The 72,089-nt window shown below is 35.2% G+C and overlaps 1 pseudogene; it reads left to right on the top strand.

The window, feature by feature from the left end:
* Window positions 1-46,249: 46,249 nt before the first annotated feature.
* LOC141579487 (60 kDa heat shock protein, mitochondrial-like) lies at window positions 46,250-47,939 on the top strand (annotated as a pseudogene).
* Window positions 47,940-72,089: the final 24,150 nt, after the last annotated feature.

Below are 72,089 nucleotides of genomic sequence, written 5' to 3'. Positions count from 1 at the left end.
CTGAGCCGCGGGTATCCGGCCCCAAGCCTCACGTTGACGAGCCCCAAGTCCATTTTTGCCTCTGGCCGTCGGCACCTCTGCCGGTCCCGGGTCAGCCGGCAGGAAGAGGCTGCTACACCGTGAACGAGAAGGACATCCTTCCGATCCTCAGGCTTGCCGTCCCCTACCTTGGCCCTGGCTCCCTTGGCCCTGGCTCCCTTGGCCCTGGTTCCCTCCCTGACTCTCAGCCCCAACCTTCTCCACGAAGAGAAAGAAGGGTACCAACAGTCCAGCCTGCCCTACAGCCAGCCAGCCAGACGGGAGGCCGAGAGCAGAAACGGCGACCTGGACCCAAAGGCCGTCCCGTCCCTAACACAGACTGCAAACATCCCAGGCCACCAGCCCAGGCCAGGCTCCATATACCGCTGCTGCGGCCGGAGCAGTCGCGTCAGTGGTGCTCCAAGGAGGCGACAGCGGGCTTTGGCAAGGGCAGGCACTCCAACGTCACCATTTCGGTGCCCGGGACCCTTAAGAGCGTGGTCCTCCTCCTTACGGGTCACTGGGCCAAGGTGCTGGCGGGCCCCTGGCCTGGGACCACATTCCACCGAACGTCCTGGTTCTACAACACCTGCGGGGTCATCTTCTTGTTCAGATTAATCTTGGGGAGGAGAAAGGTGCCAGGAGAACAGGAGCCCCGGGTCGCAGCAGGGAGGCAGGGGCATGGGCACGTCCCAGGGGAGCCCCCGGCCCTGAGCATAGAGGAGTCCTTGGCTGAGCTCCAGAGGCTGCCGGGGAGATATTACGACTTTGTGGGGGAAGTGGAGGCCTTGCAACAGCAGGAGGAGTGGTGCAGGCAGGAGGCTGAGATCCTCACAATCAAAAGGGCCTTGGAGGATCTCCTCAGGGAGGTCTCTTGACTGTTTATTGGCAGCAGGGGGTGCACTCGGGTGGGGGGGGTGAGTTGGGGGGAAAGGGGGTGGGGGGGCATGGGAGGAGAGCTTCCCATGCATGTGAGTTGTCAATAAACAACGTGTTGGGATGCAAAACGTGTCCACGAGTGATGGTGGCCCCGGGGACCGCATCGCACGGAGTCCTCACACCCTTCAGAGGGCTGGTGTCCACTAGGCAGGTGCCTCCGTGGTTGTGAACTACAGAGCCAGCACCATGACACCCTGCCCGACCTCCTGGTGCCAGCGCCGAGCGGGGTGCCTTCGGATGGAAAGAAACCAGGTGGGGGGGTCTGCTCCCGGTGTTTCTCCAAAGATTGCTTCCGGCCTGAGCCAGCCAGTTGGTTGCAAAACTTAGGTTTCCACCTGACGTTCTTTCTGGCTCTGACCTCCAGCCACGGCGGCAGTGCCCCTCCACCCCAGGGTCCTGCATGGGGCAGGCCTCGGATGATCGATCACGGGGGAGGGACCAGAGGCAGGAGCTCTACTCTCTGCTGCTGGGTGGGAGCACGGGGAGAGGGGGCGCAGACAGCTGGCCGTGCGCTCAGAGCCACAGAAGCCCTACAGGACTGGGGGCGGACTTGCTCCGGCTGCTCTAGGTTGGAGGAGCGGGGCTGGCTGGACAGAGCAAGGCAGAGCAGCTTTCAGGTGGGAACTGGGAGACCGGAGGGTGCTGGCGGACGTGGAGGGAAGTGGCCGCTTCCAAGAGGCAGAGCTGAGAATCGGTGATCAGTAGGGCACTGAGGGACCGAGGGGCGGCAGCTCAGGTGGGGTCGGATCCATCTCCCAGGAGCCACCCCAGCAGAGTCCCCTCTCACGTCCTCGACCAGCTGCGAGACCAGAGAGTGACCGAGTCAGTGTCCTCTGATCCAGAGGGGGCAACACGGCCCACCTGGCCGGGCGCTCCTCGCAGCAGGGTCTGACATAAACCTGAGGTTGGTCACAATGTGACGAAACAGCACTGAGTTTCACAGAGTTGACAAAACGTCTTACTCACGCAATTGAGTCTAACTAGTCACCAAAAAATATCACTGTCCCTTCTGCGTTCATCAGAACACATTTTCAGTGAAGCCAGCCACAAAAAGAAAGAAAAATACCATATATCACTCATATGTGGAAACTTAAAAAAAGAAAGGACACTATGAACTCACCTACAAAACAGAAAGAGATTCGCAGACACAGTGAACAATCTTATGGTTACCAGGGAAAGCGGGTGGGAAAAGAGAAATTTGGTCGTTTGAGCTTTACAAATGTAAGTCACTGTATATAAAGATAGATTTTTTAAATTTCCTCTGTATAACACAGAGACCTCTGCTCAATATCTCATAATAACCTATAATGGAAAAGCCACCACAGCCACCACCTGAAGAAGCAAGAGAAAAAAGAGGAGAGTCAGTTATCCCGGGCTGGAGCCCAGTCCTTCACAAGACCTTGCCCCGCCCCACCACCGCCACTGCCCCCTGAGCTCACTGCGCCCTCCTCCCAGCACCAGGCTGACATGAATACATGCACCCAGTGAACCTGGGGCGACAGAGACCGCCCCCAGGACAGGCCACACGGGAGGTGGGAGCAAGTCCACCTGCTCCCCCGGAGCAGCCCCCGTCCCCTGGCCACCACTGCCCCCTGACAGCACTGCGCCTGCCTCCCGGGAGCCACCTCACCTGGAAACAAGTGACCTGGGAATCTGGGGCAGCGGCAGGAAGACGGGTGCTGCCCTTCATGAACTGGTATATTTGCCCCCATCTCCCCTGCGACATGGCCTGGGGGCAGCCTCTGCTGCCCCAGCTTTGCTGGAGGCACCTGCTCATGTCAGCCTGCTCCTGGGAGGCGGGTGGGGTGTGGTCAGTGGGCGGTGGTAGCTGGTAGGGGGGGGCTTGTCCTGTACCAACCTGTGGATCTGCTTCAATCTTCCCTGTGTCCTGTCCAGAGGCGGCCTCTGCCGGCCCACTTTCCCGGGACTCACGTTACAAGTCAGTCTACTCCTGGGAGGCTGGGGCCCTGAGGTCAGGGGGCGGCAGTGGTGGTAGAGGCGGCTGGGACGCAGGTCACCCCGTGTGAGCCCGGGGATTTGCTCCCACTTCCCGCTGTCACTGCTGCCACCCCCAACACTGACTGCACCGCGCCTGCCTCCTAGCAGCAGGCTGATCTGTACCCGGCATCCCGTGAACCTGGGGCAGCAGAGGCCACCACGACGCAAGGCCACAGGGGAGACGGGAGCAGGATGACCAGAGCAGAGCATCCAGGGCAGGCCCCCAATACCCGCCCCCGTCACTGGCCCCCAAAACCCCTGACCACACTGTGCAATCCTTCTGGGAGCAAGCTAACCAGGAGACATGAGTCCCACGAACCTGGGGCATTAGAGGCCGCCCCCAGGCCAGGCCGCGGGGAAGGTGGGAACAAATCCCCCAGCTCTCACAAGGCAGCCCCCCCTTTATTCCACCTCCACAGCTGCCACACCTGCCATCATCCCCGCTGCTCCCTGACTGGACCACACAGGCCTCTAGGGCGCAGTCTGACCTAAAGACGAACCTTGGGCAGCAGAGACCGCACCCTGCCAGGCCGCGGAGGAGATGGGGGCAAATGACTGCCTCCCACTCGGCAGCCCCCCTCCCCACGCCGCCAGGACTATGGCCTCTGCCATCTTCCCAGCCCCCTGGCCGCACTGTGCCCATGGTCTTACTAAAGTGGGTATAGAAGGGACATGTCTCAACATTATGAAAGCTATTATGACAAACCTACAGTCACCATAGTACCCTACCAAGAGAGCGGAAACCCTTTCCGCTAAAATCTGGAACAAAAGAAGGATGCTCACTCTCACCACTTCCATCCAATATCGTTTTAGAGTTCCTAGCCATAGCAATTAAACGAGAAAAAGAAATAAAAGGGATCCAAGCTGGAAAAGTAAAGGTCAAAGTGTCATTATATGTGGGCGACATGATGCTATATATATAGAAAACCCTGAAGGCTCCACACAGAAACTACTAGAGCTACTACCCGGCAAGGCAGCAGCACACGACATCCACACACAGACGTCAGGGGCCAGGCTTCACACGAAAGTAATAAACACTTTTAAAATTGCATCCAAAAAATAAAATATTTAGGAATAAATCTGACGAAGAACGTGAAAGACTTACATGCGGAGAACTACAAAACACTGACTACGGAAATTAAAGAGGACTTAAAGGACGGAAAGATATCCCAGGTTCTTGCACTGGAAGAATTAATATTCTTAAAATGGTCGTCCTGCCCAGAGCAGTCTGCAGATTTAATGCGAACCCTATCTGTTAGAAATCTGTTGGGAACAACAGAAGCTGCCCTTAAACATTTTCATAGTTGTGGGTTTTTTTTTTTTTTTTTGCAGCAGAGGGATAGACAAAATTAACTCAAGACATTTTGGGATGAGTTCTGAGTGCCCTGAGATATCTCATGTTCTAAGTAGGTAATGGCTGGCTTTACCCACTGAAGTCTATTTTGGGAAGATCTGTGGCTTTGTTTAGCTAGTGCCTTTAGGAGAATGTGGATACCTGTAAGAACACCTTGCTTTGGTTACAAAGTAAAAGACCATCAACATCCTGACTAAGAGTGGAGCCTTGGGTAAAGCCTACGGAGTCTAAGCTGGCTTTAAGGACCTGGAAGAATACTGAGGAAGACTCACAATGTCTCTGAGGTACGCAAGTCCATGTTAGTTGTCTTCCTCTAAGCATAAACACAAAGGGAAACTGTAAGTCAGGGGCAATGGGATTAGAAAGCTGTGCAGGAGTCAGTTACTAACACTCTAGCTACGTCAGCAGGACCTGAATTAAGAATAGTAGTTGGATTAGGGACTCCAGTAAGACGAGGAATTACAAAAGCACTGATGGCTCCTGCAACTTGTACAAAGCAATAACTTGATTTTCATCTGAATCAAGTCTCCCTTCTTTCATTACTGACAAGACTGAGGTACTGCAGGGTGAGAAAGTAAAGAACTTGGCTCTACTGTAGATTCAATTCCTTTTTTGCTTCTTGAGAGAGAGGATATTGGGCTCTCTCAAGAGGATGTTGTTGCCACAGCTGCCACCCTAATTAAAACTGCTGGGACAGGTTTATTCCTTTTCCAGACAATGTGCATGGGCTCTACACTGAGTAGCAATCCAACCTCAATTGCATGTGAGGATCAGAGACTAATTAGGACATCTTTTAAGGCTGCATTCTCTTCAGAGGATTTTAAATAGAGATAGGTCTCTACTAGGGAAAGTAGGAAGTTTGAGATTTGGCCTGAGCGCAGGGGGGAAAAAAACACCTTTCTCATTACATAGTTTGGTAGCATTAAATTTACATAAGTCTCTACCTAAAATGCTTGCTGATGAGGAATGAGAAACTAGAAAGGTCTGATGGGTGGTTAGAGGGCCTAAAGATTTGGGGGGGTAACCTGAGATTTGACAGTAAAATAGGTTGCCCAGAGACTCTGACAGCTTGAACAGAATCAGAGGTGACAGAGATAATCCTCTAAGCCACTGGTAGAGAAAGCTGAATGAGTATCAACTAAGAGAACAGTTTCTGATACTGCATTTTAAGTTTAATGGTAGGTTCTGGGGTGCAACTGAGAATTGACTGAACAAGGGGAGAAGTATGTCACAAAAGCCAAGGGAAGGATCAAAAGACTAGGAATAGACTTACCATATGACCCAGGAATCCCACTCCTGGGCATATATCCAGAAGGAGCCCTACTTCAGAATGACACCTTCACCCCACTGGTCATAGCAGCACATTTACAATAGCCAAGACATGGAAACAGCCTAAATGTCCATCAACGGATGACTGGATAAAGAAGAGGTGGTATATTTATACAATGGAATACTATTCACCCATAAAAGCTGAGAACATAACACCATTTGCAGCAACATGGATGCCCCTGGAGAATGTCATCCTAAGTGAAGTAAGGCAGAAAGAGAAAGAAAAATACCACATGAGATCGCTCATATGTGGAAACTAAAAACACACACACACACACACACACACACAAAACAAAGCATAAATACAAAAGAGAAACAGACTCATAGACATAGAATACAAACTTGTGGTTGCCAAGGGGGCAGAGGGTGGGAAGGGATAGACGGGATTTCAAAATTGTATAGATAAACAAAGATTATACTGTATAGCACAGGGAAATATACACAAGATCTTATGGTAGCTCACAGAGAAAAAAACGTGACAATGAATATATATATGTACACGTATAACTGAAAAATTGTGCTCTACACTGGAATTTTGACACAACATTGTAAAATAATTATAAACCAATAAAAAATGTTAAAAAAATTACAGACAGAAATTATACAGCTCCTCTTTGTTTTGGCTGTCACATTTGGAAATGCCATTTCAATACCTTGACCTTGCCTGCTCCATAGATCTTGCCCTCTATTCTGCTTCAACCATTTACTAGATGACTACAGTAGAGATGTCTATACCCATAATTACATCTTCACTGCAAGCATCCCACTCTTCAACCGGCACTACTTAACTTCACCGCTTACTCCTGCTAGTATCGTGTCTCCAAAATCATTTGACCCTCTGGGACTAAGAGTACATTTACTGTATCAACCTTTCAATATTGCTTAACTGATCCATATCCTCAATTCCCTCCCATCCAAGTGAAAATCCCACAGTCCATTGTTACATTATTCCCCTCACTGTATCCTCACCTCCTATGTCACTGTCTGCTTCCATCACAACTACCTGGCAAAACCTCAAAACCACTTAATCTCCACCCTCTTCCTATTCTTCACCTGTATGTTTATTGCTTTGGATAAGTACCTGAACTGAGGTAATAAAACCAAAACCCTACACTAAACAAAAATGTATGCCACAACATGCCAACTACCCTCACTGAAAACTGATAAACACTTCAACTTGTTCTAAGTGCTGCCCAGTCACCATTCTATATTTTCCCAGCCTACAGATTCACAGGAATGTTTCATACCTTCTTATCTGTGTTCGAATTACACACATTTTTCCACTTTCAGCTGTGAACCTTGCAACTCCATGTTCACAGTACCGCCCTTGTTCTCCATTGCAACTTCGACAATATTTTCTCCCTTCTCTCCTGTTACTGCTCCACAGAGTATGTTCACTTTTGCAATAAACACTAGCTTTTTCCATTTACTGATGAATCTCTCCAGCTCCTCTAAGTATGCGTAATTTTTTTCACCTCAATTCTTTTCTCTGGATCCAATATTCATTTAGCTACTACATCATTTTTTCTGCTCCCCTTCCAACTCCTCTCTTCCCACTCCTGCATCAGCCATTTGAAGCAGACTCTTAATTCACAACTTCACCTTAACCATTCTTGTCTAAGTTACCAACGGTCTCAACATTGTAAAATATAGTTGTCTATTCTCAGTCTTCATCTTACCTGGTCAGCAGCAATTAACACAATTGACTACCTGATTTTTTAAAAATTTATCTAGGGGAGATTCTATTCTGATTTTATTTGTATTTGATTAATCATGCCCCTCAGTGCATTTTGCTAGTTCCTTCATATCTCTTGATCTTCAAATGCCGGAATTCCCTGGGGTTTTAAGTTTTAGACCTCTTGTCTCCTTGACTTCACCCAATTCACTCTTCAGTAATGATATATAGTCTTAATGGCTTTAAAAATAATTTACACATAGACAACTTCCCCAAAGAAGGTCTCCAGCTGTAACTCTTCACTTTGTTTTATATAAATATATCTATGCTTTCAGTTCTCCACTTGTATATTTAATTGGCCTCTTCTACCTAACATACAAAAATCTAAATTCTCACTCTTTTTATCCAAACTTACTCTTCCAGTCTCTTCCTCTGCAGTTTAAGTTCTTTGCTGTGGGGCAAACAAACAATGTGGAAGTCTCTTGACTCTTCCTATTTCTCACATTCTACAGCCAACCTTTCAAAATAAATCTGCTTTTGAAATAAATCTGTAACATAACATCATGCTACTTCCATTGCTTCCATCCATGTGTTCAAGCTACCATCATATCCCCACTACCTATTCTCAATACTACCGTCACATTGATATTTATTTCAATTGAAATATAGTTGATTTACAACATGTGTCAGTTGCAGGCACACGGCATAGTTATTCAATATGTTTATAAATTATATTTCCTTTAAAGTTATTACAAAATGGCTATATTACCCTGTGCTGTCTGATATATACTTGTTGCTTCACAGTCACATTGATATTTTTAAAATATATCTATCAAACTGCCCAATATCCTCTAAGGAGTTTTCGTGTAATGGTAAAATAAAGATAAATACAGTGAGATATAATGCCCTACATAAGCAGGACACTATCTGTCATAGATTAATTACTACCATTCTCTTCCTGGCATACTCTTCCCTATCCAAACTTCTTTACAATATCAATATAATAAGGATGCTCTTACCACAGGGTCTTTGCATTTGCTGTCCTCTCATCCTTGAATGCTCTTTCTTCTTATATCCATGACTCATTCATTGCCTCATCTTTTGTACTTTTCTGATTAAATATCAGCATATTAGCAAAGCCTTTAAAACTGGCTCCACTCTTCATTGTTTATTTTTTTTTCTTCACAGGACTCTTAACCAGCTAACGTACTGTATATTTTACTTTTTGTTAGTTTACTGTCTATCTCCTTCATAAAGATGTGTACTGTGATGGCAGGAAATTTTGAAAGTTTTTTATTGTTATATTCTGTCACTAGAAAAATGCTGCTAAAATAGAAAGGCACTACACATTGTTGAATTAATTAAGAACAAAATAGATAGTTGCCTTGTTACATATCCAGATTAATACAGTATGGTAATTCCAGAGAATCATCAATAAATACAACAAAAACAAACAAACAAGAAATGAGTACTGGGGAAACCTGCACAGATAAAATGGAATAAAGAGCAAAAAAAGATGGCTTAGCTTGCAGATACCCGCTGTGTTCCCCATGTCCAAAGCCCAACACACACAACCTTGGGAGTTACTTAAGAGAAAGAAGAGAACAACAACAAAAAAACCAACCAACCAACCAACCAACCAACCAACCAACCAACCACCAACAACAAAAAAAGGAGGCATGTGTTGGAAGGTATAGTAGGCTATATTCCTTAAAGATCAATTACTCAACTCTGGTATGAAATACCACCAGAAATTCTGTGAAAAATATTTCAACTCAATGTGCCATGCATAGCTTTTCAATTAATTTCAATGAATTTCTGTAATACTCCAAGATAGGCCTAGAAGATTTCTTCTGATATATCTTTAAAATCAATCAATCAATCAATCTTACAGTGGGAGAGTATCAAGCTTTTGACAATGTAGAAGCCAATTATGCTGGTGCTAAGTACTTCCAGTTGTAATCCATCCCTGGTGTATGGTAAGATTATAAATCCTGTCTTCTTTCTGGCTGAGTACAGTTACCAGTGCTACTTCTGATCAGTGAGTTGTTATCAGATACATGCCACTTCTGGGCCACAATATTTAATTCCTAGTAGAAGACTCTCCAGAATGGTATTTTCTTTCTGGCATGCTGATCAGCAACGTTTGAGACTGATGGGTGCTTCATTAATAATCTGGGTTTCTTCCTATGATGAACATGTGTCCAATACCCACTCTGCACTAACCTGCAGTGCGAGTGGCATAATTGAGTGAAAAAATACACATCTATACCTGTACCTCTACAATTCTGTTCTGAATGATACAAAGAGGAAGCCAAGGAAACAACCATGTCTCTTAATACAGATATAGCTACCCTTTTTAAAAAACTAGTGCAGGTGATATCATTCTTTAATTATACTTATTTTTAGACAATCATTCAAAATATACTTTGAAATCAACTGGGCTTTTCCCTATTTAACAGTTGTATATTGCTGTATAAACAAAATGTAGCAACTTAAAGCAGCAAAATATCTTAACGTGTCTGTGGGTTGGAAATTCAGGAGTAGCTGAACTGAGTCCTCTGTCTCTGGGCTGCAGTTAAGGGCTGTGGTCATGTCAAGATTTGACTTGGGGGAAGATCCACTTCTAAGAGTATTTTTGAAGGCCTCAGGTTCTTGCTGACTCTTGGCAAGAGTCATCTGTTCCTTGCCTCATGGGCCTCCCAGGAGAGCAGCCCATAGCACGGCTTCCCTTCAAAGCAAGAAAGATCATGAGAGAGGGTAAGAAAAAAGACACAGATTATATTACCCAGTCTCTAATGTGACATATTTTTGTTGTGCTGTATTTGTTGTATCAATAATCAGGTCTAGTCCACAGTCCAGAAGAGGAGATAGACACAAAGCGGTAAATATCAGGAAGTGGAAATCATCAGGGGCCATTTCAGAGGCTGCCTACCACATCATTACAAGATCCTTTCCTGCCTCTGACCCACTCCTTCGGTCAATCAGCACTTAATCGATTTTAAGAAGATAACTGGAAGCATATCATATATTATCTGTGTTTTTAAACCCACTGGTTTTAAAAAGTTAAACCCAATATTCAAAACTTAAAAGAAAATGTACTCTCTTGACCTTAAGAAATGTAAAGTAATAAATATAAACTATCTACAGCTTGAACATTCTATAAGAATATTCCTATACCTATATCTTAAATATGATCTATAAGAATTTGCATGGTAGATGGTATTCTTTAGAGACTAATACCTGCCAATCAACCTGCAATTGCTTATTTCTTCCCCTCAAATCAAGTTATCTAATTTCCCAATGTTGAAACACTTGTTATAGACCCACTGTTATAAGTTCTATGACATCTGAGTCAATATACCTTCTGTTTTACAAGCTCTGTTTTTCTATCCTAATTTTAGTATAAAGTCCCTCAGTTGTAAATTTCTACTATTTGGGGGAAAATGAGGAAATTATATAAACTAAAAATAGACAAAGGGAAGAGTGCAAAGAGACCGCTTCGTAGCAATTAGAACTCTGAGACATAGAGTAATTACTTTAAAACTGAAATGACTGACATATAGATATCTCTAACAATTCTACTGATGAGTTAAAAATAAAAACCTGTGCCTAATTCAGTTGTGGAGTACCATTACTTCTTATACCACTCCTTGGGCATCAGTAATTACTCCTAGGACCCCAGATAATATTCTCTGAGTCATCCCTTCTGAGCACTGTGGCCTCATGCCCAGTTTCCTATCGAAGTATCAATACATAGAAAATTCACAACTCCTTCAAAGTCCAAGCATTAGAAATTTCAAAAATCTTTTAGTAGGTTTTTCAGTTATATTCAGAAAACAAAAAATCCCTAACCTTTAGACAACCTGGAAAGTTCTGACAATCTCCCCAGTCACTTTTTGTATCACTGCTCTCCCTATTCCTATGATAGAGACACACTAACCTTTGTTTCTCTTCCCCATGGTCACTTATGTACCCTCACAATTTTAATTACCTTGAGAAAAGAGTGAGCAAATAATTTACATTTTACATATCTACAAGACAGATACCACAGAGACTGCATCATGGTAATGAACCTCTTAGCCACAGAGCATATGTTTCTAAACTAAAAGGGGTTTATAAACACATACACAAGAATGCACACACAGAGAGGATACAAGGAAGCTTCTTTCCCAGACTAAGCTTGAGTTTTTAATACAGACACGTGTATATACATACATGATGGGCATTAAAAAATTCAAGCATAATCAGAGAAAGAAGTTTCCTTGTATCCTAAAAATATCAACTTGCAGTTGAAGTGAACAGAAAAGTTCCTCACTTTTTCCTTTTGAAAATTATAAGATTTATTACAATTTTTCTCTTATGAAAGTTTTTCTGCTAATTGGCATTGGATACTTCACAAGCCATCTGTCACCTAATTTACAGAACCTGAAAATATTTTAGGATGTTTTACTCTGAAATGAACACTCCACACAAAAATAAATGAAACTGCTGTTATTTTTAAAATCCAAAAGCCTGCAGTTTCATTTCTTATTTGGTTCCATTTTTTCAAAGAGGGGGGGTCTAAAATAAGAAGAAAATAGAGTGTAAATGACAGATGAGAATGAAAAAATTCAGTTTTGGGGGGGGAGAAAAATGACCTTGAAGTTTTGAGTGAATAAATAATGTTCTTAATGTTAATTTCCCACATGGTGCTCACTGGTTTCATTTAACCATGTATAAGTCTTGAATCTGGCATGTGAAGCAAAACACTAGTTTGCTTGAAAACAAACCACCTATATTTATCTTCAAGTCAGTTAACTCTGGAATAACAAGAATATTTCATTACATTCTCAGAGTTTTGCACTTGTCATTTAATAAAAGTAGATTAAGATTTTCCTCCAAAATTAAAAAACAGAAATATTGTTAGTATGGTGGACTAGAATAACTTGCACATTGTATCAAAGCTTAGCTGTGTGTAGCTTTTACAAATGTAAGTCACCATATGTAAGAAAAAAGCTATTACTTACAAAACATTAAACTTACAATACTGAAAACTTTGTCATAACAGATATTTCAATATCCATAAAGCAATCACAGAGCAAAACAGATTCTCTTCAGTGTTGGTGTCTTAAATGGATTAGCACTGATTTGTTATAACAGAATAAAATAAACTACAGACTAATAAAGATAAATAATTTCTGGTATAGCTCGGGTGTTGGCTGTATTTTTGTTTTTGGATTTGGCTGAAAAATTGAGGGAATGGAATACGTTTCCTTACAGCATCAGGTAGCAAATAACTTAACCATCTCTGCTTTTATGATTCTTTTATCTACTGGGACATTGGAAGCCTCTCGCCCCAATCCTTCCCCACAGGCCCTCTTCGTCCTCAACTGTCATTTTAGAGATTCACTTGTGTGTTTATCTCTCAAAATCACCCATTTTATTTTGTTATATTCCAAATTCTGTTCTTTTCGTACACAGAACATTTTAGCCATCTCTTTGTTATACTGCTCCCTTGAAAGCTGTGCCCTACAAGCCTTATATTTTATAGTCAAAAACAATTATCAAAGTATTTTCAAAAGCAAATGTCATGAATTCTCAAGGTAAATCACAACTCTCTCTGAAGACAGAAGTGGTTTCATTCAAATAAATTATTTAGTAAATCCTCTTGTATTTCTATATTTTATAATTAATAAATTTTATATTTTAGTACATTTTTAGACTTATATAATTGACCAGATGGAATACAAAATTCCACATATCCAACTCCCACATCCAGTTTCCCCTATTATTAACATCTTGCATTAGTGTTATATAGTTGTTAGAAATAAAGAATCAATATTGATACATTATTATTAAGTATAATCCATAATTTACATTTAATTACATTAAAATACATTATTAAATATTATACATAATTTACATTAAAGTTTCACTCTTTGTGTTTATAGTTCTATGAGTTTTGGCAAACTGCCATGTATCTACAGTTACAGTTCCACACAGAATAGTTTCACATCTTAAAAATTCCCCGTGCTTCACCTGCTCATCCTTTCCAAAGGGGAGCAAAATATACCACTCCAAAAAACAGCACTTTTGGCATACTGAATATTTTGAACTGGTTATTTTTAAGAAACAGCAGACATAGGAGCTCTGAAAACTGAGCAGAATTTCCCTTTTGTAAGAGATATTTACATTGTAAGGGAAATCTCCATTTATAAGACTTTCTCATTTTCTGTACCAGGAAGAGAAGGGTGACTATAAATCTCTAGAAACTCTTATCAATAGAGAAGCCAACAACTTAAATTTGCATAATACCCTTACCTTTGTTTATTGTGATTTTCCTAGTAACCTCTTATAACTGGCTTCCCCTCACCCCTAACATCTTCGTTTGTCTTTCACTTGAGATGGTATTCAATGTGGTGACTTGGGACATTTGGGAGAGTTCTTGTTTTCGTGGGTAAATCCCACGTATGCAGGAGGTATACATGTTACTGAATTTCTGTTTGTTTTCACCTATTACTCTTTTACTACAGAGAGTGTCTCAGCCAAGAACCTAGAAGGATAGAGGGAAAAGTATTTTTCCTCTCATACAATTCCCTCCTTCTAGAAAACACCTGGCAACCACTCATCTTTTTACTGTTTCTATAGTTTTGCCTTTTCCATAATGTTATACAGTTAAACACATTCATTATTGTAGTCTTCTAAGACTGACTTCTTTCACTCCAGAGTATGCATTTAATGCTCTTCCAGGTCTTATCGTGACTTGATAGCTCATTCTTTTTTATTACTGAATAATATTCCACTATGGATGTACATAGTTTATCCTTTCACCTATTGAAAGACATCTTGGTTGTTTCCAGTTTTGAATAATCATGAATAAGACTGTGATAAATATTTATGTGCAGATGACTGTGTAAAAATACATTTTCTTCTCACTTGGTTAAGTACCTTAAGTGGCCTGTTAATGTGGTAGCAAAGTTTGTGGTGTATGGGAAGGGAGCACTGTCTATAATCCTATGATTAAATCTCAGTCTCGTAGCAGACCTGTGGTCCTGGATCATGACTTCACAAGAGCTTCGCAACAGTTTTGGTCCCTTAATTGAGAAAGAACACTAGAGGTGGCTGGAGTTGGTTAATTTTCTCTCCCCTGAGTTAGATAAGACTTTAATGAAGTCTTTAGGTGACAGGCATTTATTGTGGAGGTTTGGAGGCTTTTTCAAAACACATTGTCTCTAAATATACGTGAAAATGGTGACTTTTCCCTTCCCCCTGGCCAAGTACACAGTGGTTCTTCTCTGATCTTCACCATAAGAACCTGGTGGGGCTCCTAGAGGTAAAACCCACAAAACTGTGTATGAGGGGTGATGCTTAGACCGGGTCCCGAGGAGTTTTCAACCCTCAAGCTGATCCACACTCAGCTTGCAGGAGTTTACTGAAGTTATTCCATAAGTATTCCAGCCCCAGAGACTTCAGCTTCAGGTAAACTGATCTATAGTTTCTGTATTCACATGTCTTTCCAGTTTTCAGGGTGGTAGTTTATACTGTGACCTCAATTCTCTGAAGAATCTAAGAAATGTTTATTTTCAGTTTCTTTAGCTTTTTTTTCCTGTTGTGAGGGTGAAAGTGGTGGTTTACAAGCTCTTTGCATGTTGGAGTGGAAACTGGAAATGCTTCAAATGTGTTTTAATAAGTTTTTTTGTTTTGTTTTGTTTTGTTGTTTTTTGCCTCCCGCCCGCTCATTAAAAAATGTGGACATGGAAGAGATAGATCAATATTGTCTGCAAAATTCATGTTTGAAATATAGGTCTAGTATACAATTAGCAGTTTTTTTTTAAACTAGTGACTAATATGTACTTAAGGTTCCCCTCAGCTTGACTAAACTTTTGAAAAGCTTCTTTCTGACTCTAGACCCCTGACCTTTCATTTCCTACAGTACTTACTTTAGAAAACAAATCATTGCAAATCCTTCCGCTATCCCTTAGATATGTAAACCTTTTTATGAACAACAATCCAGGAATGTCTTTCTTAAGGACCTGAGAGTATCCATCCCTTTGAAATGTAATCTTCAAGGGAGAGAGGATTCCATCTACCAGTCTCTGTGTGAGGTGAGAAACCTAACTTCACTAGTGCTTTGCTCCAAGATGTAAAATTACTCCTTGTCACAAAAAGAAATTTGACTTTTCCTTTGGGTAAAGCAAATTAGCAAACACAAATGACATGTGTTGTTCTCCTTCTCACTCTATTGCTTAAAAATCTTCCTAACGTTTGTTTCAGCCAAGTCAAGGTCAGAGTTCTGATCTTTCCTACTGCAACCACATATTTACATGTGTGTGTATGTGTGTGTGTGTGTGTGTGTGTGTCTGTGTGCGTGAAAGAGAGAGAAAGTAATGACTGACTAGCAATATAATCTGAAAATGTAATACAATTTCCCATGATCCTCTGTCTATATAAAAGGGAGAAAGTAGGACTGAAAGTAGATAATACATTATTATAAAAGTACAGTGGAACTCTATATATCTTTACAAAATCAAGTTATCTGGGAGTTATTCAATATCTAAAAACTAAATGAATACTTAACTATCATGACTAGATTATGCAATAACCCCTACTTGTTTTATTGTCTAAAGTAAAAGGATTCTGTCATTTGCTAAATTTGAGACTGACTCAATTTCCTCATAATTAACAGATTAAACCATAAGAAATTGGTTTTTATGTAGGAAAAAATGGTTCAATGTTCAAAATTTCATTTGGATCAACCTAAATACAATGTAATTAAAATAATGGTCTCTTTTGAGTAATTTTGGCAACCTCTTCATGATAGAGCATTTTTGTAAAATGTAATAATAATTATCATATATAATAATTAATTATTATTAACTGGGCCCCAATTTAATTTGTGGTAAAACTCTGTAAAAGGAAATCATCTTAGAAACAATTACTACTTATGACCCATCAATTCCAATCCTGGGTATATATCCCACCCCCCAAAACATTAATTTGAAAAGATACATACAATCCAATGTCCGTAACAGTATTATTGACAACTGCTAAGATATGGAAGCAACATAAGCTTCCATCAACAGATGAATGGATAAAGAATATGTGATATGTGTGTGTGTGTGTGTATGATATATATATGTATACCACACATACGTATGCATGCACACACAATGGAATACTACTCAGCCTTAAGAAAGAATGCAATATGACTTGGAGGGTGTTATGCCAAATGAAATAAGTCAGACGGAGAGAGACAAATACTGTATAATTTATGTATGAAATCTAAAAAATAAAACAGACTAGTGAATAGGATAAAAAGGAAATAGATCCACAGATACAGAGAACTAGTGGTCACCAGTTAGAAGGGGTGGGGAGGAGCAAGGTAAGGGTAGAGGATTAAGAGGTACATACTATTATATATAAAATAAATAAGTTATAAGGATATATTGTACAACACAAGGAATGTAGCTAATATTTTATAATAACTATAAATGGAGTATAACCTTTAAAAATTATGTTGTATACTGGTAATTTATGTTGTACACCAACTATATCTTAATAAAAGCTTTAAACAGTACTAAAAGTAATAACTCCTACTTTCATCCCTCCCCAAATGTATCCTCCTATGTGAGGAGAGGAGCTTATCTCCCAATTAGCATCTAATATTACAGAGATAAACAGAACAGATGTATGTTCAGCTGAATATAGCACATAATATGCATTTTAATCATTTGTTTCTTACCTACTTTTGCAATTGTAAATTATGATCTTTTTAAATTAGAGTACACAACAGATGGTGAAGAGTTAGTTTAAAGTGATGTTTCCTTTAATATAAACTACTGTGACAAGTAATCTCACACTACAACAGTTTATTCGTTCACTACACCGATTATATACTGTATTCGAATCTGTCGGATTAAATGGGTATTTCAGCCACAGCCGCCATATCGTGAGTCTGGCTTTAAACACAGTATTACTGTAGTGCACTCACCCTATGTTAAGGAAAGAAGAAACTATGGATGCTGCAAGCCTAGTAAGAAATCACACTGTGAAATGACAAGATTCAGAAGAAATTGAATTTCTATTCCCACTTTCCTTTATGGGAAAAAGAATTCTTACATATCCGTGATTATAATAATAGTACAATTTTAACTAAAATGAGTTTCACAGATAGCAAACTAAATAGCCTGCTGAAGTACTTTAGCTTCTTCCTGTGCATGTCATTATGCTTGTAAATAAAAAGCCACACACATATACACACAGCAGGGGATGATTATTCAGTGGGATTTTGACAAATGGGTGCTAAGAGATTTAATACAGATCATTCAGTATTTATACATATGAGTACATTTAAAATTTAACTATATGCATGTGTATTATTTTGTTTGTGCAAGAGTGTTTGGACATTTTCTGCCAAATAGTCAGATTTTTAAATTGGAAGGATTTTATGACTTACTCAGTAAAATCTCCCCAACTTAAAAACGTTTTGAATCCATTAATTACGCATCCATATGAACGGCCCAGAATATACTGAATGGGTTGGTACTCTTTTTCATGATTATATGCATAATGAAGTCAATTTTACAGGAAATAAAATTAAAACATGTTACAAGAGCCAAAATAATTTGATTCTTTTACACTTTCACAGATCTAGATTTCTATTACATTAGTGTATAGAGGCGAAAAATGTATGATGTATGCAACTGGTGAGAGAATTTAATTTAAATTCAGTTATTTTCCTAGTATTATTCATTTAAGTATAACTACCCCAGATTATTTTCCAAACCATGAAAAATGTCCCAAGTCAATGGAGGTGTATGAGGAAGCACTGAGTGCATCTTACAAACTACTACTAGAGATACGTTTATTCCCACCTGAAAATCTCTCTCTGAGTGCTTTAGATCAAAGTCTGGTGTAATTTTTTTGAGTGGGCTGAATTCAGGGAAGATACACATTGTGTATATACGTATATGTATAACTATATGTATTGTGACTATTGGCTTTTTACTAAATGCTTTTTTTCTATTTTTCCATAGTCATATGCTGCCTGGCATCAGATGCCCTCCTCTTCGGTCACCTGTGGGGAGCTGATATGTGGGTCATTCACTGGCCACATAGGACCCTCTGAACTGTTCAGCTTTCAAATTCTGTGATGCACTTCCTGGTGAACCTCTCTGAACCTCCTCACTCTTGCCTGCCCCCACACAGTGACACACTGTAACCTCTTACTGCTGCAGTTACTCTGTCCCAACCAGGCCACCTTGGTTGGGTCCCTATCAAGATAGCGAACATCCAGCTCCTTTTCTAAATAAATACACATTTCCCACTGGAAATTCTGTATTTCCTGACATGAAAATTACATGTGGAACAGACTTCTCTAATGCTTTTCTTTCTTTATTCCAGCTATCTCAGGAAGTTCCAGCTGGCCACTCAAAATTCTCAAGTCTATTACTCTCAAAATTCTCCAGTTTATTTTCAGTTTGTTGTAATACATGACATCCTATTTCAGAAAACAGATGGTGACTTCTCCAAAAAAAAAAAAAAAAAAATCACTAGTTCTCTTTCTGGTACACATAAGTGGTTATATAATTTTCTATTGCTCACTCAGTAAATATATAACCAGGAGGAAAGACACTAGTTTTCTCTTTATGAAGGTACTTCCTTCTCCCAACCAACTTTGTTTAAAGTGGGGCAGAAAGATCTCTGGAGAGAAGAAGAGGGACAGGTAGTGATAATCCACTAAGCCAGCACATCACAGACCCTGGACTTGTTCTTTTCTATTTTTTCCTCATACATAGGCTGGAAATGGGTAATCAGGAAGCCATTATCAGGATATTTTTGATTTAGTTTTTGTACATCTTTCATGAATGGGTCTGGCACTTCTCTTTAGAAAATAGTGATGTCTATCACATATTATTCCAAGCTAACAAAGACAAATTTAAAACTACAATCCTGTTGCACTAGTCTTTGTTGTTAATATTTTGGTTGCTTAGTTTTGCTTTTTCTTCCCAAACATTACATCACTGTTTGAGTATATTGTTAGGTTGATTTTTAATATAATCAAAATGTGTTGAATTATGTTTTTGAAACTTGAGACAGCAATATTTTATGTCAATCATTCCAAATCTGAAAGATTAAGCATTTATCTTTTAAATGTTGAATATATATATAATACTTTCAAGACTCTGCCAAGTGAAACCTATCAAATGGATCACATTTTAAAATCTGAATGGAATTTATGGTAAATGTAGTTCATAACTATTAGGCTGCAATGCCTGTCTAAATACATAAATTTACCTTCTTACATGTCATTTTTACATCTAATAAAGTAAGAAAAAATTGTTACATTAGAATTGTTATGCCTTATCATTTTTTCCCACAGAGTTATTTTTAAGGAAATCTTAGATTGGAATACTTAGATTTTTTTTAAAGCATTTGAAAGAAGCTTGAATTATTTGTATGTCTTAGTCCATTCACGCTGCAATAACAAAATACCACAAGCTAGGTGGCTTATAAACAGTAAGTACTTATTTCTGATAGTCCTGGAGGCTGGGAAGTCCAAGATTAAGGTACTGACATATTCATCGTCTGGTGAGAGCCCAGCTCCTAGTTCACAGATGACTATCTTTTCACCGTGTTCTCACCTGGTGGAAGGGACGAAGGATCTCTCTGGGGCCTCTTTTGCAAAAGCACAAAACTCATTTATAAGGACTCTACCCTTGAGACCTAATAGCCTACTAAGTATCCCACTTTCTAATACCCTGATGGTTAGGATTCCAACATAAGAATTTTGTGGAGACACAAACAATTCAGTCTAAAGCAGTATGGTCGTTTCACTTCTCCAATTTACTCTAGTTTTCTTAGTCTTCTCTTAGAAAGAAAAATCCAAAATTAAATATTTGACATACATACAGTTGTCAAGGTTTGAATTTGTGTGAGTTAATATATAATACTTATGAAGTCTGCATTATGTATATATGTATGAAAAATCACTGGCAAAAGGAGTATGCTATGTATGCTGGTTAAAATTTATTAAATATTGTATGCTAGTTCACCTCTTAGCACTGATTTTCACTCAAGTTTACAACTCCAATGTGCAAAAACAGCTTTAAAAAAGTCTTTCTTATTGATCTCTTCAAGATCACACTGTACATGATTAAAAGCTCCTCTGCTACCCATGTCATCAAAATAAAATAGAAAAGTCCAAATTTAGAGTACTATATCTTGATAAGTAAAATAATAGACATTAAATATGCTTGGTTCCCTGCAATTAATGTAAGAATAAAACATACGAAACAATAAAACAAATGGCTTTCTGAAAAAGGTCTATATATGTAAGAAAAAAGGTTTCATTAAAATGCAAATCATAAAAATAATACCTGCAAAACAGCATCTTCTGTTAGCATAATATTATCAGTAGAAAAATATTTATCATACATTATTAATCAATATTCATTTATAAATAATTTTCAGGCTATTTCTAATTCATATTTGAAAATTTATATTGAAAATGCACACTTTTCCTTCTAATGAAACATAGTGGAGTTTTAATAATTACTTTGAGTGTTGCTTAGCAAAAGTTGAAATTTTTACAATATTACTTTCAAAACAAACAATTAAAAAGTGATCATGAGAAAACAACAATCCCTAATAGGAATAAACGACATTTCTGGGATTATTTCATTATTGCTGAGTGATTATAAATAATGGTTAGCAACTGGATAAACAAATATTTACTCCATGACACCATTTTAATTCCTATAGTCCAATGATGGTACAGTTTTATTATAGTTTCTCATTTAATCTCTGTACTTCTAAGAAAATAACTAACTGTGTTATTCTGGGACAAAGCTAACAGGAAAACTAGAGGCTTGATGAGAATATTATGCTCTGAAAAGAGAAACTGAGCATCAACAGGACACAAGCACAGGCTAAAATCAGGATTATAAGTCAGAGTGATAAAAACAATTCAGTTTCACGGCATAAGAAAATGAGAGGGTGTCAGGATAAACATGAATAATGCGTCAGAAATAAGTTGGACATGTGAAAGTCAGATGTACATAAAACTAAAAAGGAAGTTGAAACACTTCAAGTTCAATATTAAAGTAATATTTAGTATGATTCAAGCAAATAATTGATTTAACATATTGTAATCAATAAAAATTGCATATATATAAAAGATGAGGCATCATTATGACACAGAAATAAGGAGTGAAATAATTAGAGATGAGATGTAAGAAGTAGTTAAAGCATATATACGAAAGACTTAGAGGACCGTGCTACAGAAGGTGAAGTTTCATGGTAAGTATTGAGAAGCTACTGGAAGTTTGAAGAGAGTTAGGATGTTGGAAGGTAAAACTGTCCATAATATGGAATCTGATATTAAAGCACTTAGGTTGAATCCTTGTTTTGTCACTTACCAGCTCTGTGATCTCCAGCCAGGTGGTTAACTTTTCTGTGCTTCAGATTTCTTTTCTGTAAAATAGGGATAATAATTGTAACTATTTCGTAACATTATAATGATTAAACAAACTAAATAATTTAATGTTTGTAAAGCTTTTAAAACAGAGCATCTAGCACAGTAAGTGCTAACCGCATTTGGATAAATAAAACATAAATGTAAATAAAATGAGTAAAGAAAATTTTATTGGCTCTTGGGAAATGGTGAACATTTACCAACAAAGTACTAACTGAAATCTTTGACCTAAGAGATGGTGGTGGCTGGATTGCTAAAGCTTCTTGTCCAATCCCTCTGGTATCTCCTGAGTTAAATGATCATCCATTAGAGGTTTCTATTTTCCAAATTTATTTTAATCAAAAGAGAGCCTCTCATTCCCAGTTTTGGGTTTGGCACAGTTACTCAAGTATCAGGTAACCTCTGGTGCATTATGAATCTGTATGGATTTCTGGCAACTTGCCTGATATTAGTCAAAACTTCTGATAATTCATGGGAGAGACTCAATGAAAATGAACTGTCCTAACATTATACAGAAAGGTAGAAGGGGATGTTATGCTAAACATGGAAATGAAATTGTCAGATTTCAGTGGTAACACATCTCTCTCTCACCCCACCCCACACACACATCATGTTCCTGCTCTTAATTTGCTGATGCACACAAAAATAAGTCACAGATATATTTATATTTCACAGTAAATATTTCAGTTGTTTTGGCATCAAGATAAATAGACCAATGGAACAGAATAGAGAGCCTAGACTTAAATCCATATATGTATGGTCATCCGATCTTCAACAGGAGTACCAAGACTACAAACACACAAACACACACACACAAAAGGATAGTCTAACAAATAGTGCTGGGAAAATTAGATTTCTAAATGCAAAAAAGTGAAATTAGACCTTATACACAAAAGCAAACTCAGAAAGGATTAAAAACGTAAATGTAAGAACTAAAGTCATAAAACTTCTAGAAGAAAAAGTAGAGAAAAATCTTCTTGAGATCGGTCTTGGCATTGATTTCATGGATATAACACCAAAAGCAAAGGCAACAACAACAACAAATAAACAAGGGGGACTAAATTAAACTAAAAATCTTCTGCACAGTAAAGGAAATAATCAACAGAATAAAAGAAATTGGAAAAAAAATATTTGCAAGCCATGTATCTGATAAGGGGTTAATTTCCAAAATATATAAGGAATTGCTATAACTCAGTAACAATAACAACAACAAAAACATAAAAAATTAATAGCCCAATTCAAATATGGGTTAAAGACCTGAAAAGACATTTTTCTAAAGAATACAGACAAATGGCCAACAGATATGTGAAAAGACTCTCAACATCACTATAATCATTAGCAAATGCAAATCAAAACCACAGTGAGGTATTTACCTCACACCTCTTAGGACAGCTATTATCAAAAAACAAAAGACAAGTGTTACAAAGGTTGTAGAGAAATTAGAACTCTTGTACTCTAGTGGTGGGAATTCAAAATGGTACAACTGCTATGGAAAATAGTATGGATGTTCTTAAAAAAATTAAAAATAGAACTATGATATGGTCTAGCAATTCCACTTTTGAGTGTTTATAGAAAATAACTGAAATCAGAATCTCAAAGAGATACCATCACTCCTACGTTCAATGCAACTAGTCTTAGTAGCCAGATCAGATATCAAGGATGATCAGATACTGTAGAGGGTTCTGCTAAATTGAGAGAAAAATTTTTACTAAACCTGGATTTTACAAGGAATGGCACAGATGAGCCTAGAAGGTTCAGGAGTCTGAAAGTTTGATCAAGCAAAGAATTTTTTTTTTCATCAGCGAAATCTGTACTTTAAATAATGATATCTAGAATTAGCTATTTCTACAATTTTGACAATGGGAAGGAAGCAAAATATAAAGCATCAATGAAGTAATCTTGATTTAGGTTCAAGTGAGTAAAAAGGTGCTGCAAAACAAGATTATATAGTAGATGTAATTATTTATCTAAATAAAAATATTGGGAAGAAACAAAAAGTCTTTCTCTATCCATAATGCAGGGGATATAAATTGATTTCCCTAGAACCAATATAAAAATCAATTCACTAACATGGAAAAATCTAGTGTGTTTTTCTGTGGGAAGAGTTAGAGTAAATTTATTCGGTCTGTGACCTGCTTCTCTCATATTACTGGATGGCTGGCCTTTATTTAACTATTTTTTCAAATGCTATTGTCTTGTTTGTTGGCTTCAGGATGGTTTATTGGTATCACAAAATGAGTAAGAAAGACATTCTTTGTAAGTTTGTTTTGATGATATTATTACTTAAGTATTTCAAATAATTTATCACTGAATACCATGTCCTATTTATTTACATTTTTATTTACATTTTTTTAGTGTCTTTAATAACTAGAGGACCACACATTGTTTACTACTTTCTTGCATTTGTCAAGTTATATATTTTCAAGAAATATGCCCATTCATCAAAATTTTTGAGTTTATTGTTAGTTATACATAATATATTTTATTATTTTAATAATAAATGGTGGTAATTACTTTTTAAATTCTCAGTATTGGCAATTTATATTCCTTTCTTTTATTCGTAAGACTTACTAAAGGACTAACAATTTTATTTAATTTTTAAAGAATTTACATTTTGGTTTGCTGATCTTCTCTCTGTATATTTTTTAGTTTTGATTTCTGATTTTCTCTCAATTATTTCCTTTCTTCTACTTGTATGTATGTATGTTAGAAACACATATTTTTAGAGTATAAATTAAAGCACTGCTTTAGCTCCCCCACAATAGTTATTTTTCATATTTCCATTTTCTTCAGTTTGTAATACTTTCAAATTTTGTTTTATTTCTCCTTTAACCTATGGGTTATTTAGAAGCATACTGCTTGCTTGCTTAATGGGTTTTCTATTATTTAATTCTAGCTTAGTCTCATTGTTGTCAAAGAACATCTTTTTTTATGTTTTATTCTAGCTTTTGAAATTTGTTAAGCCTTGCTTTTCTTGACCAGTACATGACTCATTTTGGTGTTTCAAGTGCATTTGAAAATACTTTTCATTGTGGAGGTGTTGGTTGATGTGCTTTACCTGTCATTTTGTTCAAGTTTGTTTTTCATGTTGTTCAATTTGTATTTTTTTTTTTTTAGTCTACATGGCCTATCACTTACTAAGAGAAATTTACTTTAAGTTTCCAAATATGATTATGAATTTATATTTTTGTCCTTTTATTTCTGTCAGTTTTACTTTATATATTTTAAACCATGTTAATGCATATACATTTGGTGTTATTACATAAGGAAGTTTAACTTGGTGCTTTATTATGAAATGTCCCTCTTTAACTTCAGTAATGTTTTTTGTCTGAAATTCTACTTATAGGATGTTGGTATTACTAAATTAGCTTTATCATTTATGAAGTCTTCTTATTCTTTTACTTTTAACATTTTTTTCTAATATTGAAGAGAGATCATGAGGAAATCATGCTCCTGGATGAAATCTGACTTATTCCTTTTGCATTTTTTCCCTAATTCTCAACCTAATTCATGTAATATTTATATTATGATAAATAATATACAAAAATAACATTTGTTTAATAATGTATTTTTAGAAGATTGAAAACATTATTGGCTTTTTATGTAACATTAAGAATTTACTTCACCTACAGATCATTGCTCAAATAAACTTTCATAATACTGTTAAAATTTAATCATTCTATCAAATAATACAAAGCTTAAGTAATCCACCTTGCCATTTAAAAATTTTAAAAGGGGTGAAGTGAATTTTGAAATTATTTTTATTTTTAATTCGTGTTTGAAAAGGATTGCCAAAGACGAATTGAGGGAAAAATGCATAATTGACGTAATACAAATGTGACAGATTGATAGGGAAATAATGTAACCGAACAGTTCAGGGAATATGAAAGCTTTTAAGGTGGAATGTTTATGACTTAGACAACTTGAATACGAATGAAGTTGACAAGCACGACCTTTTACTAGTTTCTTCTTTAATGCTAAGAATAAAACACTTTGCAGAAGCATGTCATGATTGACCTTACTACTCACAACATGATAATGCAGTATTTTATATGAAAAGCTGAAATAAATCAGAAGCTGTTTACTTTGTGAAAAATATGAAAAATGTGCTCTTCAACCCTTTTTACAAATAAAGTAAAACACCTTTTTGTCATCTCATGTTTGAAGTGACTTGACATTTAGCAGCTTAAAATGCAATTGGCACTAAATATTAAGAATTAATCAAAGAAAATTTAGATCAAATATTTGTATTTCATACTTTAAAGGAAAAATGTTAATACCACTATAATTATTTCCTTTACCTGCTTATGACCAGAAGTTAGTTCTTCATAGTGGAATTCTGACTATGTCCAACTATTTGTTATTCAATCTCTCTCACATATGGAAAAGGGAGACAAATATAAAACTAAAAGAAATACTGATTTGTTTCAAATATAGTTTTAAAAATATTTTTTGTGGTCTTAGTTTTATAATACACTGGTTACGGCTTTGAATTTGAGAGACTTCTAGACCTGAATGAAAATCTTAGCTCAGCCACAAATAAGTTTAGTGAAATTAGGGATTTTATATAAAAATCAATTATTCTCAGTTTCCTTATACATAAATGGGAATGATACTATGTAATGCAAATGACATACTTTATGAATTCCTCTACTGTGATGGTTACTTTAAGTGTCAATTTGATTAAACTATTGCCCTAGAAATTTAATCAAGCACTAATCTTGTATTTTTTCAATGTGGTTAACATTTACAATCAACTGACTTTAAATAAAAAAGACTATTTTTTGTAATGTTTTTTCTGGTTTTGGTATCAGGGTAATGTTGGCCTCATAGAATGAATTTGGAGTGTTTCCTCCTCTTCAATTGCTTAGAAGAGTTTAAGAAGGACAGGTGTTAATTCTTCTTTATATGTTTGGTAGAAATCCCCTGTGAAGCGGCTCAGTCCTGCACTTTTGCTTGCTGGGAGATTTTTGATGAAAAATTCAGTTTCACTACTAGTGATCAGTCTGTTCAGATTTCTATTTATTCCTGACTCAGTCTTGAAAAATTGCATATTTCTAGAAATTTATTAATTTCTTCTAGGTTGTCCAATTTGTTGCCATGTAACTGTAGTATTCTCTTATGATTTTTTTTTTTTTTTGTATCTCCGAGGTATCATTTGTTATTCCTCCTCTTTCATTTCCTATTTTGCTTATTTGGATCCTCTTATTCTTGATGAATCTGGTTAAGGCTTATCAATTTTGTTTCTCTTTTCAAAAAAAACAGCTCTTAGTTTCATTAATCTTTTCTATTTTTTGTCTCTATTTTATTTATTTCCTCTCTCATCTTTATTACTTCCTTCTGACTTTGTGCTTTTTTTGTTCTTTTCTGCTAATTCTTGTAGATGGTAGGTTTATTTCTGCTTTTAGTTAATTGTTCTTTATCCTGTTTTCCTGAGGAAACTTGCCAGAGATTTATCAACTTAACTAGAAGGTAAAAAAAAATCTTCAGGATTATTTTATTCTTGTCATTGTATTTCTTTGTCATTACTTTCTAATTCTTCTCTTATCTATTTCTTTGTACTTTTGGTATATTATGCTTTTCGTCTATACTTTTTAGTTACAGACTTTATCTTGCAATTACTCTCTCCCTCCCTTCTCTTTCTCTCTCTACCTATTCATCATTATTTCTTTGCTTTTGGGTATTAAATCCATCCACTGCATTTTTAATTTTGGTTACTATGCATTTTAGCTGTGGAAATTCCTAGTTCCTTTTTTTTTTTAATGAATATACAGTTGATTTACAATGTTGTGTTAGTTTCAAGTGTACAGCAAAGTGATTCAGTTATGTATGTTCATATATATATATATACATATATATGAATATATATATATATATTCTTTTTCAGATTCTTTTCCACTATAGGTTATTGCAAGGTATTGAATATAGGTCCCTGTGCTGTACAGTAAGTCCTTGTTATATATCTATTTTATATGTATAGTAGTGTGTATGTGTTAATCACAAACTTCTAATTTATCCCTCCCTCATTTCCCCTTTGGTAATCAGTTTGTTTTCTATGTCTGTGAGTTGTAAGTTCATTTATAACATTTTTTTTTAGATTCCACATGTAAGTGATATCATATGAAATCTATCTTTCTTTGTCTTACTTTCTTCGCTTAATATGATAATCTTTAGGTCCATGCATGTTGTTGCAAATGACATTATTTCATTCTTTTTTATGGCTGAGTAACATTCCTATGTATATATACACCATATCTTCTTTATCCAGTTATTTGTTGATGGACATTTAGGTTGTTTCTGGAAGTTCCTAGTTTTCTGTCACGTATTTAATTTTTTATATTTCTAAAATATAAAATATAGTTATTTTATACATAAATATGATGACTCCATTATCTAGAGCTTCTGTGAATCTATTTTTATTCTCTATAATTTTCTTTGCTTTTGGTCATGTTTTTAATTTGCCTCTGGCTGGTTATTTTTTATTGAGCACTAAATATCCATGAAAATTTCAAGAATAATTTGAGGTACAATATATCATATTAATCTTTGAGAAACTTACCTTTCCATCTGCCCTGTGTTTGAAGAACAGCAGATTTGCACTTTGTCCAATTTCAATAATTAAGATTATTTGACCAAATGGGTTAACCAAGGGTTCCCTTCCGTTGTGTTCTGGACACAAATTTCTGCTGCCTTAGCCCACAATGATGTTAAAACTTTAGCTCAGCTTCCTAACCTACACATGCTCCTCAAAAAAAAAAAAAAAAAAAAAAAAAAAAGACTTAAAAAACAAGGCTAAAATTTTAAAAAATACTCACAGACATATATATATATATAAATTTGAATCACTTTTCTGTAGACATGAAACATTGTAAATCAACTATACTTCACTAAAAAATTAAAATCAAAATTAAAAATTTTTAAGTAAAAACACACGGCAAAGGGGCATCAACTGCTAGTCTCACAGCATTGGACTTCTACCATGTCCAGACCTGGCCTGTATTTCTCCACTATTGTATTAGGTACCTAGTGCCTTTAAACACATGTGCTACATACTTTTTCAAGTGGATGGTTGGCCCAAATTATGTAGTCTACCGTTACTCAAAGCCTGTATATTGCCTTTGACTATCCAAAGAAATCTTTAACTACCTGAGAACATGGTTATACTGTAACATTTTTGGAAAATTAAGCATTCCATTTAAATAACTATGAATAGTTTATCACTACCTTCTCTGTGAAACATTTTCTTCACATGGCTATTAGACCATTCCATTTCTCTCCTGATTATCCTCCTACTTCAATGTCTTCTACACAGGCTTCTTTAATAGTTTCTCTTTATTTCCTTAGCATTCCAATTTCCCAGGGCTCTGCCTCTTGACTTTTCTTTTACGTTTATAACCATTTACTTGATGAGCTCAATCAGTCACATGGCTTTATCTACATGCTATGTTTATGTATTTTTGCACATTTCAAATTTATACCTCTAGTCAGAATTCTCCTCTGAGTTCTGAGATCAAATTACCTACTATATATTTCTAAACTTATCCAATTTCCTTCTTAACAGAAACCCAACATGCCTTGAACTGAACTACTGTTCTTCTCTATCCTTAAACCTGCTTTTCGCACAATCTTTTCCTTCTCAGTTAATGAAAACTCCATCTCCAAGTGAAAACCTTAGCAACATGATCAACACCAGTCTCTCTTACAGCTTACATGTGCTGTTTGAGTACATTGTTTTGCCTGTTTCGGAAAAATAAAACATCTACTCCCTTCTTACAATGTCCACTGCTATTTACCTTGTACAAGCCACCATTATTTCTAACCTGGATTAATGAATTAGGCTTCAGTGCTTCAGTCTATTCTCAGCACAACAGCCAAAGTAATCATATCACTCTTTAAAATACTTCAGAGGCTTCCTCTGACACTTACGGTGTATGTCAAAGTATTTTCAATCACCTACCTCCCTGATCTCAAGTGCTATTTGTCCTCTTTTTCTAAGCCTCAGCTTCTTTTATTTCATCAAACATTCAACTGGTTTCTAATTCAAACACAGTATCTAATGAATGAAATTCATGAAGATTAAGAAAAATGATGCATATCTAAATATCTGACACAACTGCTAGCAAGTAGTGGACAATCATTTTCTTGCTGTTGTTTACCTTTTTTCTACATTATATTTAAAAGGATCATATTTAGGTCACAGAAGGACACACTATTTTAAGGATATATGTCTCTATATTCTTGATTCTGACTTCCTAAATGCTTTATCTTGAGTTACTCTATAAAACATTGATTAACTTTCTAAAACTGTATGATTTTTGATACTATCTTTTTAACTGAATTAGTTTCCAGCAAAAAAATAAATACTCCCTGTGATTTACAAACTTAGCACATAAACGTGTTAGGCTCTCCACTGTGTCTATTTTGTCCTCTTTCAATGTTCCTATTAAACACAAAAAAACTAGTAGCGAGATTGCTGTTATAGAATTTGTGATTTCCACTAAGTACCATTTTTTCAATCCATCTGTAAATATTAAGAGACAGTTATTCATTGATTTGTCCTTGTACAAAGTCCATTAGCTGACCATGTTTGACCCTTAAAAGGGTTTTCTCCAAAGAAGAACATTAGGTAACCATTATGATTATCTCAGCAATATAACAAATTACTACCTCTATGAACTTTTAGTCATCGATGGTGGCCTTCCAGATTTTATGGACTATACAAGAATTTGACAAGATTATTTGGGCAGGAGTTTTACAAAAGAAACCATTGAGAGGTCTTAGGTTAAATTTCACCTAATATTTGATTATTGTGTCATTGGTATTACACAAACAATAGCAGATGAAGTACTTTTCTTTTTTTCTAAGTATAGTTGATTCACAATGTTAGTTTCTGGTGTATAGCATAATGATTCAGTTATATACATAGATTCTTTTTTGTTATAGGTTATAAGATATTGAATGTAGTTCCCTGTGCTACATATAGTAGAACCTTGTTTATCTATTCTATATATAGTACTTTATATATGCTAATTCCAAACTCCTAATTTACCCTTCTCCCTTTCCCCTAAAGTACTTTCTTAGAGTAAACCGCAACTGTATCTCAGAAGAACTATTTCAGTGTGTTCTTTATACTTTATTAATAAATGTTTTACTACCCACAGCATTTGAAAAGCATATTAATAAAATACATTTTTCCTTTAAATAATATATCCAAAACGTCAAAGGAAAAATGTATAGCATATTTTTTTACTATACAGATTTGTGAATGAAAAATATTGCCAGCCATATCAGTAAACGAATAATTCTGCGGCTTTCAAGTTATCAGCCACTACTGCCACCCCAGACTGTGAGCAGAGGGAACTCAGGATGCTGACAAGCAGGCAGCCTGGTCTCTGCAACCACGCTCAACAGAGGACCCGAGGGGAACTCTGGATACGGAAAAACAGGATACTGGCCCTAGATGGCTAGCTGCGTATCAAAGGAATGATTTCAGTGAGGCCACACCTTTACACCTTCCCATACATAGAAAACAGCTAAGTTCCTTAACTTGAAATGATCTGGTTTTCTTTAATTAACGGTAACCTTTTGATCTTTCAACTAACTGGTCTTTGTTGCAAAAAAACTCCTATATATCCTGGCTTCTCCCTTGCCTAGGTGGAAGTCTCTTAGAGAGATCTGAGAGGCTGTGTCCTGGGCTTGAGTCCGCAGGAAGTCCACCAAATAAAACATAACTCTCAACTTACAGGCTGTGCCTTTTATTTCAGTCGACAGATTCCAAGATAATATAAATCAAACCACTATATATTCTGAATTAGTCACACATCAATGGTAACTGTAGGTTAATAATAGTCATACAACACTGGTTTCAAAGAAAAATATTAAAGGCCATTTTAAAATAAAGTTCATAAGCAAAATAGATATAAATTTTATTTAAACAATGCCCATTTTTGTACCTTTTCCAAGTCCCAATATCATAGAATAAATCAGAATCTCTCCTGTAACTTTTGAAACTTCCATAGCTATTCTCATTTCTGAACCATTTCATAAGACAATATTGAGATCTTTTGCATTTTCCCTAACTTCTCTTGGAATATATGGACATGGATGTACTGCTACAAGTTGTTTGAAACCAAAATGATCAAATTCTTGAAGATTCAGTAAAAACTAAAGCATATTTCTACTTTTCTTGAAATTTAATTACTCTACGGAAGAAGATCTAGATGAATGTAGTCCACCATTTTAATGTGTTTAGATATTTCTTGTCCACTCACTAATTATAAGTTATCAATTTATTCAATAAGCCTTTTTAAAGAGCTATTAGATGCTGTATAACCAAGGGCAAATCACATTGTTATTATCTTTAACATCCCCTGCAGTCTAGTAAGACAACTACCACTAACTGCTATCACTCCTTATTTGTATGCTACTACTACAAATTTTTCCTTGCGTAACATTTAGCATATGCCAGACAATTTTAAATTCTTTACATGTACAATTTTATATGTCATAGCTCATACTATTTACTTGTTAAGAACAATTGTTCTAATTGAGGTGACTGCCCTGTAACAGGTAAAATAGAATACAGCATTTTAAGTGCTATTCATGAGGAAGGGCTACGACTTTTATTCCCAATGTACATGAATTACAGTGTATTGATAAAGTGGATAATCTTACGTAAAAACATCTTATTGCATACATTTTCACAATTATTTGGTAGAAAAGCTAACTAAAAAACTGAATATTAATATCTTAAAATAATTTATCTCTCACCCTAAACAAAGATGCAAAAATATCTACTTAATTCTAGGGGAAAAATACAAGGAAGAGAACAGAAATTATTTTTGTGTTTTTTTCCTGTTTATTTAACCTTGGCAAAGTTAAGCAGCTACCCTCTCCCACTGCCCAACTCAACTAACACTTGCCTAATTATCTTAATAATTTCTTGATGCATGTAAATCTTATATTGCTATTATTGTTATTTCACTATACAAGGGAAAAATATAAAGTTTTGAGAGGTTGTGTGCCTCATCTAGTGTTACTGAGTTAGTATGTAGTTGAATAAAAACACACAAAGAGTCTAGCTCAAGATACTGTGTGCTTAACATTACACTGTCTTGACTCCATATTATCAGGTTAATCAATTTCACCTACATGGATTTAAGATAGGAAATTCAGAGGAGCAAGCTTATTCATTTTGAATGACCAAGACAAGTAAATGAGTCTACCTGAGAGTGTTAGAGACATAAAATCACATCAACAATTACTAAAAAACAAAACAAAACAACTATTGCACTACTAAACTATAACAAAGAAGAAAAGATGAGGCAGTATAGTACAGTTAAGGTCAACAGTGGCTTTTGGAAGTAGACAGCCTGACCTTTGAAGGCTCTCTCTGCTATTCAAAAAGCTGTGTAACCATAGTCAAATCACTCAACCTCTCTGTCCATCAGTTTCTTCATTTTCAAGAGACAATACCTTACAAAAAGGTTGTAAATAATAAATGTAAATTATGTAGAGCCTCGTGTGTAGCTCTACCTGGATTATAATTACTGACATTACTATTCATTGTTGCTCAGTACACATTATTACTTAATGTACAAAGATTATCTTTGTAAAATGAAAAGAAAATGAGTCCTATATAATATACTTAAAAACCTGTTGCTTTATTTATTATAAAAGATTACTTGGGTTGTGGTCACTAGGTTGTTTTATGTCTTTAATGGAGTCCAGAACTATTACATTTGGCCAGACTAACAAAAATGTTTATGCATCTCCTTAGTATCTTTATCTGTTTTAAAAACTGTTTCAAAACGGTATGCATATTGATAAACATGTGATGACAGTGGGTATTTACTCTTAAGCATCCACTGGGAGGAAACTCAAGAGCCAATTTTTACTCATCACTCAGAGGTAATTTTTTTTAAACTAACATAATATTATGACATAAGCTGTCGTAATATTCCATCTCTCATATTTATTTTTCTGCTCATTAATTCTATCTCTTTTTCAATTTTTAATTGCATTGTATTGTTTCCAAGTTTTGCTGATAACATGCAAGGCAAAAAGCATGAGCTAAGAGTTTCAGATTACTTCCCCTGGAACAGACACTATGATAAGTGTTACATGTATATTAATGTATTCAAACATGTCATTAAAATCTTTGAAATAGATTATATTACTGTTAGGATAAAACAAGAGAATTCCTCTTTTGGGAGTCTCAAAATGTCAACTTCCCTGTAGATTCTTTAATATTTAGAAAATCAGGTTGCCTGCAAGTAATTTTTTAACTTTTCCTTTCCAATCTGTATTTTTTTTTAACATATCACATTGTCTAAGATCTTCAGCACAATGTTAAATAGAAATGGTTAGAGTGGACAGCATGCCTCATTATTCCCTATGTCAGGAAGAAGACATTCATTCATTAACTATTAAGTATGCTGTTAACGGGGTTTTACACAGTTATCCTTTATCAGTTTGAGAGATTTTATCATGAAAGAAGATTGAATTTTGCCAAATTCTTTTTAAGTTCCTCTCAAGGCAATCATATGGCTTTTCTTCTTTAGTCTGTGAATATAGTGAATAACACTGATTGATTTTTGTGTTACCAGAATAATCCTCAATTGGTCATGATACATTAATCTTTTAATATATTATTAGATTTGATACGTTAACTTCGTGTGAAGTACTTTTGTAGCTAGATCCACAGATTTTGTTCTTTCATAGTTTTCTGGTTTCTGGTTTTGTTTTGTAGACATCTTCATCTAAATCAGTTATCAGCATAACACTGGTCTTATAAAATACATTTTGTAGTATTCTTTCCTTTTCAATTTTCTAGAAGTATTTGTGTAGAATTGGTATTAATTATTTCTTAAACATTTGGTATAATCATCCATGAAGTAATCCAGGGGTAGAATTCTTTCTATGGAAAGTTTTTTTCTCCCCCATGAAATCAGTTTCTTTAATAGATATAGGACTGTTCAGTATATCTATTTTTTTATTGAGAGAGCTTTCATAATTTTTGTCTTTCAAGGTATTTTTCCAGTTTATTTAATTAATCAGATTTCCTAGATGGCTGTTAATAATATTCTCTTTTTATTCTCATTGTGTATGTAGGATCTGCATTAATCTCACCTCCGTCATTTCTGATATTGAGGACTTGTATCTTTTTCTTTCCTAAATGTATTGGTCATTTATTTGTCTTATTCTTTTTCTCTATCATTTCCTGTATGCAAATATTTATAGCCAACATATAAATCATATAAAATATCTAAATACATACAATGGCCTAAAACAGAAAACAACAAAATGTCCACTAACAGTTGAATGAGTAAACAAACTGTGGAATATCCATACAATAAAACACTAGTCTACTTTTGATATCTCCAAACACAAGGATGAGTCAGAATAATTATACTGAATGAAAGAAGTCAGACCAAAAAGATATATATTGCAATGATTCCATTCGCTTAAAAAAAAAAAAAATCTGGAAAAAAGAAACTATCCACAGAGACAGAGAGCAATTCAGTGTTTTCCTGAAGATAAAAGGTAGGGAGACGTGGATTTAAATGGGACACAAGAAAACTCTTTGGAGTGACTACTATGCTTACATATTGATTATGGCAATGGTTTCTTAGGTATATACGTATTTATGAAAATTCATCAAGCTGCACAGCTTAAATTGCGTAGTTTATTGTAAATCAATTATACATCAATAAAGCTGTAAAATAAAATAGCCAAGTATGACAACTTCATGTGATTTAGCCTAATATCTTCTCCATTTCACAGAAAAATAACCAGAAAGACCAAAATATAAAATAATTTTCTAAAGCCACAAAGCTAGTAAGTTACAGGGACAGGACTGAAAACCACAGACTGTCTCCAGAGCCTAAATACTTACACACTATTTAATAGTGCCTCTTAATGTGTATGTGTTTTAAAGTTATATTTCCTTTACTATCCTTCTTTTTTAGTTTTTTATATATTACTTGCTAGCATTCAAGATAAACATTTATATTTAAATCAATAATTCAATTTTACTTTCTTTCTATTAATGGTGCTTTGAAAACCATATCACACTATTTTCATTCTACTGAAGGTACATGATGGCTCAAATAACTTTCTATGTATTTACTTAAGGGCATAAATCCCTAAGTAAGCTCATAAATCAACATATATGTACCTATGCAACAAAATTTGATTGTTATTTACAGGTAATGTATGTGAGGGGAAATTGTCCTCCAGTTGGTAAGCACCTATTATCATGTACTCTTTCTCATAGATGTTGCTCACATATAACAATAAGGGAGTTGCAGCCCTCCTCCCAAGTGCTTCACCGAGAGTTGGGGCCTATCCTTATCATAGTATTTATCCCACTTTGTTATAATTAGTGATGTATTAGACAATTTCTTTTACTGATTAGACAAAAGTTCCTTTTAGTACAATTAGTTAATGTAAAAGATGCATATTTTAGAAAGAAAATTCTTGTAGATTAAGAGTAAACATTACTAAGTCAATCCAATAATCTGCTCCAGCTGAATATGAGAACTATCAAAATCTGAATTTAACTTCAGTAGATGAAAAGATCAGGTTCAGCAGCATGATGGATCTGCAAACTGGAAAGATACTTGTCTAGTCTCAAGTTCAATAACAAATAATTGAAAATGTTTTAAAGAACAATCTTGCATTGAGTTTACTAACCACACATATATGCATTCTGCATATAGTGCTGCTAGACAATAGACCTTTAAAATTACATAGAATTTTTAGGCAATAACTTGAAGGTTTCCACACATGTGCATAGTACAACTTTTACATATAAATGTAACTTGGAAAACATTGCACATCTTAATTTTTCTCTAATATAAAACAACTGCTTAGAGAAGTGATAAAATGTTATACTTCAGAATTCCTCAGGGTAATATATACCCATATATCATAAGATTTACAAGTCTTAAATGATAGCATCACATGGAAAGAGAATTAAAAATCTTGAAATTATCAGTTTTATTCAAAAACAAAAGTATTACTCCTTGAGACATGGGAATTTGATGTTATGATTAACAATCTGCAATCATTCTCACCATCTTATTTAACTACCCTTTCCTTTAAACCAACTTAAGTCTTATTTTCCTCTCACTTTGTCTTTTCTCTTAATTAATACCCAATCCCTATGGGGACACAACTCCAAAGTACTCTGCTTATAAAACTTCCAAATTATCACATGTAATTTTAATTACGATTAACTACCATGGGTAAAACATTCATTACAAAGGGAATATAATAATCCAATTACACTTAAAAAACTTTTTGGCTCAGGTATTTACCTGTCACCCTGGATTTTATTTCTAAAGCCTAGTTACCTAGCAAAATACTCCTAAGTAATTTCAGCAATTTTCTGTGAACATGAGAGAAGAAACTCCTAATACCAGCTCTCTAATCTGCTGCTTATTCTCTATCCCCAGCTGCCCTTTAATCATTTACAGTTAATATAATTACGTGTTTATTGTGAATGTATATGAAGAACTACAAATATAATAAATGTTACATTTGAAGGTGAAGGGGGAAAATCATCTCTTGGAAATTTTCAAAGTAATTATTTAAGAATTATTTTCACAGCTATTAGACCCTTAAGTGTGATGTAGCTAGAAAATAAGCAGATTTGGGGGAGAGATTTATTGATGAGAACTCTTGGATATGAGCTCTCGCAGTCTGTGAGCACTGCAGAGAGGTGAAGTCTGCCCATTCCCAGAAGGGTGGTGAAATGACGTCCTGGGGAGCCCTCTGTAGGGGAAGACAAAGAGAACTTGGCCCTGTCTCATGCTAGCACAAGGTCAAGTGTACTGTGGCAGCCTGACAGAAACAGCTGCATGAGGCAGGCTTGCATTTCCAGTATTCATAAACATGAGGCTTATGTCAGGATTTCCTATAAACCAGATTCAGCCACACAGGAGAGAAAGAAACTGTGTGTGTATAGGTTGGAGTTTCCCATCACCCCTTCTTCAGGTTGGATTCATTTGCAGAACAACTCACAGAACTCAAAAAAACATTTTACTTACTGGATTACCAGTTTATTATAAAAGAATACAACAAGAGAAAGGACAAAAAAAATCACATGATTATTTCAATAGATGCAGAAAAAGCATTTGATAAAATTGAACACCCATTTATGATAAAAACTTTTACCAAAGTGGGTATAGAGGGAATATATCATGACATAATAAAAGCTATTTATGACAAATCTACAGCCAGCATAGTACTCAATGGTGAAAAGCTGAAAGCTTCCCCCCTAAAATCTAGAACAAAACAAGGATGTCCACTCTCACCACTTCTATTCAATACAGTATTGGAAGTCCTAGACATAGCTATTAGACAAGGAGAAGAAATAAAAGGGATCCAAATTGGAAGAGAAGAGGTAAAACTGTCATTATATGCAGATGATATACTATTATATATAGAAAGCCATAAAGAATTCACACAAAAACTACTAGAGATAATTCAGCAAGGTAGCAGTATACAAGATTAACATACAAAAATCAGTAATATTTCTTTACACTAACAATGAAATATCAGAAAAGGAATATAAAGAAACAATCCCTTTTAAAAATTGTATCCAAAAGGATAAAATACTTACGAATAAATCTGACCAACGAAGTGAAAGACCTATATGCAGAGAACTACAAGACACTGACAAATGGAAAGATATTTCATGTTCTTGAATTAGAAGAATTAATATTGCTAAAATGGCCATACTACTGAAAGCAACCTATAGCAATCAATCCCTATAAAATCACCCAGGCTGTGGGAAGTAAGAGAAGGTCCTGATGGAGGGGCAGGAAAAGGATCGGTTGGGGCGTGCTGAGCTTCAGAGGTGGCTCAGAGAATGGCAGAATCAGGCCCAAGTCGCTGCACCCCGACCGCTCCTCCCAAAAGAAACTCACGGGATATTGAGAGAGAGATCGGGGGAAATCCTGCGGCGAGAAAACACCTACGTGCCCCCACCCCCACCCGACCCCCGGTGCCAGAATCTCCTCCTATCTTGCAAACACTAATCCTCCAAGACGACTGTCTCCCCTTAACCCCTCTACAATTCCACATTCAGACTCACAGCTCCGCAGCTCCTGGTCCGGACGCCCAGTCAGGTGCGAGGGAAGGGCTGCGGCACACAGACCGCAGAGCGAAAAAGGCTGCGCCGAAGGCTGGCGCAGAAGTGGACTGCGCATGTGCAGGTTGCAAATCTCGCGCCTTTTGGGAGCCGGAAGTGCCCGAGGCAGGAATAGAGGCTTCCAGAGGCTTCCGGAGGCCGCCATCCCTCGTCAGCAGAGGTGCATGGCTGCGGCAACCCGGAGGTGCTCTGGGACACATCCTCGGGGCCGAATGTCCGGGGCTGAACGTCCCTCCTAGCAGTTGCCAGGTAGGAGACCATCGCTGCCTGTTCCTTAAGTCTTTTCTCTCAAGAGCGGCTTCAGGGTAATAGTCTCGCTTTCTGGCCTAGCTCGCGTACAGACACCCTGCTCTGTGGGAGCTGGCTCCTTCGCCTTTTATTTTTATTTTTTGGCTTTTAAAACTTTATTCAGTTAGAAACCTTTATTAGAGACACAGCAAAGGGATGCGGGCTGAAAGTCAAGGCCAGACAGTGGAGGGGGCCTTGGACCTCTGAGTACTCACCCCAGATGGAAAGATTGGGTCACTCCAATGCAAGATCAGAGTTTGGGGCTCTAGCTTCCCCTTGCCTTGGAAGAGGAGTGGGGAAGTCTCAGGGATTCTTTGAGGGAGGGGGAAGCAAGCACCCATCTCTCCATCTGGATGTAGGGAAATGGGACAGAGGCCCAGTCCTTTCAGGAGGCTGGGCTGGGACAGGGGATAGGAGGCTGGGCTGGGGAAGGGGATAGGAGACAGCTGTCTGGCATGGGTTCTCTCAAGCCAAGGTGGGAATGAGGCCACTTTAGGAGGGTGGGAAGTTGGGAAGTTTTGTTTTAAGGTTTCTGATTGTTTTCTAATTTGTGGAGTGAGCTTAGGATGGGGGCTGTGAGTGGCCTGCCCTCCCAGTATCATTCCTCGTCAAAGTTCTGATTCAGGAGGAAGTTGCAGCCAGTGTCTCTGGTTGGTTTGTTTTGTTTTATTTTTTGCTTTTTGTTTTTCCATAAGCAAAGTAGTTCTGGATCACCAGGTTGTCTGGGAAGCCCAGGGCTTTCAACTTGCCTATAGCTTCTTTCTCCTACATTGTCACTGGGATGGAGTTCATCTTCCCAGCCTCCTCACTTACGGACCCATTTCATGCTCCACATCCCAGATACCCACCAGCTCCAGGGGGCTTATTTCAATATCTGGATGAATTTCTCCTATTGCTGGCTAATTTGCTGCAAAAGCTGAGGGTTCTCCTGGCTCATTAAATGAAAGGATGTACATAGACTTTAACTAACTTTTGACATCCTACAGCAAAAATCAATTTCATATTGTAGAGGGGCAAGAATTTTTTTATTTACTTATCTACGTTGGCAGATACAGGATGATATTAGTGGGTAATATTTTATCTACACATTATAAAAATATTCTGACTGAAATTTTATGTGCAACGGTTGGACCTAAGCACTGGGGAGGCAGCAATGAACAAGAAAAGGAAAACAAAAATTTCTGCCCTCCTCTTATGCTTTAATTTGATTGGGAATAAAAAACAAAAATGAAAATTATGGAAAAAGTACTTTGATGTAATTAAATATATATGTACATATACTTTACATACATATACACACACTTAAATATACATGTAAAATTTTGACACTTTGGGCTCTGGGAAACAAACTTTAATGTCGTTAGATAGATAGTTATTGGAAAAACACTAAACATTTACACAATGCTTAATTAGGAAAATAGATTTTACTATAGCATAGGGCAGATAAAACTATTTTAATTTTTTTAATTGAACTATAATTGATCTGCAATACTGTGTTAGTTCCAGGTGCACCACATAGTGATTTGATATTTCTACACATTACTAAATGATCACTGTGATAACTCCGGTTACCATTTGTCACTGTACAAACATAATACAGTATTATTGACCACATTCCCCATGCTGTACACTGCATCCCTGTGACTCATTTTTTTGTAACTGGAAGTTTGTACCTCTTAATCCCCCTCACCATTTTGCTCATCCTCTCATCCACCCTCACCTCTGGCAAACACCAGCTCTGTGAATATCTATGAGTGTTTCTGTTATATTTGTTCCTCTTTTATTTTTCAGATTCCACATATAAATGAAATCATATGGAACTTGTCTTTCTCTGTCTGACTTATTTCACTTAGTATAATACTCTTTAGTTCCTTCCCTGTTGTCACAATTGTCAAGATTTCATTCCTTTTTATGTCTCATATTTCATTGTAGATATATACCACATCTTTATCCATTTATCTGTTGATGGGTAGTTGGATTGCTTTCACATCTTGCTTTTGTAAATAATGCTGCAACAAAATAGGGATTTATGTATCTTTTCTAATTAATGTTTTTGTTTTCTTCAAATACTCGAATGGAATGGTTGGATCATATGATAATTGTATTTTTAATTTCTTAAGGCATCTGTTTTCCATAGTGACTGCACGCATTTACATTCCCTTTTCTTTACAACCATGCCCAGGCTTGTTGTTGTCTGTCTGTTTGATAATAGCCATTCTGACACGTCAGAGGTGGTAGCTCGTTGTTGTTTAGATTTGCATTTCCCTGCTGGTTGTGATGTTGAGCCTCTTTTTCACCTTCCTGTTGGCCTCCTGTATGTCTTCTTTGGAAAAATGTCCTCTGTCCCTTTTAATTTTTTTTTTTTTTTGATATTGTATGAGTTCTTTGTGTATTTTGGATATTGACTCCTTATCAGATGTGATGCATTATTTGCAAATGTCTTGTCTCATTCAGGCAGCAGCCTTTTCATTTTGTTGATAGTATTTTCTGTATGCAGAAGATTTTTAGTTTGATGTACTCTCATTTTTGATTTTTGCTTTTGTTTCTCTTGCCTGAGGAAACAGATTTAAAAAAATGTTGCTAAGACCCCTGTCAAAGAGCTTACTACCTATGATTCTTCTAGAACATTTTTTTATGTTCTCAGGTCTTGCATTTAACTCTTCAATCCATTTTAGGTATATTTTTGTATGTATATGAGGAACTAGTCCAGTTTGATTTTTTTGTGTGTAACTATCCAGTTTTCCCAACTCCATTTATTAAAGTCGTCTCTTTTCCCTAGGGCATATCCTTGTCTCCTGTGTTGTAGATTAATTGACCGTATGCTTGTGGATTTATTTCTGGGCTCTCTGTTCTGTTCCCTTGATATGTATCTGTTTGTATGCCAACACCGTAGTGTTTTTTTGTTTGTTTGTTTGTTTGTTTAAATTGAATTACAGTCAGTTACAGTGTGTCAGTTTCTGGTATACAGCACAATGTCGCATTCATGCATATGCATACATATATTAATTCTCGTGTTCCATGCTACTTTGATTATTGTGGCTTCATAGTATGGTTTGAATCAAGGAACATAATACCTCCAGCTTTGTTTCTCTTTCTCAAAAATGTTTTGGTTATTCAAGGTATTTTGTGTTTCCATACAAATTTTTAAATTATTTGTTCTAATTCTGTGAAAAATGCCATTGTATTTTGATAGGAATTACGTTGACTTTGTGTACTACCTTGGGTAGTATGGTCATTTTAACAATATTAATTGTTCCAATCTATGAAGAGGGTACATCTTTCCATTTGTTTATGTTACCTTCAATTTCTTTCATGAATGTTTTATAGTTTTCTGAATACAGGTGTATTATCTTCTTAGATTTATTGTTTTTGCTGCAATTGCAAAAGAGACTGTTTTCTTAATTTTGTTTTCTGATAGTTTGTTACTAGTATAAAGAAATGCAACAGATTTTTATATATTAATTTTGTATCCTACAACTTTACTGAATTTATGTTTTAGTTCTAATAGCTTTTTGGCAGCATCTTTAGATTTTTTTATGTATAGTATCATGTCATTGGCAAATGGTAACAGTTTTACTTCTTCATTTTCATTTTGGATGCCTTGTCTCCTTTTTTTTTCCCCAGTCTGATTGCTGTGACTAATATGTCTAATACTGTGTTGAATAAAAGTAGTAATAGTGAGCATCCTCGTCCTGTTACTGATCTTAGAGGAAAAGCTTTCAGCTTTTCATCACTGAGTATGGTGTTAGCTGTGGGCTTGCCGTATTTGGCCTTTACTGTATTGAGGCTATAGTCCCTCTATAGCCACTTTGCTGAGTTTTTATCGTTAATGGATGTTGAATTTTGTCAAAAGTTTTTTCTGTGTCTATTGAGATGATCATAATGTATTCATTCCTCAGTTTGTCAATGGGATGTATCACGTTGACTGATTTGCAAATAGTGAACCATCCTTGGGTCCCTGGGATAAATCCTACTTGGTCATGGTGTATGATCCTTTTATTGTACTGTTGAATTTGACTTCCTTAATTTTTTTTTGAGGATTTTGCATCTATATTAATCAGTGATAGTGGTCTGTAATTTTCTTTTCTGTGTGTGGTGTGTTTGGTTTTGGGATTAGGGTGATGCTGGCCTTGTAAAATGAGTTTGCAAGTGTTTCTTCCTCTTCAGTTTTTTTGAAATGGTTTTAGAAGGCTATGTGTTAACTCTCCTTTGTGTTTTTGGTAGAATTTACTATAAAGGTATCTGATCCTTTCAGTCCTGGGCTTTTGTTTGTTGGGAGTTTTTTCTGTTTGTTTTTTGTTTTTTATTACTGATTCAATTTCATTATTTGTAAATGGTCTGTTCATATTTCTTTCTGATTTCAGACGTGGGAGATTTTATGTTTCTAGGGACTTACTCATTTCTACCAGGTTGTTCATTTTATTGACATATAATTGTAGTAATCTCATCTAATCCTTTGTATTTTATTTCTGATTTTATTTCTTTGGGCCCTCTCTCTTTTTATCGTGATGAGTCTGCCAATGGTTTATCAATTTTGTTCATTTTTCAAAGAACCATCTCTTACTTTCATTGATCTTTACTACTGCCTGTTTACTCTCTATTTCATTTACTTCTGTTCTGATTTTTATTATTTCTTTCCTTCTACTAACTTTAGGTTTTGATTATTCTTCATTTTCTAATTCCTTCAGGTGTATAGTTAGGTTGTTGAAAATTTTTCTTGTTTCCGGAGGCAAGCTCATATGTCTATACACTTCCGTCTTGGAACTGCTTTGTTGCATCCCACAGATTGTGGATCATTGTGTTTTTATTTTCATTTGTCTCCAAGCATTTTTTTTTTCATTTCCTCTTTGATTTCTTCAGTGACCCATTGGTTGTTTAGTAGCATATTGTAGCATGTTGTTTAGCCTCCACATGTTTGTGCTTTTTGCAGGTTTTGTTTTTTTTTTCTTGTAGTTGATTTCTGGTCTCATACTCTTGTGATCTGAAAAGATACTTGGTATGAATTCAGTCTACTTAGGTGACTTCCACTACTCTGTCTTCTAGTTTGCTTATCTACTCTTCTGTATCATGTAGTCTACTATTGATTTGTTGCAGTGCATTTTTTTATTTCAGTTTTTGTAGTTTTCAGCTCTGTTTGGTTCTTTTTTATATTTTCTATCTCTTTGTTAAACTCAGTGTGTTCATCCATTTTTCTCCTGAGCTCACTGAGCAACTTTATAATCAATAACTTGAATTCCTTATTGGGTAGACTGCTTATCTCTACCTTCACTTAGCTTTTTTTCAGGAGTCTTACTGTGTTCCTTGTGAAAATGTTCTGCAGTCACCTCATTTGCCTGATACCTGTTTTTATTTCTACAGATTAGGTAGGTCAGTTATGTTTCTTGATCTTGGAGAAGTACCCTTATGCAGGAGACATCCTGTGGGCCCCAGCATGCTCCCCTCTGGTCACAGGAGCTTTATGCTCAAGTGATGCTCCATATGTGGGCTGCATGAGCCCTTCTGTTACAGAGTTGACTGCTGTGAGTATGCTGGTAGCTGGTACTGTCCTTTCACCAAGTTGGCTGCAGCATGCAGGTAGATGGGGCTGCATCATGGGGCACTGCTTGTCGGGTTCTGGGGTCCTGGTGCCAGCCTGCTTGTGGGTAGGGACTAGGCCCACACATGAATGGCTGCTTTACCTAAAATGCCCTAGGACTGGAGCTGACTGGCTGATGTGTTGATAAGCCCCTACTGCTAACTCCATAGTGGCACTTGGCAGCATGAGTGTCCTCATGGTAGAACAAGCTCCCCAAAATGGCTTCTGCCAGCATCTATGTCCCAGGGGTTCTCTTTTGCATCCTACTTCTCTGGGAGGCTCTCCAACATCAGCAGGTGGGTCTGACCTAGTGTTCTTTTAAATTACTTCTTCTGTGCTGGGTCTTGGAGCATGTGAGACTTCCTGAGCTCTTTAAGTCTGAAGTTTCTGTTTTCTACAGCCCTCTGTAGAAGCCTTTACACAAGCGCCAGTGGCCTTCAAAGCCAGATGTTCTGCTGGCTCATCTTCCCGGTTCAGGTTCCTGCAGCAGGGAGCCTTGGACCCCACGCTTCTTGGGGAGAACCTCTGCAGTTGTGATTATCCTCCCATTTGTGGGTCTCCTACCCAGGGATGTGAGTCTTGACTATAGCACTTCTCTGCCCTTCCTTCTTGTCTCATTGTGGTTCTTTATTTATAAATTTAGTTGTGGAAAATGTTTTCTGCTAGTTTTCAAGTCCTTCTCATCAACAGTCACTCTGCAAATAGTCGTCATATTGATGTGCCCATAGAAGGAAATGAGCTTTGGGTCTCCCTACTTTGCCATTTTGGCCATGCCCTCATTCCAAAGCCTTTTTAAATTAAGACACTTCTTAACAGCATTTGTTTGAAAACATATCGCATGTTTTTCTTCCATGGGAAATAAAGTTTATTGAAGCAAAATTAATTGTTAATTGCAATATACTGTTTGATAAAAAATGCAAAGGCCCTCTTAAGGCTGTTGAACAAGGATATTGCTCAGTCACTCAAAAGCATTAGTCTGGGTTAAGGCCTGAGGAACTCTTTGATTAGTGAATTTAACAAATTTTATTTGAGTGAATTTATGTCTTAAGTTTTGAATGTGCAGAAGGCTCTTTGCTCTATTTTTAAATTAAGTCAATTTAAACTCAGTTCTCAGAGAACTTAGAGTAGATAAAAAATTGACTGATTGATAAGTCAGATATAATACCTAAAATATAACTTTCACATTTTATTTGTAGGCTTTCAGGAGTTCTTAATTTGCAACTACAAATTTTGATTCTGTTTTACTCAATAGAAAATTGTGTTCAAATGTATCTGTTCTAAGAGCATGAAGTAGTTTCTATAACATAAATGTGAGATGAATTTTACCCCTTTAGGCATTCCATTCAAGTGTATTCAAATTTAAATTTGGTTACCTCAGGATTACATGAATAACAAGGGAAAGGAATTTAGTTTTTCCTCACTCACCACAGATGCCCTGCTGCTGCCTGGCAGAAATGCTTCAATTACTGACAGTCCTTCCCCGGATAAAACCAATGTCCGAGGCACTGGCTTCTCATCACACTTAGACTTATGCCAAATATGTAAACTCTATTCTTAATGCTTCACGCTGTACACCTTTTAGCTGATGCTGTAGCTGTTACTGTGGGCCAAAGGGAAATGCAGTGATTGTTGAACAGAGCTTGGGAAGTCCCAAAATAACAAGAGATGATGTGACCATTGCAAAATCCACTGATTTAAAAGATAAATACAAAAATATTAGCACTAAACTTGTTTAAGATGTTGCCAACAGCATAAATGAAGAGGATGGGAATGACATGCTACTGCTGCTGTGCTGGCAAGTTTTATTGCCAAAGAAGGCTTTTAGAAGATTAACCAAGATGCTAATCTAGTGAAAATCAGGAGATGTGTGATGGTATCTGGTGATGTTGTAATTGCTGAACTTGGGAGGTAGTCTTAACCTGTGGCAACCCTTGAAGAAATTGCTCACGTTGTTGGGAGTTTTGCAAATGGAGACAAATGCTACATCATATCTGATGCAATAAAAAAGGTTAGAAGAAAGAGTGTCATCACAGTAAGGAATGGAAAAACATTTAATGATGAATTAGAAATTACTGAGGGCATGGATTTTATTGAGGTTATATTTCTCTATACTGTATTGATACATCAAAATGACAGAAATGTGAATTACAAGATGCCTATGCTTTGTTGAATGAAAGAAAATTTCTTCTATTCAGTTTATTATATCTGCTCTTAACTTGCCTATGCTCGCTGTAAGCCCTTGATCATAATTGCTAAAGATGTTGATGGAGAATGTCTAGATACACTTGTTTTGAGTAGGCTAAAAGTTGGTCTTCAAGTTATAGCAGTTAAAGTTCTTGGTTTTGGTGACCAGGAAGCGTATTAAATAGAAAGAAGCATATTAAAATCTTGGCTATTATTCTGATAGTGCCATGTTTGAAAAAGAAGGATTGACTCTAAATCTTGAAGTTGTTAAGCCTCTAGACTTAGGAGAAGTTGGGGAGGTCATTGTGACCAAAGATGATGCCATGCTCTTGAAAGAAAAAGGTGACAAAGTTCAAACTGCAAAACATATTTAAGAGATCATTGAGCTATTATATATTACAACCAGTAAATATGAAAAGATAAAGTTAAATGATCATCTGACAGAACTCAGGTGCTGAAAGTTGATTGAGACAGATGGTGTTGAAGTGAATAAAAAGAGTTACAGGTGCTCTCAGGGTTACATGAGCTGCTGTTGAGGAACGCATTTTTCTGGAAGGTGTTTGTGCTCTGCTTCAGTGCATTCCAGCCTTGGACTCAATAACTCCAGCTAAGACAGATCAAAAATTGATGTGGAAATTATTAAAAGAACACTCAAAATTCCTGCAATGACCATTACTAAGAATTCAGATGTTGAAGGATCAGTGATAACTGAGAAAATTAGGCAAAGCTCCTCAGGAGTTGGTTACGGCAGTACACTTATAGATTATGTGAATTTGATGATAAAGGAATCAAAGATCCAATGAAGGTTGTAAGAAGTACTTTATTGGATGATGCTGGAGAGGCCTCCTGGTTAATTATAGTGGAAGATGTAGTCACAGGAAGTTCTAAAGAGAAGGACCCTCTAATGGGTAGAATGATGGAATGGGAGTTGGTATGGAAGGTAGCATGTTATATTTCTGAAATAGTGCTCAACCATTGTTACTGAGTTGTGAAGGAAGCTCAAGGCAGCGTTCCTCACCAATAACTTCAGAGAAGTCAGTTGAAGGAAAAGAAGGAAGAAAAGGTGGCTTATTGTATAAGGAAATAACTATAACCATCAGTTACTGGTTTCAGTGGAAAACATTGAATGATTTACTGCTGCCACTGCCCATGCCTACAGATAATTTGTCTTGTTTTTCGTATGTGAAAGACAAAAGAGTAAAAAGACATTTGTACATTCCCAGTAACAGTGCAAGAGCCATGTCCCAGTGAACTGCCTTCAACCTAAATCACTGAGGAATTTTTATTACTATTCTGTTAAAACTAGAATTTTAGTACCTGTCATCACCAGATAGGAAGTTAGGAAGCAGTCTTACTGTGGGGAATAAAAATAATTGTGTACAATCTAGAGAAATAGTTAATTATGTGACAACCTTTCTGTAATAAAAATCTGTTTAAAGTTAAAAAGATAAAATTAGTTTTATTTGTGACAAAAAAATCATACTAAATTTTGGCATAACCATAAATATTTCTACAATAAATGTGACTTTTATTAGGAAATGAAGTAAGTATTCCTGATAATTAAAATTATGGACAACATGGAAATAGTTACAATATATTTTGGTAGGTAAAAAACTGGTAAATTATTTCTATGTATGGTAATTGTTTCTCGCAAATAATACGTTGCTCATATCGATTACTAATGTGAAATATAGAAGTCTTCTTTTTCTCATATTTAGACAGAAAACTTCATGAAGAAATGGAGAAGCTACATATACACAATCTTCAGTACAATTAATCTACATATACTAAAAATGTGAAACTCTACATTAACCATTTTAATACTTTTAATGCCTTAGGGCCATTTAATCCCTATTATGCCAGTGGGAAAATTAAAATACAATGTTATTGAATATAGAGGAATTCAGTTTCTTTTGACTGAAGGACCACATTGCTGCCACAGGTCTTTATTCTTTTTAATCAATTTTAGTATATTATAATTTTTCCTACAATAACTATTTCGGAAGCATAATATCAGGGAAAGCAGTACTCCAGAGTTAAAGAAGATACAGTCTTTACCTTCTAGCTTGAGAAAATAGGAAATGTATACAGAAAAGTTTAATGATAGTTTACTAAATGCTATATCTGAAGAAACTATAATGAGAACATAAGGAAGGGAAAGACTGAATCTGACTGAAGGTTGGGAATTGGATTATTCTGGTCTCTTTTGGTGAACTCAGATTATTTTAAAGAAAAAAATACTTTCGGCTCATATAACTAGAAAGATAAAAGAAGCAGAATAAGTCTAGACAAGGATGGATCAAGAAATGTGAAATAGTGAAGACTTTCTCAGCTCAGACTTCTCATTGCCTTATTGTCAAGCAGCTTATTGCCAGGTAACTGGAAAAGTGTATCTCAAAGCTTGCTATCTCAGAGTTTTGTTATGATCGAAAAATCCACAGTATAAAAAGCATGTGTATAAGAAAATATGGAAAACACTTAAGCAGTAGTTGCAAGTTAAAGAACTGGTATGTATATAGTCAGATGGGCAGTATGATAGGGTTAAGTTATTTAAGTTGGCTAAGTTGAATTCTGGAGTCAGTTGGCATTGGTTTACATTTTACATTTGTGTTCCTAGCTACTTTATCCTCGGTGAATCTCTTAGCCTCTCTCAGTCTGATTCTCCACGCCTTAGCAAGGACAGGTCTTGTCAAATAATAAAGGGTCAGATACTCTATATGAATGTTATTGTCATGATCATTTGTTATAGAGACATTGCTTGAGGAAATAGGTCTTTTACTTTGTCTGAAGGATTGCAGAGATGGAAATTAGAATCCAGGAGGAGAGATTATCTTTATTTCCATAAAGATATACAATAAGCTTGTAAAACACTTTATTTCCGTAAACTTTCCATTGACATTCACCCTCATGTCTACCTAACCACCAGCGTTTGAATCCCATACATGTCAGTGCATCATTTCACTCAGCACGTACGCATGAGGTTATTTCAGTCCAATCTAAAAAATACATTTTGAACACACCTCTCTTTTTGCTATTCAAGAGACTTGTTTACATTCAATATTTGCAGTTTTCCTCCTTCCACTGTGTTTTAATCCCACTATAACATTATTGTAATGTCTTATACTCATGTATAATCTATAATATCTTAAACCTTTGGTAGTGGAAATTTGAGGGTATGAGTATATTCAGCTTTGTTAAATATTGCCACATAGTTCTTCAAAGTAGTTTTGACAATTTACATTTCAATATTAGTGGATTATGGATTCTAATATTCTATATCCATGACTGCATGTGATACTGTTAAATGTTTTTTGGGTTTTTTTTGTGTGATTTTTGTTGTTTGTGAGTTTACATAGGTGTGTTTATTTTTGGTCACAATAATAGAATGATAATGCATAATTTTGAGGTTTTGCTGATTACTAGTGTAATTGAAAATAATGTTATATAATTAGTGTATTGATTTTTATTTTACTTTTATTGTTTTTTATTGAATTATATAAAATACTTTATGTTTTGGATATTAATTGTTGGTTACATGCACTCAAACATGTTTTCTGTCTGTAACATGTTCTTTCTATCACACTTTTTGATACAAAGACGATTTTTATATATAGATATCAAATATATTATTTTCCCATGATGTCTTATTTAAGAAGCCATCCCTCCAGTGAGGTCATAAAGTTATTCTTATATGAATGCTTCTAAAGCTTTTCAAATTTTAACTTACGTATTAAACATTTTAATCCATCTAATGCTGATTTTAATGTGGAATTTAGTTTACATTCCCTTTTGTCCAGTTAACTAATTTTTGAGAAACCGTTTATTGACTAGTCCATCCTTTCTCCATTAAACAGGAGTGTGACTTTGGTCGTATATCCAGTGCCAATTTATTTTTCCACTCTATTTTATCCTGTTGACTTATTTTTTTATACCTGAACCAACTCTACATGGTCTGATACATTACAATTTTAACTAGCAATAAATGATCCAATGTGAAGAAAAAAACGTCTTTTAAAGATTGAAGAATAAATAGAGCTTCAGAGAACTTTTAGAAAATACCAGATGTACCGAAATATGTGTGACAGGCATCTGAGAGGACTGGAAAAAAAGGAGTAGAAAAATATGTGATAAAAATGATTAAAATTTCCCAAATTTTATGAAAAACATTAGTCTACATATCCAAGAAGCTTGATAAATTCTAAACAGGATAAATACAAAGAATCCACACCTAGAAATTTATGGTCTAACTGTTGAAAGCCAAAAGTGAAAATTTTAAATGCAGCAAGAGAAAAATGGTTCATACACGGGAAATCAGTACTATTGAAGGCTGTTTTATATCAGAAATAATGGCAGGCAAAAGGCTGTGGAAGAATGTACTCACATTATAGAAAGAAAAAAAAAAGGTCTTCCTAATTTCTGGACATGGTGGATATGTTTGTTACGTTGATTGGGGTGATGATTTCACGTATGTTTCAAAATCATCAAATTGTATACTTTAAATATATGCAGGTCCTTGTGTATCAATTATGTATCAATAAAGCTGTTAAAATAATACTTCCAATATGAAAGTGAAATAAAGACCAGATAGACAAAAATTGTGAAAATTTGTTGCTAACAGACCCACCTTAAAAGAAATAATAAAAATACCTTAGGTTGAAATGAAGTAATATCATGCCATGTTATAAAGAACAACAGAAATGTTAAATATGTAGATTACTTATGTCTAGGGGAGGTTGTCCAAGTCTGGTAGTAGAAGATGAAAATAATTTTTAATTGAGGTATAGTTGATTTACAATATAAGTTTCAGGTATACAAAATAGTGATTCACAATTTTTAAAGATTATATTCCCTTTATAGTTATTATAAAATATTGGCTATATTCCCTTTGCTGTACATTATATCCTTGTAGCTTATTTATCTTATACATAGTTCATATCACTTAATCCTCTACTCCTGTCTTGTCCCTCTCCCCACTGGTGACAACTTGTTCATTCTCTATATCTGAGAGTCTTTTTCTCTTACACTATGTTCACTGGTTTGTTTTATTTTTAGATTCTGTACGTAAGTGATAATATACAGTATTTTTTTCCGACTTATTTCACTAAGCATAATACCCTCCAAGTCCATCTATTGTTGTTGCAAACGGAAAGCTTCATTCTTTTTTGTGGCTGAGTAGTAGTCCATGGCATATATGTATGTAACTGTGTGTGTGTGTGTGTGTGTGTGTGTGTATACTACACATATACCAGTGCTTCTTTATCCATTCATCTGCTGATAGACACTTAGGTTGCTTCCATATCTTAGCTATTGTAAATAATGCTGCTGTGAACATTGAGGTGCATACATCTTTTTGGATTAATGTTTTCATTTTCTTCAGATACATAGCCACAAGTGGAATTGTTGGATCATATTGTAGTTCCGTTTTTGCTTTTTTAGAGTAACTTCCATACTGTTTTCCACAGTGGCTGCACCAATTTACATTCCCATCAACAGTGTACAAGAGTTTAAGAAGGGAGTAATTTTGAATGAACACGAAGGCAACTCTCTGGGGTGATGGTAATAGTTTAAAATTAGATTGTTGTGATGATTGCACACCTATATAAATTTTCTAAAATCATTGAATTGTATACTTAAATGGGTGATAAATTTTATGATATTAAATTGTACCTAAATCAGTTTAAAAAAACAGTGTAATCTATCATATTTACAGAATAAATAAGCAAAACCAAGTGATCATACTACTGTATGTTTAAAAGCATTTGAAATAACTCAGTATGCATTAACGATAAAATTTCTCAGCATTTTAAGGAGAGAAGGAAACATCCTTAACCTGACAGTATCAACAAACTCACTGTTGGCCTCATATTTAGAGAAAGTTTAGATGATTTCTTTGTGATTAGAAACAAGTCATGGATATCTGTTTCATTCTCCCCATCTAAGATTTCACTGGAAGTCCTAGACAATGCAGTAAGCAAGAAAAATAAATAAAGTGCATACAGATTTGAAGGAAAAAAATTGTTTATAATCACAAAAGAAATGGTTATTTACATAGAAAATGCCAAGGACTGTACCTAAAAGATTCTAGGAATAAAAAGAAAATTGATCAAGATAACAATATACAAGATCAATATACAAAATTGATTATTTTCCTTCTGTTAACTAACAATGACCAATTAAAAGCTGAAATAAAAATTACCTTTAAATTGCTCCCAGAATTAGCAGTTTTGGGTCCAAAGTCTAATGTAGTATGTGGAGGATTTGTATGTTGAAAACTACACAGAACTGATAAAAGAAAAAGAAGATATAAATAAGTGGACAGATAAACCATATTCATGGATTTGAAGACTCAGTATAATTAAGATTTTAGTTCCCTCAAATTGTCCTATAAATTTAAGAAATCTCAGTCAAGTTCCAGCAGGAGTTTTTGGGATGTCTATATGTTGGGTCTATCTTGCTTATGGAATGCAAAGTTACTGGATTAGGCAAAATGATTTTGAAAAAGAACAAAGCTGCAAGTCTCTATCTGGTTTTAAGTAAACTATATTAAGCTACAGTAATTAAACTACTATAATCTTTGTGAAAGGATAGACATACAGATGTTTAAAATAGAATACGGAAATAGATGCACATAAACATAGTCAATTGATTTTGACAAAGGTAATTCGATGGAAAAAGAATATCTTTGCAATAAACAAAGACTATAACAACTGAATATCAATATGCAAAAAGCAAAAGTTGATCTTGCCTTTGCAAAGGAGGAAAAATCTTTTCCTCTACCCATCTTAGGTTATCCAGTACTGGCCCTGTAAAGGAGACTGGCCAGAAAAACAGGTTAATGAGAGAAAAACAAACAAGTTTAATAACATGTGCATAGCACTTACAAATGGGAGTACTCAGAGATGAGTAACTCAGATTGGTAAGAACTTGGGTTTATATATCATCTTAGGCTAAAACGAAGGAAAAGGAATTTGGGGTTTCTGGGCAGGGGAAGCAAGTTATGGAAAGGTGCCCAGGGGGAAAAAAATAGTAAACAAGGGTTGTTTAGTAAGGTTTGCTTTGCAGCTTTAAGTCAATGCTTTCTCCATTAATAAGAATTGTTACGAGTCTTCCTCTTCCTGGTAGACATTTCTAAAGGAGAACTTGTGCTCTCAGATTTTAGAGTTTTTCCTGTGTCTCTTGGTTCTCAGTGGCCTTTGGCTCAAAATAATCCCAATGTCAAGGAGGCATATGTTGGGGTAGGATAGTCTGGTACCTCTCATTTTATACTTTATACAAAAATTAATTCAAAATGAGTAGTAAATCTAAATGTAAGTGTAAAACTAATATTTTTAGACGAAAACTGAAAAGAGAAATTTCAGGGCCACAGATTAACTTATTTGTTCTTTGTTAAAACATCAAAAGCATGGTTCATAAAAGAAAATCTTGATAATTAGGCTTCATCAAATTTTTAAAAATTGCTCTGAGAAAAATAACTGTTAAGAGAGTAAAGATGCAAACTAAAGATAGAAGAAACTATTTTCTCCATATCTGTTGAAAGACAATGTTAAAGTATTTGAATGAATTTGAATATTTGAATGATAGTTTATCACTGAAGATATACCGATGGCAAATATGCACAATAAAAGATGCTCAACATCATTAGGCATTGGAAAACTAAAATAAAACCCCAGTGAGAAACCACTGCACATCTATTAAAGTGAATACATATTTTTAAAATGACAATAGTAAGTGCTGAGGACCTGAGCAGATGTAAATTATGCACTGCTAGAGGGAATGTAAAACAATATTTCTTATAAATTAAACATATTCTTACCATATGACCCAGCAGTTCCATTCTTAGTTATATATTCAGAGAAATAAATACTGCTGTTGACAAAATAACCTGCATGTGACTGTTTGTAGCAGAATAATTTATAATTGTTGAAATCTAGAAACAGATGTCCTATGGGTGTACATTCATACAATGGCACACTACTCAGCAATAAAAAGAACTTGCAGCAATGCAGAGGAGTCTCAAATGCATTGTGTCCTGAAAGAATTCAAAATCAAGATTACTGTCATACTGTATGATTTCATGTGCGTGACCTTCTAGAAAAGTAAAAACAACTAGTGGTAGCCATGGGTTGAGATGTGGAGAGGATTTGAGTGAAATAGGAGATTTTTTTTTTTTTTTTAGTTAGGAAACTTCTGTATCCCAGTCATGGTTGTGATTACATGACTTTATGAATTTCTAAAAGTTCACTGACTAGAATCATCATTTAATCACTTCTTTATATATAGCTGATGTAACTAAATTATTCTTATTTATTCCAAAAATTTGTAATTACGCTGATCAGAGTCTCAGCCAATGAGCCAGATTGATTATGTAGATAGGGGATCATTACCTAGAAGCTTGTCCAGAAGCAGAAAAGATATGCTCCAAGTAGGTCACAGGGGTGGCAAACATAAGTGATAGGTTCATCAACCTGGAACTGACTGGCTGATGGGAGTCAATCCAGAATGGCTAAACAAACACAGGGGCTTGGATTTAAATGTCAACACAGTTGACTAAAATGTTTCAAGTTTAAGAAGGCACAGAGGAGATTCCAAGAGTGAAAAACTTAGGATGACCAATAGATAAGAAAAAGGAGCATAGCAGAAAAAGAGGAGATGAAGAGTATATTCATACAATTCTGTACCAAATTTGTTTGAGTGTGTTAGTGTTGCAGTTGTCTTATGTATCTCCAGGTTCCTCGATTGTGAATCCTAAAGATTATCATCAGATCTCTAATACTCACTGTATCTGTGCCTTCCTTGTCTGTAATGAGTTGGTAGAGTGGCACTAAGAGCTTATGCTTCTATGCCACCAACAGGAGCAATATTAATCTTTCTCAGCCATGTGCTGCAAAAAGTAAGATTTCAAAATGTGTAACTATTTCAGTTTGCAAGGAAAGCAGTATGTTTGCAGATTTGTGCTTGTTTCTGTTGTTGTTCACATAATTTGGGAATCTTTGAAAAAATGATTATAAAAGAACACTTTTAAGTGTTTTTAAGTAGAATAAAAAATCTAGGTAAGCTTGTGACCTGAATTTATTTATTTATCTATTTTTTACTTACTTTCTGGGATATTAAATACTTCTCCCAGTTTAATATAATAACATTTCTTAAGTATATTTAAAGATCAAACCAGATTACAGAATGCTTTTTAAAATGTGCATTGGCATTTTTACTAAATGATGGCATGACAAAGGATATTGAATGCTTTTAAAAACATTAATTTCAAAGATACAAGTGCCTGGATTCATTAAGATATTATTTGGTATCAATTTAAGTTAACATATTTTTAATCTTTAAGGCAGTCTTTTTTTAGTCACATTTAGAATTAAAGCAAATGCTCACAAAATATGAAATATACTGTAGTTGATCAAGAAAAATCATTAAAATATTTACATAAATGATTAGTTTAAAATATTAAAACATAGACTTGCAATTATCTCATTTGGTCACAAACCACATCTGGTTTATTTTTATCTGCTTCGATCACTTACTGTAATTGGTGATAATATTGATTTTAATTAAACAGACCATTTCAAAATTTTATGTATGCAGTTATAATTCCTCTAATAAAAATCATAACCTTATATAGTTCATACTTATGAAAGAATTTTCTTAATGTTATAATAATTTTAAAACACATGCAATCCACCATTAAAAAAACAGCATTTTTCTCAAGCATTTCACAATCCAGCCAAGAGCACAAAGCTAGGTCTTTACTAATTTGAACATTACTAGAATGAAAACACATTTATTCAGATAAGAATAAATAAAAGAAACTCAGGATGATTATTTTAGGATATACAATAGCGATGTAATAATTTACAATAGAGATGCAATGCTTATGAAGCTGTCGGTTCATTATTCTGTCAGAGAATGAAAGGGTAATGGCTGTTGAAATTCCTTCTACATGTCATTATATTCTAACTGCAAATATTTCAAACCATTTACAGTCTGTTGACTCCATTGGTTCATTCACTAAATTCACTCTGAGCTCTTCAGCTTACAGAAGTAATTCCTTTGTATGTGCCCATGCAAAGTTCTAGGTTCTTTTCTGTGTTGTTCTCTTATGTTTTTTATTGGTCTTGACCCTCATCCTTCTATCTCAAAATACAGTTAATCAGTGGGTACCAAATAGAAGGAGTAAATAGGGAACACTTTGTGGATCTTTATTGTAGTAAAGCAAATGTTTAGAATAAAAGAAAAGTAGAAAAGATCGGAATTGAAAAGACAGGTATCGGTGTTATTAGGAAACTGACGTTTCCACAGTCTGATTTTGCTGATTTGTAGACAACAACAGTTTTGAAGCAAAATATTTATTAAAGAAATGCAGTTGGAGAGTAATTCTGTAAACTACATCTAAAACTAGCTGTCTTTAAGCCAGACATCTCTGTTGTAATGTTCCAATAAAAATGAAAAGTAAATGCCTCTTTTAGAACATTCCTTTTAAGTAACTGAGCCTCATTGTTCTCCATAATCTTATATCCTTCCACTTCACACATTTTATGTTAATGTCTATTCTCTGTAAGGATATAAGTTTGAAACCCTTGCAAAACATATCAATTCATTGAAAGGAACAAGATCATGCATGAGCTGTGAGAAAAGTCATTCTCTTCCCTTATAATCTTAGCTCTTGCTTACAGTTAAAATGGCAATAATTTTAGTTTCCCTGTAATTAATATTTCACATTACTTAATCCTCTCACTTACTTTTTTCTAACAGCATTGTATATAAAGTTTTGTAAGTGCTCCTTTTCCAGATTAAGGTAGAAAAGGATCAGAGGGATTACATGGCATTTCTAAGGTCACACAGCTTTATTTCAGGAACTCTGACTTTCTAAGACTGAACAATAGAATGAAGACTCTATACTCAAAATGATAAACCCTACATCAAATGTAACCTCACTAATGCTGTGTTAAAATTATTCTTTCTTATGACTATATAATTCACCTTTTATGGGGTAGTTTTAATCATTGTCAAGACCATGTCTTTGTGGCCTGGCTCAGTCACTGATGTAACCAAATAAGAACTGTTCAGACTTCTTACCAAGGCAACAATTTGAGTTTATACTCCAAATATGTAACAATGGAATATAAAATATTAAAAGAGAAAAACATTTAAAATGGTTTAAATGAGATTAAAAATTTATACATCTCTCCATGGACAAGAAATAGATCAGAAAAACATTTATGAGTAGATTTTAAACACAGGTTCTGGTCCAGGATAAATCAGTGCTGATCAGAAATTCATATTTAACATGAATGCAAGTCCAAGATTCTGTGATATCTCTAAAACAGTTTCCCTTGGGCAATGACCTAGACCTACCAATATAAGTGTGGCTTTAGAAACAGAGAGCTCAGAGACTATATGGATAATATTACCAAACTCACAGTAAAGCACAGAGGTCAGGGGAGGAGGATTGGGGAAAAAGATGGGGGATTCATAATGAAATTAAGCCACTCAATAAAATACTGCAATGTTAGAAGAAAAAAAAAACTCACTGAGGCAGCCAAAAAATAATTAGAAAAAATTGAATTTGCGTCTCATGAAAATAGCTTTAAAAAGATTTAAAATCTTTCTGCCTAGGATCCTCACATAGAGAAAATAGCATCCACAAAAAGAGCAACATTTTTTTTGATAAAAATGAAACAGGAAAAAAAAAAACCACACACACACATAGCTGGACTTTTTTAAAGTGCCAGTATAAAATCTTGAGAGTGAAAAATAAGGCTGCTGAGACTAAACAAACAAAAATGAATAGAAGGATTATATTCTAGGGTGGTACAATAATCTGAGAGTCAGTTAGTGATGAATTAAGTAAAAATGAGCCATAGAGCAACCTCATACTATTATTTATATAGTAAAATTATTTAACACTACAAAAAAATAGAGATTTTCTTTTGAAATTAGCAATTACATAGCAGTCTTCTTACCAGAAGCGATATAAATATGAATTATATAGTCAAACTGCTCAGGAAAACTAGCTGTCAATATAGAATTCTATATTCTGCTAAATTATCTTTCAAGAATTGGAGGAAAATTAAGTCATCTTCAGATATAAAAATGTAAATATTTTTTATACCTAGAGACTTCCAGTGGCAATTCTGAAATCATAATATATATATGTGATAACACATTGAGAGGGTTGTTGCTGTTGTGTTAATTACTTTATTCACTTTCAATTATTTCATTTAGAATATAGCTGCAACCTCAAAAATAGCTCAAAAATGCATCACTCTATTTTGCATTCATTCTCTAAACTTTGAATAATGAGGACTGGGTAAGTATATTTTCTTCATGCATATTCTCTTTATTATTCTTTTTCTCTAATTATATATACAGAAATATATATATATATATATAAAGTTGTTCATATATTGACTTTATATACATACATATAAAATTCATTTATATGTATGTATAATAATATAAAAGTTATATTTATGTTCATATATTGACTTTATATACATACATATAAAATTCATTTTATATGTATAATACATATAAAAGATATTTATGTTACATACTTACATATTTTATATACATGTATATATATATTTCCCCAGAGTTATCCAAATTTCTTTATTCCTTCTTAAATAAATTCTTAAATGCCATCATTTGTTCTGTTAGTAGTAAATCATTGTAAAATACAAATATGCAAACAATTCTGGACACATGGCATTTGTAAGTCCAGTTATTGAAATAGTTCATGTGAAGCTCTGTTGAAAAGTCAAGACTCTTTCCTCCACGAAAATTATTTTTCTCTCTTCTGGCATGTCTTCTCTCTTGATCTATTATCCTTACTATCTTTTAGGGAAGGATTCACCAGTGCCTTAAGATATATTTATATTCCTAGATATTAATTTCATTTTCATCAGATCAGTAGATTTAAGAAGATAACAGAAATGGAATTTGAAAGATAACCATCACATTCTGTAGCACAGACTGAAATCTGCTTGTGGTATTAAAGCGCTTCCTTGAAATGGACATTGGGGAAGGTCAGGCTGTATTTAACTTCACCAATAGCACTTTCTTTTCAAAGATCCTGTAATTATAAACGTCACTGTTGGTACTTTTAAAATGATCCCTTCTAGGTGTACCCAAGCAACACAGCAATTTTCTGAGTTTCTTGAAACAGCTAACAGAACTATGTTGAATAGAATTAACTGGCCAAGTAAGCTGGCAAGATTAATTCTAATGCTAAATAAGTCTCATCTTTTGGGAGAACAGCATAGCAAGTACACGGTTTCTTTTCTTTTCTTTTTTTTTTTTCCTGACAAAAAATAAATGCATAAGCATTATACAGTAAACTTATATAGAAAAGCCCCAAGTAAGTAAAATATGGTAAAATATGGTAAAACTGAAATATAAAAACATGCATTTATGCTTAAATTAATTATACATTAAGCAATTAAATTTAATAAGTGAAAGTGAATGAGAGGAACCACCTTTATTTCATTAGGCAAATGCTTACAATGTATTACCATAATTTAAAGAACCCCACTGAGTGGTGGAGAAAGTTAGATCATGAATGGAATAAATCAGAGAAACTTCTAGAAACTTCACACTGTAGGCTGGGCTCTAATGGTTGTGAAAAGCCACTTCTCACAGTGTTCCAAGATGAATGCAGATTAAGTTTCAGAAGGAATTGATTTCTCTGGAGATCAGACTTGGTGTGAGGAGACATTATAGAGAGAATCATGGGGGAAAGTAATAGTTACAGCCAGCTGGATTGCTAGGGGAGTAATCTGTTTAAAGCCCATTTGTTTAAATTAAAATTGTTTAGCAGGAAGTTGAGTTGTTTCTGGACACATAAATAGCTATGTTTGCAGATAGTCTACTAAAAATTTTCAGATACTCCAGAGAAAAAGAATCTTGGCATTAAGAAAAATCTAGGACCCACTAATTTTGTGGATGATGCAAGGCTTAACTCACATTGGCTGAGCTGCATATCAGAAACAAACTTCCTAGGTGGGAAGCACTGGAGAAGGGAAGCATTGAACTAACATATGTATAATTTCATTATATAACTTATGAAGCTCAATTTTGTCTTTCATTTATTTTTAATCACAGTTTTCATGCTATTATCAAAATATTTCATCTGATGTGGTCTTTCCATTAAATTACAAATTGATTGAGGTAAAATAATATGTTCCTACATTTCTATATAGTTAGTTCATTCTTATTTAAAATAATCAGTGAACTGATTATTAAATATTGCCTAGTGATGATTACAATGATGATGATGTTAGTGAAGATCATTCAGGAAGCAATATAAAATATAATAAAGTAAAAATCATTTTTTAAAGAAGATGTAAGTACAGATTTGACGTTTACATTTCTTTGAAGCATATATACTTAGTTTTCTAAAAAGTTGTATTGCAAAAAAAACACATTATAAATTTATTCTGCGATCTTTAAATCCATGAATAACTTCTTAAAAAATTTCTACCAGTATAAATATATATATACATACGTATATACTATTGATTTTCTCCATATTCCTTTTCATAGGTTTGTGAAAAGCATTATTTCCCTAATAGGATTTAATCAAATCACAATTATCTGGCTTGAATGGAAGACAGAAGTAGCACAGATAGCCCCTAAACAAAAGAAATGTAAAAACCACATACACTGACTTGAACATACTGTGAGTTACATTTACAGCATTTATAGCTTGCTATTAGTGCTATATTTAAGGGGGTGTTAAAATCAGTTTATATACTTGAAGCACACACTTAAATAATGGAGAGGAAATATGAACAAGAAACTTGGTTTGTGGTGACAGAAGCCTTCCTGACATTAAACATACGGCATAAATCATGTCCTTACTAGAAAATCAATGAAAAAAATCGACTGATATTATAATGCAGTTTGGTAATTAAGACAGGAACTTGGAGACAATTTAATCCCTATTTGCCTACAATATGGTTGAATTCTTAGAATAGTCTACAATAAAAGTGATACCATTATAGTACATTCTTCACTTATCATAAAGGAGTGCGAAGTATGGTAGAAAGTTCTAGTTGTTTCAGTGCATTGTGAGTCTGAGACCAATTCTTTACATTATCAAAATTCCCATTCTTTTATGACTGATCTCATTCAGGCATAAAATAAATAAGATCCTCATCCAACAACTTTGTATTAAGGCCCAAATGACTGAATCTAAATATGTCTTAAATACCCTTTTATATTTGCATTTTTTAAGAAAATATAAGATAAGTATTTTATACTTAGTAGAATTTTAATCATGGGACAAAACCAAAGTGATGAATTTTACCCTTTGGGTAGTAGAGTATGATGTGCGTGGAATATCTTTACGTTGTCTCTTAAATCTGTTATTATATGAAGACAACTACTCTATCTCTACATAAAGCAACAGTTGAAATCATCATATTCCATTTCTGTTTCACTTACCAAATTTGTAGTGTACTATGCTGTTTTTTTCTTTCTTCCTTCCTCCCCTGCCCCCTGCCTTTTTTTTGTTTTTTCAATTTCCCACACTTCAAGTTCTGTTTATGGGATTAACACTATCTCATTCTATAGCTTTACTATATAGAGTCTAGTGTGAATTTTATCCACCACACAACTTCAAGTACCTGAAATAATGCCAAGGTGCGGCCACTTAATGATAAAGCAGGATCATTATAAAAAGAGAAAACCTAAGTTTTTACTTCATCTAGAGGGTTTTTGAAATTTTTATTGATCTGTTTCTGAACAAGGCTAAGAAGTCTGCATTATTTATCTGGCAGTGATGTTAGCATCCCAGATAAGCAAGAGGCCTATCCATTTTTAACATTTATGATGAATTTACCTTGGACTTGAGTACATTCAACAACTACTACTAATGTTACATCGTTGCATAAGTAATATAATGCTACCAAGATAGAAGGAATGTATGCTGTGGATGTGTGAAGAATTATGGAACAGAACAGAAAAATTCTCAGGGATTTTAAAACACTATGAAACCTACTAATTTTCATTTAAATGGCAAAAAAAGAAAACATACACAGGTAAACATTTTTGTAAAGATTTCTTCCACAAAGTTTGAAGTTCTTTTCCTCTAAAGTTCAAATAATCACATCCCACCTTAGCACAGGAAGAAAAGATTTGTCAATAGAAAGAGAAAGTAATTTTTTGAGATCACCTTCTCATGTGAATAGGGACTTAAGATTCAATGCTTTTTTTGTCAGTCATACTTATAGGTGACTTCTACTGAGTGTTTTCTTAGGTTAAGCAGAAAAATAGAACCTTTGGGGGAAAAAAAAGGAGAGGCTTACAGCTATGATTTCTAGTGACTGACAGAGATTTAGCAAGGGTAAAAACTTACTGTCAGCCCTTTATTTTATAGAAAAGGAAATAAAACAGTGATTGAAGTCATTTTTTTCCCCAAATTTGCACAAAGAAATTTCCTTTCAGAGCTTGGAAGAGAATCAGTTCTTCATCCACTGATGAAGCCTCCGGATCTATACTGTGATTAAAACTGAGAGGTGAAAGAGGTGTTTAGAATTAGTGATTTGAGTACTAATTACTGACGAAAATGGCCTTCCAGGGACCATAGTGAGTACTATTATTCAATAGAATAAGACTGCACCCTCATTCTTCCAAACATCCTTTAAGTGACAGCATCAAGAAATAGAGGGAATTGACTAGATCCAAACATTTAAATGTCGATACGATGAAACAGAATCTTTCTTTCTCCTTTCTCTTTTATGTTTTTCTTTAAGTCTTAATAACTTATTATTTGGCAAAATTACAATGATAGATGAACATTTTAATTTTTTTAGAGTGTTGATCCCCATGTTTGGTAATTGGTTTTTTTTTTTATCTTTTTATGTTTATTTTATTTAGTAATAGTCATTTTACAATGTTGTGTCAAATTTTAGTGTAGAGCACAGTCTTTCAGTTATACATGAAAATATATCTATTCATTGTCTTTTTTTTTTTTTTTGCTCTGAGGTGCCACAAGATCTTGTATATTTTTTCCTGTGCTATACGGTATAATCTTGTTTATCTATTCTGCATTTTAAAATCCCAGTCTGTCCCTTCCCACCCGCCCCCTTGGGTACCACAAGTTTGTATTCTATGTCTATGAGTCTGTTTCTGTTTTGTATTTATGGTTGTTGGTTTTTTTTTTTTTTTTTTTTTTTTTTGAGATTCCACATATGAGCGATGTCCACATATTTTTCCTTCTCTCTCTGGCTTACTTCACCTAGAATGACACTCTCCAGGAACATCCATGTTGCTGCAAATGGCATTATGTTGTCGGTTTTTGTGGCTGAATAGTATTCCATCGTATAAATATACCACCTCTTTATTCAGTCATCTGTTGATGAACATCTAGGCTGCTTCCATGTCTTGGTTATTGTAAATAGTGGTGCTGTGAACATTGGGGTGCAGGTGTCATTTTGAAGTAGGGTTCCTTCTGGATATATGCCCAGGAGCAGGATTCCTGGGTCATATGGTAAGTCTATTCCTAGTCTTTTGAGGAATCTCCATACTGTTTTCCACAGTGGCTTTCCTTGCTTCCCTCTCCCACTCTTAATGATTTAGAGGTATTCTTTTAAAATTTTGTGTTTATTCTTTTTGTAATTTATGGCAATTATCTCCTTTCCAGTTATGAGTTTCTCATTTATGTAGCATACTGCTTCTTTTCTATTTAGAGTAGACCTGTCAATATTTCTTTTAGCATGGGTTTAGTGTTGCTAAACTCTTTTAGGTTTTGCTTGTCTGTGAAGTTCTTTATCTCTTCTTCTATTCTGAAGGATAGCCTTGCTGGATAGAGTATCCTAGGCTGCATCTTTTTTTCATTGAGGACATTGAATCTATCTTGCCAGATTCCTTCTTTAGGTTTGGGAAGTTTTCAGTCATGATTTCTTCAAAGACCTTTTCAATTCCCTTTGTTGTTTCTTCCCCTTCTGGAACCCCTATTATGTGTAGATTGGCATGCTTTATATTATCCCAAAGGTCCCTAATATTGTTTTCATTGTTTTTTATTTGTTTTTCTCTCAGCTGTTCTGATTGGGTGCTTTCTGTTGTCCTGTCTTCTAGGTCACTTATTCATTCCTCTGTGTTATCTAGCCTGCTTTGTACAGCCTTTAGGTCAGCTCTCATCTCAGCAAATGAGTTTACTAATTCTACTTGGTTCTTCTTTATAGCTTCTATTTCATTTTTGACATATTTTATATCTCTAAACACTATTTCTTTTCATTCCTTTTTTGAAATCTTGATCTAGTAGGCCATCAATGTCTATTTCCTTGATTGTGCTTTCTGGGGATTTTTCTTGATCTTTTAATTGGGAGTGGCTCTTCTGCTTCTTCATATTGCTCATATCTCTCTGGCACTGTGGCTTAAGAAGTATCAGTTATCTAGTTCTCCTGGAGACGGTGTATTCTTAATGATTTTATCTAGAGGTCTTTGCCCTGTTTCGCGAACGCAGCTTGCTGTTTGCAGAGGCCCTCTGTTGGCGCCCTCATCTGTGCTGCTCCCAGTGGCTGTTGGCTTGCAGATCATATCCCCTCCTAACACTGGGTCAGGAGCTGAGCTCTTTCCCAGTGGGCAGGCGGGTCACTCCCCCTCCCAATGCCGCAGTCAGATGCTGTGCTCGGGGGGTGGGGGGGCAGGTGGGTGGATTGCACCCTCTCCCAGCACCGTGGTCAGGTGCTTCATGTGTTCCTGCCAGGAAGGGAGGTGGCTGCCCACCCTCTCCTGGCGCTGGTTGCTCCGCTGCTCTTTGCAGCTGCCCACTCCACGTAGGACACTCTTAGTGTGTTTGTCACAAGAACATTCATGATTTGACATTTGATCTCAGTCAGCATTGGAACATTTTCTACATTTACTAGACTTCCATAGTTTTAACCTCAAAAGAAAACAAACGAATGGGTGGCACCTTTCCAAGTATGTTTCTAGTATTAAATGAGATTGGTTCTACCCTAATAATGAGCTGTATGAGTGTTCAGAATGTTAAATGAAAACCAATTTTAAAAATTAATTCTATGTTAGAGTATTTTTACCTCTTCCCATGAATCATGAATGTCTTCATGACATCTAGAATGGTGAATAACTTCTTGATCCATGGGCTGCAGAATGAATGTTGTGTTAGTAGGCTTGAAAACAATATTAGTCTACTGTACATCTCCACCAGAGCTCTTGGGTGACCAGGTGCATTGTCAGTGAGCAGTAATATTTTGAAAGGAATCTTTTTTTTTTTTCTAAGCAGTAGGTCTCAACAGTGGGCTTAAAATACTCGGGAAACTATGTTATAAAGAGATGTGTCATACAGTCTTTGTTGTTCTGTTTAGAGAGCACAGGTGAATCCAGCAGATGTTTCTAGTCTCACAAAGATCCCTATGTCCCAAGCATAAGTCTTACTGAAGCATGTACCTCTATCTCTCCACCCTCAAGAACCATCAGGGAACAAATATGCCAAGAGATTATCAGTCTTAAAGGTGTCTTAGAGACAGAAAGATCAAGCACATCTCAGTGAAGCCTGTGTTGATAGAGAGCTTCATAATCAGATTTCCCATCACCACCCCTTGTGCTCTCAGTCTCTCAACACATTAATACTGAATAATGTCCAATTCAGAAAACAAAGTAAAATTTTCTTTGTGGCCTGGAAAACAGGTGAGCTAGAAATTGAATTATATTTAAAAGAAAGAAAAAGAGAAAGAGAGAGAGAATAAAAGGAAGGAAGGGAGAGAGGAAGAAAAGTAGGAAGAAAGAAAAGGGAAGTTATATTTAATGAACATTAAGTTCAGAGATCTGAAAATCATCCTTATTACACAAGTGAGGTCTCTGCCTTGGAAATAGGATGATACTCAGATACAAAACATGGGGAACAAAATCCTCTCCAGTAATTCAGACTAAATCTCTGCACCTGCAAGGAGAATTGGCAAGAATAGGGAGGTATGATACTCCTACAAGAGAGAGTGGATCATTGAGGACAATAATACAATGTATGCCACCTGTACCTAGAGATTCCCTAGGATCTATTCATATGAATTTCACAATATTCTATCATGATGGACATGAACACTGGAACAGTATTTTCCATAAAATTTTAGAACCATCCTAGTTTTGTGTGAACAAACATTTGCTAGATTTACATATTGTTTGAATTCTAAGGATGCGTTTTAAAAACACATTTGTTTACTAAATAAGAATGCTCCATTTGGGTATTTCCAATCTTAGAATATAAATATTTATTATTATTTATCCAGCTGACATACTCAATTGAAGCTCACACGCACAGAGTTTTAGGAACATAAATATAAACTTGTAAAAACTTCCTAAAAATGAAATAAAAAGAGATCACTTAACCAAAATATTTTTTAAGTTTTAACAAGTTCTACTGTAAAAACATGTATATTATATGAAATTAATAATAATAAGGTATATTGGGAGTGTGCCTTAGAGACAGAAGTGAAATAATGTTTAAATGTGACTTTTCTCCTTTGTCCATGGGATACCCAAATTCATAAATTTCTTCTATGTTATTTGTAAAATTTAAAGTATGAAATACTATAGATAATTAACATTGATTAAGGGAAAGGTAAGAATTATTTTCACAAACCCTTGAAAAGTGACAGGAATAAGAGACAACTATAGGACAGTATAAGATTAATTTTTAAATGAATATGGCAATTTACCTAAATTGATTGGAGTTGGACACAATTCTGCCACTATATGGAGAGTCACAGAAAATTTTAAGAAGAAAAATTTTCAATTACGTTAATGAAAACACCCATTCTTCTTTTGTGAATGATAATTTAAACTGTATGTAATAATGTTAGAACCACTCAAAAACACTTTTAAGATAAAGACAATTTCTATTTAAATAATCCTAATATTTCTATTTAATGAAAAAGTATTCATGTCAAGTTGTATCAGACTATCTGTAGAGTTCATTAAAATAATTAGCAAGAGCAGATTAAACAGTGATGACATTTCCTCCACATAACAGTATCTTTATTTAGGAACTAGCCTGTTTAATGGGAAGCACACTTGTTTAAAATCATCTGCTGCTTCTTAGGAAAGTGAACCCTGGTAAATGATGACTGCAAGAGCCATGCTTTATAAATTGTGATACATAGGATTTTGAGGGACAAGGGAGAAACTGGAGTAAACCTAATATACTGTATGTTAAGGGTATGGAAAATTTGGGCAGAAGCAAGAGGAATCTAGGAACTAGAAGGAAAAATGAGACTGGAAAATGAAGACTGATCAAAGGCACTATTAACACCCAAACTCAACCAACACTCCTAGTTGGCAGTTAGACTTGAGAGTAGAGGCATTTATAAAGTTGTATGCTCTGAGATGTGTTAAGGCTTCTCCTGTCTCCTTCATTAAATGTCTGGGAAATGTGTTATATACGATAGTGCTTAGAATATTAATAGTATTTCCATACAGTGGAAAGATGCTAACTTGATTACTGTGTCATGGTTAATTTTGGATGACAGCACAGCCAACGTTTGAAGAAGCCAGTTATCTGTTAGATGTGGATTCTAACATTCATCCATCCTTCCATCCATCCATTCATCCATTTATTTATTTAGAAATTTGTATGTGTGTTTATTCACATAGGAAATAAGCATACATGATACCTATAATGAAGAAGCTAGTGTTCATATAGCACTTTAAAATTGCAAAGTATTTTCATATATTTAGTCCTCAGAATAATCTTATGAAGTGGACACTTGTATTACCTCATTTTATCAGAGTATTATGCATTATATCCAGGAGATAGTAAAATCAAGACTGAAATCCAGGTCTGTGAAAAACCAAATTCTTACAAACCACTTAAAGAGCAGTATTTGAAAAATACATAAGCGTTGATCACTGTTTAAATATTTCCAGTAGAGAATATTATACCCAGACATCTGTCATTCTGACCTTTAAAGAGGTACTGGAAATGTCATGTCTAGCCTAAATAGCATATCCAATATATGCTCAAGTGTTCAGCAAAATCTAAGCTGGGAACAAACAAGGACAATCTGTCAAACCAGCTGTTCCCAACATTTGATAACACACTCTCTTTCAGAAAAAAGAAGCTTGTCTCTGATACTGTTTTTCACACAGTGGTGATAAATGCCAATATGTCAATTCCTCACATATTAAAAGATTTCCACATATCTAACCTGACACATGTGGAGTCTCCACTCAACAGGCCAAACACAACACTGCTAAGACGTTTTTGCTTATTTAATGTAATTAGAATCTGGATTTGTAGATTATTTGATTTTTTTTTTTTTTTTTGCTAATAGGTCAAGCAGATAGAAAAAAAGTAGGATAAAATGCCATTAGAACTGTTTCATATTTTTATTTTCCCTAACTCCAAGTTGTTAATTTTTTTATAACATTGTTCTGTTAATTTAACCCAGTGTTCAAAAATGCCAAAATTACACATGATAGGAAAATACTATTAAGTTAATCTCTATTAAGGTACCTCAGACCACTTTCTGCCTTGTTAGAGAAAAACATTAAAAAATGAAAATATGAAGAAGAGTATGACTATTTGATTATTGAATAAAAATTTAGGAAGTTATTACACCAGAAATGTAATTAAAATTGACTTTGGGAAAATTTATTTAATCAGGTATTAATATAAAGTTACCTAAAAAGAAACAAAAGAAAAAGTAGTTATCAAGAATAGGGCAGCATTTAATATCTTTAAAAACTTAACATTTTTAAAGCAATCATGACAACCTAGGATTGTTCATTTTCTAACATGTGTGGATATAATATATAAAAACTAGCAAAACAGAAGGGGAAGGAAATGGAGTTCTGTTGGATCACATTTGCTGTGTTTCCTGACTTGAAAGATGCAGTACATATTGGTGCCATTTCCTGAAATAAAGAAAACCAAGGCAAAATTAGGCTGTATACAATGTCTGAATCAAGTCTGAAGCGTGTAAGATGCATGTGAGACATGCTAGGTTGCAATAAAGAGGCAGGAAACTTAAATTTGAGTCTTTTTAGCATGAAGATATATGATCAATAGCTGTGGGGAAAAGGTAAAAGATGATGTTACCAGTTAAAGTCACAGGGTAGAAAGAAAAGGGATCTAGGTCTAAATTACATAACAGAAGTTTTGGGGAATATTGAATACAAAAGAATGAAAATTAGAGAATTAATGAGTTAAAATGGATAAAGTTTATCTACCTGTATTTCTATGACTTTGGATTTGAAGGGAAATGAGAAATGCAATGAAAAATATACACTGATATTTAATAAAGGAACTTTTTTCTTTTAATTTGGGACATTTTTACTTAAGTTTGAGGTGTTTGAAGATAGTGGTAGTAACAGTAACAAATCCTAGTACCAGGTATTGTGCTAAGTATTTTGCTTGTATCATCTCACTTAATCTGCATAACTTTACCAAATATGAGTGGAAATATTAAACTATAATTAGCTCAGTGTTTCAAAGGAGAAAGCTGAGGTTTCAGAAGTGGTAAGTGGGGAAGCTATGATTCAAATACAGGCCAGTTGACCTTAGAGCTACACATTTAACCACTCTGTGCCTTCATGTTTATAATCTGATGAGGATGACCCAATAGAGGAGGAAGCTTGATGATGCATAACAGGGAGTAGAAAAGGAAAGGAATGCACTTGAAAAAGTGAAGGCATAGGTAGAGAGATTGGCCTTTGATAATGAAATATCATGTCTTCCATGAATGAGATGCTAAGATAGGTGCATAATTAAGTAATTTGTAGGTTGTACAGTATTCATATATGTTAATGTATGTATTTTTTCAAGAGTTATGAGGCAAGATACTGAACTGAAAAAATCCTACTAAAAAACTCGTTAACATTTACACATAGTTTTCATATGTATAATGAGGTATTTTCAAAGGACATTTGAATACGTGATGACTAAAAAGAGGGATAAAGAATGTGAAAACAAATATATGTATGTATATGCATGACTGGGACATTGTGCTGTACATTCAGAAATTGATACATTGTGACTGACTGTACTTCAGTCAAATAAATAAATAAATAAAAAGAAAGAGGGACAAAATACATTTCAAGAATCAAGGAGATTTCTGAATCATTTGTATAGGAAAACATTTAAATGGGCCAATTGGTTGTGTGAAGTTAATACCAAAATCCTAATCAGAAATGGAGGTAATGAGACAAAGAGGAACTAAATGTTCCATATAAAGATGGGATTGCAGCCCTGAAGGTATCACTGAAACTAGAGGTATCTCTGAAAGAAGGGAAAACCTGTTTTTCTCTTCTAATTGAATCCTGGAAGAGGCTGCATACCTGATTTGGGGGTGATGAAAATAGTCTTTTGGGTTGACCTGGGACAAGGGAAGGGAAAGTGGAGGGTTGAATTCTTTCAACATTTTAAGCAGTCTGGAGAGAGATTGGCAAGAAGTCAAGCAAGGAAGAGTAAGAGCTTTCAGACATGCTGTTTCCAAATAGTTTAAAGAAGTTATTTATGAAAATAAAAATTGACCTAAGGGTCACCTTAACAATGATTGGCTGAGTTACAGAAGGACATCCAGAATGGATTTTTAGACCATATGAGCGCTCCCTTAGAGTTCTTAAAAATAAAACAAAATAAATCAAAAAGAGAGAAAGAGAGAGAGAGAGGAAGGAAGGGAAAAAAAAAATCCTTTGGATGGAAAGCCCAGTAGAAGAATGGAACTGCTGCAGTGTTGCTGGATAAGACCTTGAGCTTTCATGTTAGAGGAATGGATTGCATTGTGAAAGATGGAGAACTTGAGGATATTTATGTTTCAGTTTGGGATCTTCTCTACAGTGATTTTAAACTCTGGTGTACCATATAAGTATATGTTGGGCTAATCTCTGTGTTTAATATTGAGGAGAGAGTACATTTCAGTCTCACCATAATTGTCAGTTTTGTGTAAATATGAGCCATGGGATAAAAACAGACCTTGGTCAGGCATTGCTGGCTATTGGGTTACCACCAGTGAAATACGAGGTCAGTTATTAAAATCATCCCGGGATTACCATTCTAGGTGGTTGCAATTTGTGAGTGGCACTTTAGGAAATAATAGCCAAAGATCATAGCAATATGATCTAATAAAATGCACCAAAAATACTAAT

Source organism: Camelus bactrianus, chromosome 12 (assembly GCF_048773025.1).
Source record: "Camelus bactrianus isolate YW-2024 breed Bactrian camel chromosome 12, ASM4877302v1, whole genome shotgun sequence".
Taxonomy (NCBI): domain Eukaryota; kingdom Metazoa; phylum Chordata; class Mammalia; order Artiodactyla; family Camelidae; genus Camelus; species Camelus bactrianus.
Note: the sequence above shows the minus strand (reverse complement) of the source record. Positions and strands in the feature narration are given on the sequence as shown.